We start from the raw sequence: 72,089 nt of genomic DNA on the forward strand, positions 1-72,089 counted from the left end.
GTTCGTAGCACGAGAGTGAATTGATCAACAACTCGAAGTAAAGGACAGATGCCAATCGACCAGATTTAGGGGAAATCCCCAAGGTGGAGTAAGTTTCTGCGAAGGAAAGTTTGACATCCACCTGAATGCAGCCATACGGCTACAAAGGAAAGCTATACAGCTTCCTCAGAAACTTCGCAGTTGAAGAAAAATTCAATCGGAAGAAAAAAATTACGCCCACCTCCCCTCGCGGGAACCCTGGTGTGATGCAACGCATCTCATGGGGGGTTCCATTGGCGTTTTCCATCGTATTGATCACGCTTATAGCAGGGATTCTCACGCGAAGGGGAGGTGGGCGGACGACCGTCGACTGAGACCGCCGGAGCGCGGCATGCCGCTTTATATTCACAGCGCCCGAAGGAGAGGAGAGCTCGGAGAGAGAGAGTACTGCACATGCGCAGCGCCGCCCACCGGCGCCTAGCAACGGAGTGAGAGCGCGCTGCGCCAAGCCGCAGCTGTTTGGGAAAGAGTGTTCGCTATCGGAGAGAGGAGAGGAGGAGAGGCGCTGCTGTGCGGACAACGCCGGACAGACGCAGGAAGGACAGAGGGGCGAGCATGAGATGCGTTGCATCTAATAACATTCGGAAGCAAAGAATAGACTCGGGCAGCGCAGGACAGCGCAGGACAGCAGCGATGAAGGCTAGTGAAACACGCCCTTATCCTGCAATCGACCAAAATATGATGTTGATGATGATGACGATGAATAGGCCCTCAAACTGTGCCTTCATAATACTTTTTCAGAAATCAGAGAGACCACTCTCCTAGCCCCAAGGGGGCGGCTGCGAAAACAAAATCGGGACCGGCTAAGTATGGAAAACAGGCTCGTATGGAAGACAGAAGAGAAACGACTGCACGCGATCATATTAATGTCACAGATACAGCGACTCCGCCTAAAGACTCCCCTCTACCAAAAGCATGGATCCAAACATACACAAGAACAGGCAATGTGGCAGGATCAAGTTCATTTGAGGAAAGTTCCAAAATCATGAGACCCCAGTATACACCGACTACGGCATGTACGAAAGCATGAGGCAGCAATTGTCGTAGTTGACTACTTAAACAATCTTTGTGACTGCGTGACCCTTCTACGTACAGGAACAAAGAAACAGAAGTTGGAGACATCCTCTTGGCAATCCGACTAGCGGAAGTATCGAATAGAAGCGTAAACATCATTACAGACTCTCATAGGGCATTAGACTGCTTTCTGCAAGCACAATACCTTAACGCTTCCATAAAATACTCCCTACCACCATTCTGAATGTTAATAGCGTCCCCTGGACACCCGGATACAAGGGTCTGGAACAGAACGAGGCATCGAACAAGAGGCACGTGAACTCACATACCGTATTCCTTGCGACCACAACTACCGCAATCCCCTCCAAGAAAAACGCTAGGAACGTCTCCTCATCCTACGCCTATGGACACGATTTTTCCCATTACTAAAAGGGGGCCTCGATGCCGAAGAATCGCTAACTCTGTGGAGGATAAACCAACACAAGTGTCTGCAAATCTATGTGGGTGAAGATGGACGGTAGGAACATCACACATCAACTTAAAAATTGCGAAACATCCACCCTCTTCTACGCAACCTAGCCATACCCAAGGGTATGCTCATGGGAGAACTACTCAAACATTGTATATTTTACTTCTATCGAGACATGGGAGGCATGCAGCTCGTTACCTCCAGATCAGCGCGGGCTGATGAGCGGGCAAGGGAAAGAGCTGCTGCATCCGGCGCCGTAGACTTCATGTTCCACTCTTGAGCTTCCCACTATCTCGTTGGGGTTTAGTTGGAATTTACTATCAGTTGGGGTTTACTAAAAAGTAAACCCCAATTGATCCTTCCCAAACAAATATGTTCACTCTCTTTGACTCTCCCTCTTTTCGCAAAAAGCAAAAATGTTCAGTCCGGCTTAGAAATCGGAGAAAAAACCCTTTTGGCACTGGCACCTCGCTCAAGCTGACTAACAACTCGCATCCGTAACCTTTCACGCTCGCATCTTCAGCCACACAAGCGCAAAGGGCCATCGTCTCCCCTCGGACACGGAGATAAAAACCATCGCTGCTAGTTGTTCTCTCGTCACCGACCTTCACTCTTAAAAAAAAGGTCGGAGCATTCACTAATAGAATACTAACAAGTTACTTGTCCCAGTATACACTAGGTACTTAGTAACTGGAGGTAGTAAATGTAGCACTTGTCAAAATTACTAACCGAAGCAGGCAGTAAGCACCACTACCCCCACTAGTAAAGTCCCAGCGATAGCACTTTTCTGAGCTACACGCGTTTACTAACTGGCCATGCACAACCTAGTCATAAGCATGACCTTAATCTAGTGCTACCACTTCCTACACTCAGCTAATTTACTAACCATGCCGTTGTTAGTGCCAGAGCCTACGTACAAAACCGCGGGGTAGTAAGGTTTGTAAGGAGTTGGTAAATACGGCCGTTACTACCTTTTTACGACCTTTTTTTATTAAGAGTGTTCAGTTATCGTGAAGCACATATCGTAAATACAGCAACTGCGTTCCAAAATGCGGCCTGGGATTCGAAGTAACGGCATCACGTCTTACAACTTAAGCCCCAAACGTAGACGTCCCCTGCAACTTTTTTTTTTAAAAGACGGTAGTCTTTCTTCGGCTACTTAAACCCAGAAATTTTGGTCTGTCTGTATGTCTGTCTGTCTATATGTATGTCTGTCTGTCCGTCTGTCTGTCTGTGTTGTGACTCGATTCAGCCAACCGGCCAAAGTAAAACTGATATTGCATATACTCACAGCCACATGTAAACGTCTGATGATGTTTGGTGTTCTATGGCGCAAGGCCAACGAGGGCAAACAGCGCCAATAAACGTATAAGCCCGGATTATATGTTCATACTTGTCAATTTTGTTGAACAAGAACAAGCCATTACGCAAATATAAGACAGGAAATTAGTACACAAGGGATATTTACACTGTTCCTTTATTAAAAAATTCATGGATGCTTGGTTTTTCGATAGAAAATGATATTCTACATCTAGTGCAAAAAACCGCCGGCTCCTGGCGGCAAATTAAAAATCACGCGGCAACACCAACGGAAGGTTCCACTAGCTATACGCCTCGAGCTTTGCGATCGCTGCGCCGCCTGCCGCCGCTTCTCCGCGGCGTTGACGGGAGTAGCGCTGCGCGGCTGATAGGGACTCATGCAGTGTTTTGCTTCGCTTTCGCTTCTTTTTGCCCTTCCGCGCTTTAAAAAAACTTATTATGGTGACGTCTGTAAGTAAATAGTACGCTTAGGGCACTTCAAAAGCCGCGGCGTCTTGGTAGGGTGCTCGAACTCCAACAATAGCTATCCGGGAACGCGGTTCTGTACCCTTCTTGGCCGCTGTTACGGGCGTCGACGGCGGCCGCAGCGTACCACCGCTGTCACCTCCGAATACGTGCGGCACAATTGAATTTTATTGCGGCCTCGTTTAGATCTGATACTGGCACAGTGAGAGGTGTATTTCGTTTTGCAGTGCGGGCAACGAATGCCGCCTCGTTTCGAATATATACGTCGTAGAAAAATATAATTCGGGGATGTGATTACCCAATACCTGATAATAACTTGTGCCTTTTATAAGTGTATATGCCACGCTAAAATGTTAAGTATTTTCCAATGCTGTGCGTCGTGAAAGACGTGCGCTCTTGCATGTCTTTTAGCAAGAACGAAGAAAAGTTAATTATACCACGGGAAAATATTGTCTGCAAGTCCGGAAGGAGCAGAATAGCTCGCACGGAAAGGAAAAAAACTCAGTGGTGCTTCTGAAATGCTAAAGTCGTCCGTTTAAACTTACTAGTGTGCGAAATGCACTGCTATTTCGTGAGACATGGTGAGGGGGAGAGGAGGAGGACGCTTAACTATTGGTGTGCACCAATGCGGAGCGGAATCAAGGAATAAACATTTTAGTAATCACACACACACAAGCTACACGTCCACCTTACTGTAGTTGTTACACTTCAACGAGCAGCTGATCACTCGGCGGACGCATTTTTATGAGGTATACAAGTTCACAAACGACAAAAGGTGCCGCGCTAGAAGAGTGGGATATCTGATGAGGCCCTTTGATTTCCGGTTGTGATAGATTCTGCAGGCACCCTGAGTCATATGAATATCCTTCGAAGAAACGTTTAGTCGCGGACGCGCATTTCTCTAGAATCCCTTCACCACGCTGCTCGCGGAGGAAGTATGTAGCATATATGAATGTTTACGGGCGCTCAGCTCCCGACAAGACGCCCCAGCATTAATTTTTTTCCGTGGGCTGATCCCGGGTGTAATTTCAAATTATCCATCGTACTTATTTCGTAGAATGTTCGTGAAATTTATGTCCAGAACAATATCTGAGGTATAATATTGGCAAGCATAACTGGCGTGCTGTCAGGTATGAGTGCTCCGTTAGGTTATATAAGCGCACAAAACTGATTTACATCGCAGTGTACAGCCATAGCATGACCATTTGAGGAAACTATACTTACGGAGACACTGTCAGTAAATTTCAGGGCAGTGTAATCGCAATCATCTCCTTATGCATATCCCGGTTTCGCGACGCCGACCTGTGATGCATACCTGGTGCTTGTACAAACCGAATGTACCAGACTTCTATCGCGTCAAACACATTTACACTCGTAAATGTGCCACATTTGCGAACAGAGTGACTGATCCACATAAATATGTATCTCCAACGCATACACAACGGAAAATACCAGTCGCGAACACGGCGCAAAACCAACGGCGACCGTGGTGAGCCGGCGGGAAACTCCCGCGACAGCTTTCGAAACGGGCCGCTAGGGGGATTTCAGTGGCGCCCCTACAGGCCGCGCTCGAGGCGTATACGCCTCGAGATTCGCGATCGCTGCGCCGCCTGCCGCCGCTTCTCCGCGGCGTTTGCGGGATTAGCGCTGCGTGGCTGATAGGTGGTCATGCAGTGTTTTGATTCTCTTTCGTTTGTCTTTGCCTTTCCGCGCACTAAACAACTTGTTATGGTGACGTCTGTAAGCAAACTGCACGTTTAGGGCACTTAAAAAAAACAGCTGCGTCTTGGTAGAGCGCTCTAACACCAACAAGAGCTGCCCGGGGAGGCGGTTCTGCGCGCTTCTTGGCCGCTCTTGCGGGCGTCGGCGACGGCAGCAGCATATCACCGCTGTCACCTTCGAACACGTCAGCACAAGTGAATTCTATTTATTGTCGCCTCGTTTAGACCTGATATTGGCACTGTAAGAGGTTGATTCGTTTTGCAGCGCAGACAACAAATGCGGCTTTGCTTCGAATATGTACGTCGTAGAAAAATATGTTTCGGGGATGTGATAACCCAATAGCTGACAAAAACTTGTGCCTTTTATGGGAGTATAAGCCACGCGAAAATGTTAAGTACACTCGAAGGCCGTGCGTTGTCAAATATGTGCCCAATGAAGCTTTATAGCAAGCACCAAGATATAAGTTAATGAAACCACGGGAAAATGAATGGTCCGCAAGTCAGGAATAAATAGAATAGTCGTACGGGAATGAAAAAAAAAAAAACGAGTGCTGTGAAATACTAAAGACGTTTGTTTGAGCAAGGTAGTATTCACCAGACCAACTAGATGCGAAATGCACTATTTCGCTAGACATTCGGGAAGGCGGGGGGGGGGGGGGGGGGGGGTTGAGGAGGAGGAAACTCAACTATCGTTGTTTACAAATACGGAGCAAAATCAACGAATGAACGTTTTAGTAATCACACACACAAGCTGCGTGTTCACTTTTCGTTTGTTTTTCGCCTTCAACGAACGGCTGATCACTCGGCGGACGCATTTTTTGAAGAATACAGGGTAGGCAGTTCACAAGCGATACGAGGTGTCGTTGGAAGAGTTGATTGATTGATTGATTGCAGGGTTTAACGCACCGACGAAACGGAGGCGGTGAGGCACGCCGTAGTGGAGGGCTCCGGATTAATTTTGACCACCTGGAGATCTTTAACGTGCGCCGAAATCCCGTACACACGGGCTCGTTGGAAGAGTGTCGTATCTGATAAGAGTCTCTGATTTCGGTTTATGCTAGATTCTGCAGTCTCCCTGTGTCATATGACGATGTTTCGAAGAAGAGTTTGGTCACGGACGCGGATTACTCTATAAGCCCATCTTCGCGCTTCTGCGGAGGATAAATGTACCAGATGAATCTTTGCGAGCGCTCACCTCGGGGCAAGACGACACAGCATTAAATTTGTCGTCGTGTGCTGACTCCGGAGTGTAATTTTGCATTATCCATCGTACTTCTTTGGTACAATGTTTGTGAAATTTATGCCGCATGGTAGTGGTTCATGGTTCATGCCGCATGGTTCATGGTACTGATCAATATCTGATTTGTGATATTGTCAGGCGTAACTTGCGTGCTGTCAGGTATGAGTGCTCCGCTGGATTTTCTAAGTGCACAAAGTCGATTTACATCATATTGTGTATGGCCGCTACATGACCATCGGAGGAAACACTGCTTACGGAGACACTGCCACTAAATTTCAGGGCAGCGGAATTGCAGTCAGCTGCATGCAAATGCTGGCTTCGGGACGCCGGCCTGTGACACACGCCCGGCGCTCATATACATCTCACTAAGATCGCGTCATAAACGTTTATACTCCCGTGAACACACCACGCTTGCAAACAGAGCGCCTGCTCCACGTTATTCGGTATTTGGAACGCGGACAAACGGTAAATCGCTGTCTTGAACGAGCCCCAAAAGCAACGGCGACAGGGGGAAGCGGGCCGGGGACTCCCGCGCCTGCTTTCGAAACGGGCCGCTAGGGGGATTACAGTGGCGCCCCTACAGGCCGCGCTCGAGGCGTATACTCGGTTACAGCTCAGGAACGGCACCACCTCAAGTAGTGTATCACTCCGCCAAAGCGCCGGACGCGTGACGTCAGTGCGCGCGCGTTTTGAAAGGGGTTTGCAATGAATGCGTGATATCGTCTGCCTTGTCTCGCGCAGTTTGTTTGTCATCACTGGAGTCGTTTATAAGCATACTAAGTTCAAAAAATCACGGGAACGGCTCACGCCATGTTCAAAATATTCCCAGTAGCGCCTTACTTGCGTCGCGTGGAGAAACATCCGGCTACGGTGATTAGGCACAGCGGCAACTTCCGGTGCCGTTCTTAAGTTGTCACCGAGTATAGGTTCCACGTTCTGCTTTGAACGCACACGGCCACGCGGCTCTATAAACCTTATAGTCGGCCGCCTCCATTCACGCGCGTCTCCGCCGTGTTGCAGCGCTGGCATCGAGGAACCCGGCCTGTAGCAGTGAAACGCAGTAAATTCAAATCGCCTTGCGCAAACATTTAGTGTGTTTACCTTGGAATGAGCGCGACGGTGCAGGAACAGCATGAGAGGTGAGCGGGAAAGCAAAGGGGGGCATTTCCTTGGCAAATGTCTACAAAGACTATCGTCTTTTGACGACATTTGCAACCAAAGGAGCAGATACGCGGCCAATTTTTTTTCATATCATACATGCACATTCGCAGTCATTGCTATTTCAATATATAGTTTTGCACAGTGGCATAAAACAAATTAGTTGGAAGTTTGCTCTGTGTGGGCCCCTTTTTCTGACGTCCATGTTTTTTTTTTTTGCGCAATCGTACTCAAGTAATAGATTACTATGTCCAGAATGATATCCTTATTATACCCACCGATAACGCACCGGTGGTTCCCTATTGGGTCACCACCGGGCCACTTGAAAACGCTGTACAAGCATTGGTACTAACATTCGTCACCGAAGTACGAGCATTGGTCACCAAGCCTGCAGCACCAGTATATACCATCAGTGCCGAGTTTGCAGAAGACGTTTGCAGTGTTGTCGAACTGTTATTCCCTAAAGAAAGAAGTTAAAATGTATAAATGCTTGTGCAGTGCGTGGAATATGATATCGACAACCTAATGAAAGAAAGAAATTGGAATAATCTAGTGGAGATACACTATAGGTGTCTAAGCACGGATGCGTTTTTAGAATTGGTTTTCGACTTTTGTGACTTGATTTGCTTATACCAGTTTGACCTTCTTTGGTGATGTTAGGCTGAGACACATCACTTTGCTTTAGATGCCTTTTTGAGACCCCTTCTTTTGCTTTTTATGCACCTTCGCCCAACGCGCCGCAAGGGACTCGCATCTGCTACGTTACGCGCGCCACGCTACATTATACTTTTGCACACGTGTCGCTTCCGCTCCGAGGCCCATGCGCCGGCACTCCGCCGCTGACGACGGGTGCGCTGCGCCGATCCGGAGGCTTTGACAATCACAACAAAACAGGCCCCGCAGGTTTGAGCCTCCTATGCTTGCGCATATTAGCTAGCGGCGTTGCCTGGCAGTAGCCGAAACGCTGTCGTCTTTCGAAGCCATTTGGAGCGAGGAGGGCATATACGATATCATTTTCTCGCCCTAGCGCTGCGCGTGTTTTGGCATAAGAGCAACGGCGTCAAATAGAGAACCCTTGCGAGCAAAGCTTCTTCCGATAAAACACCCTTTCGGGTACGCACGTGGTAAGTCGACAAAAATGGAAGACGAATAACAATGGCATCCAGCCCCGGGACCGCACTTGCTGCACATCAGTCTATTTTTGACGTTGGGACTGACCGATTGAATAGGGTGAAGAGATTGCTATTACACAGTTTTCCTTGTCTGGCGCACAGCTGGCTATTTTATGCGGAAACCTGCAGATCGTGATGGACATTGTGGGCGTGTATTATATAAAAGCTCGCGGGGTATGGTCTTTCGAAAGTCTTTTAACTCGGCAAAGCTGTTGCGAAGAGCCACGACAAGTTATGAAAGCATTATTTGTCTGCCTGTTGCTCGCAGGATCTTCATTTCTATGTACTGCTCATCATCAGCAACTGTGCGGTAAGTATATAAAAACCTGTTTTATGAAGGCGCTAACAATGACACATTTTTATGTGGCGCGAGAAGAAGATCGCGTGGACATTGCATGATCTTTAACTGAAAGTGGGCACGTGTGCCATAATTGTTTTGCACGTCTGGCGCTGCAGTGTCTGCCGCACAAACGCGCCTCGAAATATAGAGGGGCAGCAATGCACACGTTCATAACCACATAGTAAGAAAAATAAACTTGAATTAATACACTGACAGCCATGTTTTATTGTAGAGACTTGACGGCGCCAGTTTTTCTGTGCAGGAAAGCCAGCATGGCTGCTCAGGCAAGAACTGGGGTGTATCCGTAACCAGCTGCCGTTCATGGTAAGCAACACGCCCTTTTCCTTTCTGGCCTAAGATAGTTTGAGATAGATCTATGAATTCGGGGGTCACGTTTTCGGCGGACTCATGCAACGTGGACACTTAAGTTCTTAGGGTTGAGCATTGGCCCGAAGGCGATAAACAACAAAAAAACATGTTTGTTTTTACGTTTATCGTAAAAACAAACAATTCACTCCATTAGGTTTTAATGGAGTTTCACAAAGGGCTCAGCAACAAAAGCCCGGCTCATATGACCTTTGCGCGAAATGATGTCATCCAGGACGACCATTTATGTACACTCTGACACAATCCTGTGGAGCGGCATCACTTAGATGCACAAACTGACCAAGCTATACAGCCAGCAATGATTTTTCCGCGAATAGCGATGTCGAGTATCCGATCCACGGAGGTTGTACAAAACTTCTGGAGTGGAGGCCGCCTATAGCGGGCAACGCGGTGAGGTGAAGCCGGGCTAACCGGTCGGCGGCCATGTTGCTGTGGGCAGAAAAGGCGCTGAGCCGGCAGGGACGCTGAGGAGCGGTCGTGTTTTTTTGGCTTTACAAGGGAGAAAACGACGTATAAGCTGGTTTATTGTTTATATTTGAGGGCAGCCTGAATTTTGCCTTGCGCGGAAGGTATTGACGTAAGATATGGTTCAAGCTGCGAAATCGTGTGTGTATATCTTACGGTGGTGAACAGAGCTGTCACTGCGGGAAAACGTGTAGCGCTTGGCTAAAGACACCACCGCTGCTTTTACAGAATAAACGTTAATTGAAAATAAACGTTTATTCTGTATATCTAAAGCTATAGGCCGCCACCTTAACATTAAAATTATCTCATGTTGCACGCCATGGGAAGAGGTATGCCGCGTTATAAAAGTGCGGGACACGCGACAGCGCGATTATTTGACGCTTGTTTCTTTTAGCGGCATTGCTGGGATTAATGAATGCTTATTCATTAATTATCGATAATTAATAACGCAGCTCTCACACCCATACAAGCTCTGTAGACACAGTTTAGCGGTTCGAATGGTTTTTAGGCAGTACTGCAAGGAGTCATATGCATCAGGATATTGCAATCTTTATATGTACTGCTCATGCACGTTTTCTAGTTTAAATAACATGCCCAGTTTTGCCCTTTCCGAAGAAGACCAAATTAAGCACGAGCTTTTGATTGACTGATTGATTGGTTGATAAATTGATTGATTGATTGATTGATTGATTGATTGATTGATTGATTGATTGATTCATTGATTGATTGATTGATTGATTGATTGATTGATTGATTGATTGATTGATTGATTGATTGATTGTGGGGTTTAACGCGCCGACGCAACGCAGGCGATGAGGCGCGCCGTAGTGGAGGCCTCCGGATTAATCTTGATCACCTGGGGATCTTTTTTAGACGGGCATTTTCGGTTTTTGCCTTCTTCAGAAAAGCGGCCGCTGCGGCTGGGAACTGAACTCGCGTTCTAGGGATGAGAAGTACAAAGCCTTAGCCACTCAGCCACCGCGGCGGGTCTATTTCCAGCTTTTCAATCGTATTTTGCAAAAGAGATTAGGCGCACACTGAAGCTCATTAAAGCAGGTTTTTTTTTCTGTGCGTGCACTTTACAGAAAGCATGATCATCACACGTACTATCGCGGTCAAACTTAGTGGGAACACGGGAGCGCGTGGCCCGAGCTACTACTAGAGCTTCCTAACGGCGCCGCGCAGAAACAGCACGCATGCGTGTGGCGAGGGTCCGGAGGGTACAGAGCTCACCGCGCGCATCGCGTCACCGGGCCGCAGCGCGTCGTCTGCTACAAGCGAGCTGCCGGCGCTAAACGAGCAGCAGACGTTGCCAGTGGCCGCGAACCGCAGCAATAAACAGCTGCAGACGTCTAGGATTTCTTTTTTTTTTTGCAGATAAGAATTGTCCCCGCGAGCTCCGCAATAGGCAGAACCATAACTTCACGAACTTTGTTTGAAGGTTAGTACATTTTGTATGCTTTTCAAGGCGAAAAGGTATCAGCGACGGGCTTATCGCTGCCGCGAGCGCGCAAATTATTTCGCATGGTAATGCCAGTAACAAAGGTGCTGTAAAGTAAATGGCCGAGGAAACACTTTATTTCAAGCTTTTTTTAATGAAATACGCTGGTCTGGGCCGTTAAAAATAATAAGGAACCAATTGAGACGCCCTTAGTAGTGCGTCATGTCGCCGTTGACTTCGACGACAGCAGACATTCTTGACGGAAGCGACTCGTAGAGCGCTGTCACAAGTGAGGTGTCGCTTGACAGCCGCTGCCAATCGGCGAGCACTGCGGCCCACAGTTCGTCCTCAGTGGCCGAAGATATGGGGTTCCGGTTCACCTCTACTTTCATGCGACCCCAAACATTCTCGATGACGTTAATTGAGGTCGGCTCCCTTCGACACCCAGGCCAGCTTCGTGTAAGTAAGCGCGAAAGGAACAAGGACGAACGAAGTTTTTTGATGAAGTAAGAACACGCACAAAAGATATATATGCGTGGATGCCGACCTCACTGGCGTAAAACGTATTTCACCATGACAGGCGTTTCTGACATATTTACGCCCACAAAGAAAAAACTTCCCTTAAAGATGACATCCTTACAAACGATGCGCGCAGTGGCCGCGCATAGCCACTGTGGTCACGCATCAAAGGTTCATCAGCTCGCGGTGAAAATTCTTGCTTGTGAACGCCAAGACGGCAGAATAGCGGTGCGCATCTGAGGAATGAACGGCGATCTGATCTTGATTTCCAGCAACGAATTGCTGCGTATACCTGTGAATGCGGCTCACGGCCGCTGGCAACATGTGCTGCTCGTTTAGCGCCGGCAGCTCGCATGTAGCAGACGACGCTCTGCCGCCCGGTGACGCGATGCGCGCGATGAGCTCTGTACCCTCCGGACCCTCACAACACGCATGCGTGCTGTTTCCGCGCGGCGCCGTTAGGATGCTCTAGTAGTAGCTCGCGCCACGCGCTCCCGTGTTCCCACTAAGTGTGACCGCGATAGTACATGTCTCACTCGCATTGAGTTTCTTTATTTTTCAAATCCAGAGGGTTACTTATTTGGATGCACGACTACATTAACCGAGCGTGCTATTGATAAGAAAACTACGCGCATGAGGCTACTCAATCACATTCACAATCTCGTTGACCGCGCACGTTCGTACGCGAGCAGCGTGCTATTGATAAGAAAATCATGCGGACGAAGAACGCGGGAGAGCATTGCGGTGCATAAAATACTTCTACGAAACAGCGCTAACGAGAAACGTCAGAGTATTCAGGTAGGACCGGATGCAAATGAAATATATTAAACAAGAGTGCCTTTATTTTTGACAGTAACTGTCTGAGCAATACTCTGCATTTAAATTAGTTCTGAAAAACAATTAGCGCCCCACATATTTACAAACATGCGATTTCGCGCAGTCAAGGGACCACAGGACAACCACAATTGCGTGCGAAAACATTCGCATATCTGCGTAAACAAGCGCGTACGGTATGCTCAGTAAGCGGACGTTAGGTGCTACGGCGAATTTTCCCTTTATATTCACGGACAAACGGCGGGCAAGTATGAACTTATAACGTTACAATACTAGTAATGCCGTCGAAACACAAAACAAACGAGACCCTCAGTACTTACAGATGAAAGGTGATCCCCGACGTCTTAGTCGCGCGATTAGCGCAGCCAAACGCGACGCACGAGCAGACCATTCCTTTTCCACCCGCCGCGGTGGCTCAGTGGCTAAGGCGTTGCGCTGCTGAGCACGAGGTCGCGGGTTCGATTCCCGGCCGCGGCGGCCGCTTTTCTGATGGAGGCGAAAAGCAAAAACGCCCGTGTGTACGAGATTTCGGCGCACGTTAAAGATCCCCAGGTGGTCAAAATTAATCCGAAGCCCTCCACTACGGCGCGCCTCATCGCCTGCGTTGCGTCGGCGCGTTAAACCCTACAATCAATCAAAATCAAAAGCAGACCATTCCTGCTTTCTACAAGTTTGGAGCATCCATCCGCGAGCGACGATCGAGCGAACGCGAGGTCTGCTCTTTGGCAAGAGAGAACTCGGTAGAACGACACATGGGGCAGAAAAAAATGTCATTGTGTCTTGTGTTTGTTAAAGTTGTTTGTGCCCAAGAATGTAAAAAATTAGCAGAGGTGTGCGCCCACCGGTGCACGCACAAGAGACGTGCGTAGCGCTTAACTAGAAACACGAAGAGGGGAGCATAACCGAAACCACGTGTGTCGAAATGAAAGCGCGCAAGAAAAGCTTGGTGCGCTTGAAGCTAGCCGCATGAGAGAATCAACTTGCAAAACAAAACAAAATAAAAGAAAAAGAACGGGAGCAAAAATGTAACGTAACCCGCCGCAAAAACAAGTACATGATGCGACGGGTGCAATTCGTCTGCTACGAAGGAACGAGTTTTCTGCCCACGGCAAGATGGCGGCTGTCGGCATCAGTTTTCGAGCGCCATCTACACTCCAGAAGTTTGATGCAACCTCCTTGATTAAAAACGTCAGTCTGGCCTCTCACGCAATGCAGCATGAGGTTCTGCACTGGGGAGTTCCACAACGCATATCTCCGTTTTTTTTTTAATCAAATAGTATGCCCGTTGCTGCCATTTGCCAAATGTTTAATTGTTTGTGGCATAGCGTGGTTACTCGAGTGCATTGTGTTAGAGCTAAACCACAAGATTACCTGAGTGTGGAGGGATAGCGTGTGAAACGCTTAGCAGACACCATGTTTTATAAAGCCCCCTTGGCACCCCCTACAAATTTTCTCGCTTTTCCTGTGGTTTCCTCTAATCGGCGTTGACATCAACGTTTGTATGCTGCGGGGTTTCGTGCTAAAAAAAAGCGTAATGAGGTTGCAGGGGCCTTTCAGTGTTCCGGCCGTTACAAGTATTGAGAGTACGCCATTTTTTTTTTGTATGAGCGGCTACTGGTCAAAATGGAAGGTATTCGCGTGATCAATGATCGGTAAGTCGCGAACGTAGTACTTTGAGCTGGAGCTTATCAGGTAATGGCAAAACACTGTATTTCCTGAATGGACAATCCCGAATTTGAGATCAGGATTGTCCACTCGGGATATTCTTCAACTATCCGGGGAAGTAATCCGTCCGTGAATGGGAAAAAAGCGTACTTATTCTTTATTGGGCGCCGCAGAATATGGTACGTATGCCTACAGATGCTCTCTGTATGGTCATACACAGGTCTGCATCTACCTAATCGTTTCTAAAAAAGTCCCAGTACACTTGAGCACTTCTTAATGGTTGTGAAAGCGAACGCGCATCAATTTCCAGTTCAACGCCTGATACGCCTTGCTTCTGCGCCGCGTTGTCGAAGGGCTTTGTAATCTTGCCTCTTAAGATTTTTTGCATTGCTCCGCCCAAACACTTTCGAATAACTTCGATCGGTATTTTAAGCGTTGTGCCGTTGCTCGTTCGTTCCGCAGTATAGTCGGAGAGTTCAAGACAGTGGTGGATTTCGTTCTTGCCTCTTCGTCACTTGGTTGAGTTATTATGAATCTTATAAGTACATCTTCATTGCTAAAGCACGGGTGCTCATATTAGTGCGCCCACCCGGTGAGGGACATCCCGATACTTGAGGTCGCCTAAGTTGCCCTCTAACTACGTCGTTCGAACTTGCGGAAAACCGGTTTTTTTCGCCGAACCTGTAGCCCAAATGTCAAATTACCCGCGGGTGACAATATAGTGGCGTTTCGTCCGTACAATGTTTTTGTGTATTTTCCAGATCAACTGGATCTTTGACTACGCCACGTTGAGACTCGGGTGCTTCAACAGGATTTGCACGATCAGAAGGCTCTGCTATGGAAACCTGGTACGCAATTCTTTGTTTAAACGTATATAATACATCCGAATACATTAAGACCGATGGAAAATTTCTGAAGCTTCTTTGGATAAGCGTGGTAGAATAATTACCAAAGCAGAAACGTAGAACCGAGGAAAAAAAGGATCGCTATGGTAGAGTGATTATGGTAGTCTAATTCCCGATATGGCATAGGTATGTGCTGCATACGTCAATTTGTATTTTGTTCATTGGAGCTATTATAGGGAACTGTAGGAGATATATACGTATACTCAAATAATTCTTAGGTGCGGGTGTGTGGAAATGACAGCAACGTTAAATGGTCAAATTGCTGAGGCTACTATAAAAAAGTACCCCTCCACACATATTTAAACACACTTACATAACTGATTTTTTACATGTTTTTTTCAGATATACTTTCATTTACTCCTGCTGTAACGCTTTTTCGCAAAGCGGGGCACTCAATGGACAAACAATAAAGAATTCCTCTTTTGTGTTCACTTTTGTAATGCATGACGTATAGCTTGCATTATACTAAGCGAAACGAATGGTAGTCTGAAGACGTACCACTCATCTGCGTCTAATTATTATTTTCTTTTCTTTTTTTTCTTTCTTTTTTTTTATTGCTGCGCAGGACCGAAATATGGCCCTATTCTTCACGGTGAGTTCAAATCGAAAAGCCTCCTTGGGTATTCGACATTTAGTTCGACATTACTTTCACATTACTTACGTTACATTACATATTCAAAGTTACTTTATGAGCAGTAAGTTTCTTATGATGAAAGCAATGCGGCGAAAATGGCCCTTGTTTGTACCAATGCATTTTCAACAAGAATTGACCGTTTTCAGGAGAAACTAAAGTAGATTGCCTAATTGCAAGGTTAAAGCCTACTGGGCATAGACAAGGCTCTGTGTTTGTTCGGCTGATTCATAGGCATTTTCCCCGCCAAACGCGTGTTGAGACGTGGCGCTTCCCTGCCGCCATCATCCCCGCCGATTCGCTGAAAGATTGAACGCAGGCCGACATCGACCATATTGAAAACGTGTTTGTAGTACCATGCGCAGTAGCGAACAAGGATTCGATATTGAACGGACTATGCAACAATTCCGATAAACGCTGCCACTGTTTCCTGCACGTCTGGAGGCACTTCGAAAGCTATAGTTATCGCCACCACGGAGCGGTACTGCGTGATTTACTCCTCGCAGCAGATTCGTGTTCCGTTTCTGCTTTGCTTTTGTGGCTTCCTTTTTAAAGTGGCTGTTGAATGAGTTCACTGTTCCAACTAAAAGAAAGCGGGCCAATAGCCTCTACACCGCTGTAATGACGTAATTCCAGCGGTAAAAGAACGCCAAGATCGGGAATTAGAGAAAAACTTTTTGAACAAGTTTACAGGTTATCTCATGGGCATTGAGCAGTTATTTCTGGCTGAAATACTTTGCGACACCCTAATCTAAGTATTGGATGAGTTGGTTGACTACGTTCTGAAAGCATTAAGGATTTAGAAAAAAAGTTGAAAAGGTTGTTGCATGGTCCCTTTAGATTCCGGAAAAAGTTAAAAAATGTGTGGCAGGGATTCTTTAACTAAAAATACCTCAAAATCAATATTTTGAAAATTCAGATAGCATCAAAAGACATTGAAAATCAGTGTGGCATCAATGCAGCACCCCGTATTACGGCGCTAAAGTTACGTGGCAAGTGTCCTGCATTTAGCGCCGTTAAACTTCAGCCTGAGTTATCAGATCGTAAAGGTAAGTAGAAAATTACAATGGCGAATTTAAGCAATGGACACACACACACACACACACACACACACACACACACACACACACACACACACACACACACACACACACACACACACACACACACACACACACACACACACACACACACACACACACACACACACACACACACACACACACACACACACACACACACACACACACACACACACACACACACACACACACACACACACACACACACACACACACACACACACACACACACACACACACACACACACACACACACACACACACACACACACACACACACACACACACACACACACACACACACACACACACACACACACACACACACACACACACACACACACACACACACACACACACACACACACACACACACACACACACACACACACACACACACACACACACACACACACACACACACACACACACACACACACACACACACACACACACACACACACACACACACACACACACACACACACACACACACACACACACACACACACACACACACACACACACACACACACACACACACACACACACACACACACACACACACACACACACACACACACACACACACACACACACACACACACACACACACACACACACACACACACACACACACACACACACACACACACACACACACACACACACACACACACACACACACACACACACACACACACACACACACACACACACACACACACACACACACACACACACACACACACACACACACACACACACACACACACACACACACACACACACACACACACACACACACACACACACACACACACACACACACACACACACACACACACACACACACACACACACACACACACACACACACACACACACACACACACACACACACACACACACACACACACACACACACACACACACACACACACACACACACACACACACACACACACACACACACACACACACACACACACACACACACACACACACACACACACACACACACACACACACACACACACACACACACACACACACACACACACACACACACACACACACACACACACACACACACACACACACACACACACACACACACACACACACACACACACACACACACACACACACACACACACACACACACACACACACACACACACACACACACACACACACACACACACACACACACACACACACACACACACACACACACACACACACACACACACACACACACACACACACACACACACACACACACACACACACACACACACACACACACACACACACACACACACACACACACACACACACACACACACACACACACACACACACACACACACACACACACACACACACACACACACACACACACACACACACACACACACACACACACACACACACACACACACACACACACACACACACACACACACACACACACACACACACACACACACACACACACACACACACACACACACACACACACACACACACACACACACACACACACACACACACACACACACACACACACACACACACACACACACACACACACACACACACACACACACACACACACACACACACACACACACACACACACACACACACACACACACACACACACACACACACACACACACACACACACACACACACACACACACACACACACACACACACACACACACACACACACACACACACACACACACACACACACACACACACACACACACACACACACACACACACACACACACACACACACACACACACACACACACACACACACACACACACTCTCTCTCTCTCTCTCTCTCTCTCTCTCTCTCTCTCTCTCTCTCTCTCTCTCTCTCTCTCTCTCTCTCTCTCTCTCTCTCTCGACGTAACGCTACCAGCGCAGCTACACAGCGGTGCAGTTGGGAGAACAGCCAGCGGAGCGTATTACCTCATGCGATCTGCATCATCATCATGGCAAGACTCAAGATCATCATCACCAGTCTGTTGTCACGAGAGCTGAGCGCGCACGGCAGAACCCCTTCGGAATCAGCTTAACCCCCGGGCCATGACTCGAGTGTCTACGACATGTCGAGAGTGGTCGACCAGCGTTGAACCCTCTTAAGCTCCCTTTGGCACCAAGACTGCCAGAACAGAGGCCCTCGCTAAGCATGTAGCGAATCAGAAAATATGAAATGAGGGGCTCCGTGAAATAAGACAAAAGAAGGGTTGGCAGTCAAGAAAACCTCGGAAAGCAAAGGGGGGTTAAAATAAAGGTCGCCTTCACCCCGAGTAGTCCGAGTGGCGCTGGCTATCACCCTCAAGTGCAGGAAACAAAAATACCTTAACATAAATACCCCAGAAAGTGCTGGGGAAACAGCCCCGCTGGTAGCGTACTGGTTATCGCACCAGACCGGTATTCTGAAGTCGTGCGTTTGGATCCCACCCGGCGGGCATTTTTTCACCACTTTCTTTTCGACTCAAAAAAATTGTTCATCTCTTTCTATGACCCAACACAACCTCCCCTTTGCTTTCCGAGGTTTTCTTGACTGCCAACCCTCATTTTCTGTCATATATATATATATATATTGAAGGATCCCCCTTCGAGCGTAAAGGGTTCGCGAGCCCGAACCTGCCCGACGAAGTAACGCCGATCCGCATGAGAACAAATCACCGGTTTATTCCGGGAAAACCAAAACAGGAAAAAACAAACAAGGCAGGTTGGGAGGCAACAAAAAGAGAGCACAGCAAGCAAGCGCCGAAAGCGCGTAAAGAAAACATTGCGGTGGTTGAAACCCTGCTTGTCCAGAAAGGTACAGCATGGGGCTGTACACTCACGACGACGTCTTCAGTCACTTGTGCCGACGTCGGGTGAAGAGCGTCCGCCTCGGACGCTGGTTGCTCCTCGCGGTCCGGGCGTCATGGTCGTGGCTCGCCGCCGCCCGCGGCCGCAGCTGCTCTCGCGTGTCCCTCGGTTCGCACTGTCCAGCTGCTCCTGTGAGCGCCGCTTTTAAGCCACTCTGTTGGTTGTGCGCATGCTCCGGGTTCTGTTGCACTACACGTGTCCGTTGCGGCTCACTGTTCATCGCACACGCGCGCACGGGCACCATGACGCACTGACGCCACTATCAGTGTTCGTCCGGCACTCACTGCAGTGTAATCACCCTCCGCGGGCGCACGTAGGGGCTGCGTCCCTACAATATATATATATATATATATATATGTATATATATATATATATATATATATATATATATATATATATATATATATATATATATATATATATATATATATATATATATATATATATATATATATATATATATATATATATATATATATATATATATATATATATAGTAAAAATTGCTATAGCTTCTAACAAAACTGTTTATTGGTCGACGTTTCGACGGATGCCGATCTTTCTCAAGACAACATTTCGTATTTCTGTGCACGTATTTATAAGCTCGTCGTCCAACGACGCCGAAAAAAGAGAGAGGGGGGATTTGGGGAGAAAGGTAGCAACAAACACGCTCTCGGCGAGGTGAGGTGAAGGTTTGCAAAAAAGAGAGAGAGCGAAAAAAAAAAGGAAAAGAAAGAAAACGCAAAACAAAAACAAACCTAAACATGCAGAAAAGAGAGAGGAGTACACAACTCTTTCAAAAACACTGTCCTCCATCGTTCGTCAGCTTGTAGAACGAGTGACAGGTAGCGCCCGCTTCAGAGGGGGGCCGCTCTGCTTAAGAAACGAAAGCGCAAAGCAGTAACAGGGACGCTCTCACACCATCACTGGGAGGCACAGAATTCTAATGGTCACTGATCTTACGGGAAGAGTTTACAAGAAGCGGAGGTCGCGGGTTCGATTCCCGGCCGCGGCGGCCGCTTTTCTGATGGAGGCGAAACGCAAAAACGCCCGTGTGTACGAGATTTCGGCGCACGTTAAAGATCCCCAGGTGGTCGAAATTAATCCGGAGCCCTCCACTACGGCGCGCCTCATCGCCTGCGTTGCGTTGGCGCGTTAAACCCTACAATCAATCAGTTTACAGGACGCGGTCGCAGCCGCACACATATCTCAGTGACGCCAACCGTACAAAACAAACAGGCAGGCTCGTTAAAAGTGTAGGTACGATCTCCGCACTGTGGCTCAAAGCATGCACGATTCCACCTACCGGCAGGACGGGCGAGCGCCATTCATCTCTATTCTTCTGCCCTGCCCAGGCAGCCGACAGGGTCGTCCCTGACCATGAACCAGGGAGAAGGAGCTTAACTAATCCTCTAACCGCACGCGGGAGTCGCGCAGGTCCTTTGTTGGAGTAAACGGCGGCGGGCGCCTCGATGTTGTTTGTGGCATATGCCGCCTGTGCGGACACCCCAGGAAGGGAATAAATAAAATAAGAATAGCTTGATTACTTGTTTAAACAACACAGAGACTTACAATTTAGATAGGGGATTATTCTGCAGCCAGATTATCAACAGCATGTATAGACGACATAATGCCCGGGATAACATTAATTCCTGCCTTTACGGTGTTGAATTTGTAAATAATGTAAGATTCACGTTGTTCGCGTTCTCTTGTAGTAGAAAATCCACTCTGTAAAAGTGTGACCCTGATGGAGTCGAACGGGTGGTTTTCGGAGTTAATATGTCGTGATAAGGGTAGATTCGGGAGTGAACGAACATGTGCGCGATGGTTGTTGAAGCGCATGCGGAATGCTGTGTCCGTCTGGCCAATGTATTGGATGCCACAAACACCGCACTCCAGAAGGTACACCACATTAGAAGAGTCGCAGTCGAGTGTCGCGTGAATTAGATGCTTGAAATTTGAGTTGGTGCTTTCTGCCACAGTGGTTGTCTGCATGTGTTTACATACGCGGCACCGTGCCTTTCCGCATGGGCGACACCCACCCTTTGGTGCCCTCTCAGTTTTGGCGTGTACAAGGTAATCTTTAATATTTTTGGGGCGCCTGTATACGACCCGAGGAGGGGTGGGGAAGATTTTCGAAAGCCGTTCACTCTGTTGTAGCATGTTGAAGTGCTTTTTCAAGATTTTGTTTATGTTTGGGGAGTTGCCCCCGAACGTCAAAACTAGGTTGCCTCTCCCCTTCTGGTTTAGTTCCTTTTCATGGTGCAGCATCTCTTGACGATCAAGGTTGACTGCTTTGCAAATAGCGTCGTTGACTATGGGTAGTGGGTATTGTTGCTTCGCGAGTACATTGCGCACGTTTTCTGCGTTACCCTGGAAGTCCTCGGTGCGGGAACAAATTCTCCTAAATCGGTGGGCCTGCGAGTATGGGATACTCGTTTTGCAGTGGCGCGGATGACAACTGTCGAAGTGCAGATACTGCTGCCTATCGATAGGTTTTTTGTACACGGTAGTGATCAGTTCTCTTTTGTCTGTATTTATATGCACGTCAAGGAAATTGATTTCCGTGGTTGAATAGGTATAAGTGAATGCGATGCTTGGATGGGCCTTGTTGAAACACTCGATGAAGTCGATGAAGTCATCCTCCGTACCGGTCCAAATAAGGAATACATCGTCCAGAAAGCGTTTGTAAAAGAATGGCTTAATTTCACGGGTTGATAGAAATTTTGTTTCGAGATCGTTCATGAATATATTAGCGTAGTTGGGTGCCATTCGAGTACCCATCGCAGTGCCGTTTATTTGTAGGTAATACTGATTGTGGAATTTAAAGCTATTTAATTCCAGCACTAGCTTGGTCAAAGTTTCAATGACTTGTGGGCTTGGCGACTCATGGTCCCGATGTATGCTATAGGATTCAACCAGGGCTTCAATCCCATCTCGGTGAGGTATATTTGTGTACAGAGAAGTTACATCTAGAGTTACAAGGAAGGCGCCATCAGGAATTTTTATGTTGTCGATTTCCCGTAAGAAGTGGTTAGTATCACGAAGATACGACGAATGGGTAGCGGGTATTTGCTTAATCAGGGAGTCTATGTAGCTTGATATTGGTTCGGTGAGAGTGCCTCTTCCCGAAATTATTGGCCTACCAGGGTTCCCTTCTTTATGAACTTTAGGCAGCATGTAAAACCTTCCTGGCGTTGCGTGTGCTGCTGTAAGTGCTTTACAGAGGCGTGGCTCTATTTCCCTAATTTTGACAAGATTATTTAGTGTTGTCGTTATTATTTCCTGATGTTCAACAGTTGGATCCGCGTCAAGTTTTTGGTAGAAAAATTCGTTATTGAACTGACGGTGGCCTTCTTGAATGTAGTGTGGTTTACTAAGTATTACAATACCTCCACCTTTATCGGCCGGTTTTATGACAATGTCTGTTCGATCACCCAGTGCCTTAAGTGCCTCGCGCTCCTCTTTAGAAAGGTTCTGGGCCCCTGGTTTGCGAGCGTTATAAGCCCGCAGGACGTCTCTTTGAACGGCCTCAATGTACGAGTCCAAGTGTTTTTCCCGCTCTGATTTCGGTGTCCACTGCCGCCCTACATTGACGGAGGTTGGGGCAGTGCGCTTTTTGTCCGGCTTATCGAAAAAATATTCTTCTAGGCGTAAATTTCGTGAAAAATTGTCCAGATCTTTCAGCAAGCTAAACTCATTGTATCGGCCGGTACTTGGGCAAAATGTCAACCCGCGCGAGATTAACGACCGCTCATGAATAGTAGTAGGCTGTACCCCGGAGAGGTTAATTATGTTTTCATCTATGTTCTTTTGAGTTTTTGACATTTCTTTCGACTTGCAGGGTGGAATTGGGGGTGTAATTTTGGAATTTCCAATGTATGTGTGGTGCGGAGCTGAATTGATTTGAGAAAACTCGTTTGAGTATGGAACAGAAAACTCGTTTGAGTATGGAACTTTATCCCTTGATAATTTTTTAATTTTGATTCTCATTATTTCATCTGTCTTCTTTTTCTCGAAAAGTTCCAGTTCGCTGGCCTCCAGCGCAGAAAGGACAATATTATTCCTAGCACTAAGCTCCTCCGCCCTCAGAGACGTGAGTGTATTATCACAATGATCCACTACGATTTTAGTTAGCTGAAGTGATGCGGATTTAAGAGTTAAGTTCCAATTTTGTGTTTCACGTTTGTTAAACGTATGCATCGATGGTGTTAATGATAGAAGAAGGCCACGGGGGCCGATCCCAGCCTTTAGGTATATTTTGAGTGTACGCACATGTAGATCATGGCGCACCCGCTTGTCAATTGTTTTCCTTATCTTAAAAAAATTAGGCGTGAGCAGCTGATCACGGGTGTCATCTGAGGGAGAGGAGGTCGGAACATTTGCGCGGCCAGGATGTCAATTCATGCAAATGCGACGTGCAGAGCCACAGTGTTTTCGGAGATCGTACCTTTTGACGGCGGGGGTGGCAGGGCTTTTCTCGTTTTCTGGACTGGATTCCAGAATCTCGCAGTCTCTCGCGCTCGGCTGGGGGTCAGAAGGTTGTGGGCTCGTTGAAGTCCGTGGGTTGAGTTCTGATTTTCCGGGCTTGGGCTCGATCGTCTGCAGGTTTTCCGACGGAGATGCGCTTGTGGCTGAGAGCCCTGGGTCCGGGCCTTGGGGTTGTTCAGGTGGTGCGCTGTTTGATCTGGCGATGGGTTTGGCTTGTTGCGGTGCTTTACGAGGCTTTTGGGGTTTTTTGTTGATAGCCCAGAAAGAACGCTGCAAGGTGTTTCGCTGGGTTTCCACGTGGAGTCCGCAGACGCTGCGTCACCTTTCTGGGGGGTCACAGTTGTACGCGCACTCCCAGCTGTAAGCCTTTGGTGGACGTTCGGACGAGCGACCGGGCTGGGCGCCGGTTCTCTACTGCTAGCAGAGGGACTGTTCGAGCTGACCACCTGGGCGAAGGATGGTATCACTGGCTGCAGCTGGCTAGTTGCACTGGGGCATGTGGGGTAGGCCGTATCGTCCATGTGAAGGCTGTTCATGCAGGGGACGTCCGGGCTCGTCGGCGGTGGTTGGACGGTGGCACGGGGGAGGGCGTGGTCTCTCCAATCTCCGATTTGGGGTTTCCGGGTTCGCAGCAGCAGGTTGCGCAAGTTCCAGGAAAGTAGTGATACTCCCGTGAAGTTCGGGTGCAACCCATCCGCCGCCAACACCATCCGAGGGGAGAAGTGCTGCATAGCGTGATCGAGGTAGAATACTCCGGACATTTCGTTGCACAAATCTACGAGCCGGCAGTTGAATGTGTGCGCCTCCTGGTTGATAATCCCTACTCTTCTCAAGTTGGGCTGTCGTAGTCTCTCGTTAGGGCCCCGGGGCAGCACCAATGACACAAAAATGGTTCCAATGTCCGGTCTTTCGGCCTTGATGTGGTGAAGGAGGGTACGGTACCTTTGAATTGCTGTCTCCGCGCTCGTCCTCGCGATGTCGTTAGTGCCCACGTGAAGGACGAGGAGAGACACCCCTCGTGGCACGAAGTCCAGCAGTCCCCCGACGTCGTCAATTCGGGCACCCGGCTGCGATATGAACGCTGGGGAGTCCGGGCTTGACGGGTCGAAGTGCGTGTGAAGGTGCTTCGTCTGGGAATCACCCACGACGGCACAGGTGGGTGCATGCTGAGGGAATTTCCAGATGATCCATTTCGTAGAAGCGTTGACGGCAGCCATTGCAAGTGATACTTTGATAGCGAGAAGGGCTGTGTTTGGTTGCCGTAGCAAATAGTAAAAAATGGGTATAGCTTCTAACAAAACTGTTTATTGGTCGACGTTTCGATCGGATGCCGATCTTTCTCAAGACAACATTTCGTATTTCTGTGCACGTATTTATAAGCTCGTCGTCCAACGACGCCGAAAAAAGAGAGGGGGGATTTGGGGAGAAAGGTAGCAACAAACACGCTTTCGGCGAGGTGAGGTGAAGGTTTGCAAAAAAGAGAGAGAGAGAGAAAAAAAAAGGAAAAGAAAGAAAACGCAAAACAAAAACAAACCTAAACATGCAGAAAAGAGAGAGGAGTACACAACTCTTTCAAAATCACTGTCCTCCATCGTTCGTCAGCTTGTAGAACGAGTGACATGTAGCGCCCGCTTCAGAGGGGGGCCGCTCTGCTTAAGAAACGAAAGCGCAAAGCAGTAACAGGGACGCTCTCACACCATCACTGGGAGGCACAGAATTCTAATGGTCACTGACCTTACGGGAAGAGTTTACAGGAAGCGGTCGCAGCCGCACACATATCTCAGTGACGCCAACCGTACAAAACAAACAGGCAGGCTCGTTAAAAGTGTAGGTACGATCTCCGCACTGTGGCTCAAAGCATGCACGATTCCGCCTACGGCAACCAAAGACAGTCCTTCTCGCAATCAAAGTATATATATATATATATATATATATATATATATATATATATATATATATATATATATATATATATATATATATATATATATATATATATATATATATATATATATATATATATATATATATATATATACAGGGTGTCCCAGCTATCATGCACCAAGATTTAAAAAAAGAGTAAAGGCGTAACTCGAAAGAAACCAGGTGCATAATGTTTGAAGTACTGTGAAGAAGCGCACAGTATTTTTTCTTTAATGAGACTTAATTAACTGATTGTAATAATTATCTAACTCGAGAAATACTGTCCTAATCACTAAAGTGTCAATGAGGCAGTTGTAGGTAACCACGAGGGGCATCTAACTGCGCTATTTTCAGCGATGAACTAATTGCGTACTCATTTATTTTGACTGATAAAGGAAACCCGCGAAATATGAAAAATACCACGTGACGGCGCCTCCGCGCGCACTGTAAAGCAACGCCCTCAAACAGGCTGCCTCTGAGTTAGCCAGAATGAAACAGACAAAAGAAAAAAAGAAGAAATCGCGACCGAGGTTGTTCCTTATCTGCACACGCGTCCCGCGAATCTTGCTGCTGCTGCTCCTTCCATGCATGCTATTATCAAGGTGATGCGCTGTGTCTTTGGGCGGGTAACACACGAAGCAGTTGCTTTCAAACAGCTTTGTTTGGGGACGCTGCTTTACAATACGCGCGTAAGCGTCGTCACGTGGTATTTTTCATATTTCGCGGGTTTCCTTTATCAGTCAGAATAAATGAGTACGCAATTAGTTCGTCGCTGAAAATAGCGCAGTTAGATGCCCCTCGTGGTTACCTACAAGTGCCTCATTGACACTTTAGTGATTAGGACAATATTTCTCGAGTTAGATAATTAATTACAATTAATTAATTAAGTCTCATTAACGAAAAAATTACTCTCCGATTCTTCACAGTACTGCAAACATTATGCACTAGGTTTTCTTCGCGTTACGCAATTGCTCTTTTTTTAAATCCTGGTGCATGATAGCTGGGACACCCTGTATATATATATATATATATATATATATATATACAGACATAAGATTTGCAGTCAAGAAAACCTCGGAAAGCCAAGGGGAGGATGTGGTAGGTCATTGAAACACATAAAGTATTTTGGAAATAAAGAAAGTGGAGAAAAAATGCCCGCCGGGTGGGATCCGAGCCCACAACCTCCAGAGTACCGGTCTGGTGCGATGACCACTACGGTACCGGCGGGGCTATTTTTCCCTTCCACTTTCTGGGGTATTTATGTTCAGGTATTTTTGTTTCCTGTGCTTGGGGGTGGTAGGCAGCGCCACTCGTTCTACTCGGGGTGAAGGGGACCTTCTTTTTACCCCCGGGCCGTGACTCCAGCGTCTACGACATGTCGAGAGTGGTCAACAAGCGTTGAACCCTCTTAAGCTCCCTATGGCACCAAGACTGTCAGGACAGAGGCCCTCGCTATGCATGTAGCGAATCAGAATAGGAAATGAGGGGCTCGTTGAAATAGGACAGAAATAAGGTTTCGCAGTCATGAAAACCTCGGAAAGAAAAGGGGAGGATGTCGTAGGTCATTGAAACAGATAAAGAATTTGGGAAAGGAAGAAAGAAAGTGGAGAAAAAATCCGAGTAGCTCGAGTGGCGCTCGCTACCCCCAAGCGCAGGGAACAAAAATACCATAACATAAATACCCCAGAAAGTGAAGGGGGAAAATAGCCCAGCCGGTAGCGTAGTGGTGATCATACCAGACCAGTATTCTGGAGGTCGTGGGTTCGGATCCCACCGGGCGGGCATTTTTCACCACTTTCTTTCTGACTCAAAAAAAAAAAATCTTCATCTGTTTCTATGACCCACCACAACCTCCCCTTTGCTTCCCGAGGTTTTCTTGACTGCAAACCCTTATTTTCTGTCGTATATATATATATATATATATATATATATATATATATATATATATATATATATATATATATATATATATATATATATATATATATTTATATATATATATATATATATATATATATATATATATATATATATATATATATATATATATATATATATATATATATATATATATATATATATATATATATATATATATTGTGAGCGCTTATTTGTGCACCTGTGAACTGCCCCTACCGTGCCCGTCCACCGGTGTGGTCAATCTCTCACCTGTCCATAACCATTACAATCATCATTTGTGCATAATCATCAGCACAAGTCACCTGGTTGCGTAATCGCGAGCTGGAAACTTAAGGACGGCACCGTTCGCTCTCTGCCTCCCTGAGAAAAGCGTCCTGTCTCCTTACAAGTGGTGGAGGTTGCGCTTGATCCTGACCTCTACGTAGTCCGGCTGCACCCCGGGAGCTGCGTTCCGGCCGCCGTTTGTCGGCGCGAACCCCTCCGGTGGAGCGAAAAAGCGCGCCAAATGCACCCGCTTCTGCCTCATCGCCATTCCTGGTGATGTGCCACCAGCGCGACTCCCCGTCTTTCTGTGGCCTTTGGGGCGAATATGTCGAGGACTGGCTGGAACAGTACAACAGAGTCAGTCAGTTTAACAGGTGGGAGGACGGTTTCAAGCTTCAAAATGTCGGATTCTACCTGTTTCAAGTAGCCGAAACATGGTATTTAAATAACAAGGAAACGCTGACTGATTGGGCTACCTTCACCGAAGAGGTTCGCAAGATTTTCGGCGTTTCTTCCGCTCGCTCTAATGTAGCAAAGAAGAAACTGGAAACCCGCATGCAGCATCCCGATGAGATGTACGCGTCGTATATCGAGGATGTCCTCGCTCTTTGCTGTCGGGTTATCCCGGATATGTCGGAAGCAGACAAAGTCAAGCTTGTCCTCAAAGGAATCGCTGAGTTTGCCTTCAATGCCCTAGCACTACAAAATCCATCCAGCGTCAATGACACAAGAGCCGCGTGTCAGCGCTTTGACCAGCTTCACGCGATTCGCCTACAGCCGACTACGGGACCTGCTCGTCTTCCGCCAGAGCCAGAGTTGCGGGCTTTAATACACGCATCATCATCCGCGAGGAGCTCCAGCAGCAAAGCTCCCTAAGCTCCTGCGCTTACGGTGACCGCTGCTCCCAGCCAGCAACTGACTTGCGAGAAGTCATCAAAGAAGACTTGGCATCAATGACTGGCAGTCCTCGCAACGGTCACCCCGTTGCTCCCATCGGCGCTTCTTGCGCAGACGCACTGCAACGACCACCGGCTGCGCCAGCTGAACTTTCGTCACCGCCGCCTATGCTCCGCCAGTTAGCAGCCGTGCCGCCCCGACGTCCCGTTCAGAGTGTGTATCCAATATGGCGGCAACTTCTTGACGTTCGTTCCAACGAACGCCCGGTCTGCTTCTACAGCGGCATGAGAGGCCACATCGCGCGCTTCTGCCGACACCGCCTGCAAGATGAACGGCGAGGTTACGCACCTTACGAACGTGATGTCCGGTTTAACTACGCGCCTCGAGGACCTGCTCACTCTCCTGGACAACGTTCTCTGTCTCCTCAGGGCTCACTCGACCATTCGCGCATTGGTCGTGACTCGAGGCGGCGCTCAGCCTCACCTTACCATCGTTTCGTTTCAACCATTACCCCCGTGTCTGGTGACCCCGACCTCCAACCGGAAAACTGGGCGCTCCAGTTTACTGCATCGTTTGGAGTGATTAAAACTCCTCCATAGCGCCCTTCAAATGTATTATCTGTTGAAGTACAAGGTATTGGCGTGCAAGCTTTACTTGACACCGGAGCCAGCCTTTCTGTTATAAATTCTAGTCTGTGTTCTCGTCTACGAAAAGTGAAGACCCCTTACTCTGGACCTTCATTATTTAATGCAAACGGACATATTATGCAGCCTGTCGCAAGTTGTACTGCACGAGTGTGCATCGGGAAAGATCGTCATCATCCAATTTGCGGTCCTGTCACAGTGCTCTCATGAACTAATTTTGGGTTGGGACTTTCTCTCCTGAACTTCCGCCGTCATACCCTGTCGCCACCCAGCCATTCAAATCAGCGATACCGAGTTTACAACTGCTGCGACCTTACGATGTCAGGATTTGATTCTGCATGCTGACTACGTCCTGCCGCCCGGTAGCGAAGAAGTCCTGACGGTTTCATCAGGAAGCATTTTTGAAGGCGACGTGATAGCTTCTCCAGCGAGCCACATGATTCCCCGCGGAATCGCCATGTCTACGTGCCTCCTTCGCTTTTCGCGGGGCCTTGCAGCTCTGGCAGCGCTCAACACCACCGGTGAGCCAGTATTGCTACACAAGGGTACGGCTCTTGCTTCTGTAGTCGACAACGAGCCTCTTTCTATTTTGTCTAACACCGTTACACCTTCGCGCATGCGGGATTCAGCACCCTCGGCTGTTCTGCCTAGCATCGCTGCCACCGTTAGCCCAGACCTCACGGCGGCACAGACAGAACAATTACTGGCCGTTCTGAAAAAGCACAGCGCGTCATTCCACGTTACTTCCAACACACTCAAACGTACGTCTGTCGCTGCGCATAGTATTGAAACAGACGGCTCAGCCATTGTACGCCATCGTCCGTACCCAGTATCTTCGCACGAACACAAAATTATAGAAGAAAAGTTTCTGAAATGCCGAAGCGCGATGTCATACGCCCCTCATCAAGTTCATGGTCATCGCCGGTTGCGCTTGTGCAGAAGGATGGTTCCGTTCGGTTTTGCGTTGACTACCGTGCGCTAAATAAGATTACTCGAAAGGATGTTTATCCGATGCCTCGAATCGATGACGCATTGGACAGCCTCCAAGGGCAGAATACTTCTCTAGTCTCGATTTACGCTCTGGATATTGGCAGATCCCGATGCACGAAGATGACAAGGAAAAAACTGCCTTCGCTACTTCAGACCGCCTCTATGAATTCAACTTTATGCCCTTTGGGCTGTGTAATGCACCTGCGACATTTGAGCGAATGATAGACACTGTCCTCCGCAGGCTCAAATAGAAAAGCTGTCTTTGCTATCTGGACGACGTTGTTGTTTTTTGGACTACGTTTGATCAACATCTGCAACGTCTAGACTAAGTGCTTAGATGCCTCTCCAATGCAGGACTGCAGCTGAATACAAAAAAGTGTACTTTTGCCAGCAAGTCGATAAAAGTATTGGTACACGTCGTCAGCAAAAACGGAATCCAACCCGACCCAGAGAAAGTTTCCGCCGTTCTAAATTTTCACCGACGACTACAGCAGAAAGATCTCCGCAGCTTCCTCGGGCTAGCGTCCTATTTTCGCCGCTTCATACAAAATTTTGCGACCATTGCTTCTCCCCTGCACCACCTCCTGCATTCTGACATCGCTTTTGTTTGGAATGAGGAATGCGAACGGGCTTTCCAGTCCCTTAAAAGGCCTAACATCGAGTGCAGTGCTTGCCCATTTTGATGATGCTGCGCCAACCATTCTGCACACGGACGCCAGTGGCCAAGGCATCGGCGCGGTTTTGCTAAAACTTGACTCTCACCAGAGGGAACGAGTAGTCGCCTATGCCAGCCAGTCCCTCACCTCAGCAGAGCAGAACTACACCATAACGGAGCAGGAGTGCCTCGCTGTTGTTTGGGTCATTCAAAAGTTCCGCCCCTACTTATACGGCCAGCACTTCACAGTCGTCACGGACCACCACGCCTTATGCTGGTTGTCCATGCTCAAGAACCTTTCCGGACGCCTGGGTCGTTGGATTCTCCGTCTCCAGCAGTATGATTTTACCGTTGCCTACAAGTCGGGAAAGAAACACATAGACGCGGACGCTCTTTCACGCTGCCCGTTGTCTCAATCGTCCGCATCTGCCTTCCCATCAAACCAAGCTGCTCTCCCGGTCACACCCCTTCTTCCTGCAATGGTTGATATTCCAGACAACCTGCCAGCAATCCGGTGAAGCGACACTTATTCTCGTAGCATAATGTACAGGATGGACGGCTCCGCCCCACCTCCCAACAGCCGTCTACGTCGACAGCTAAAATGTTTGCGGCTTGTGGATGGAATTCTACGTTGCCGCCATCATCCTGAAGGCAGCAGTTGGGTCCCTGTGGTACCTCAGCCACTACGGAGAGCCATCTTAAAGGCGTTTTATGATGAAGCCACAGCAGGACATCTTGGTTATGCAAAAACCTATGACCGCATTCGCAGTCGCTACTTCTGCCCTCGACTCTGCACAGACGTGTCCAAGTATGTTTCCTCTTGTGCCAAATGCCAACACCGAAAGCGCAGTACGTCTCCCGCACCAGGTGCGCTACAACCGCTTCCTTGCCCGTCGGTGCCTTTCGAAACAGTGGGCATTGATCTCTACGGACCACTTCCATGCACCCCAGCCGCCTACCGCTGGATTGTGACTGTGGTTGATCAACTAACCCGGTACGCTGAGACATCACCCCTGGGATCTGGATGCGCCCAAGAAATCGCAGATTTCGTCCTGCAGAGCATCAAGTTGCGGCACGGTCCACCTCGCGTGCTTTTGAGCGACCGAGGCAAGGCCTTTTTATCGCAAGTTCTTGCTGAAGTGCTTCTAGCTGCCAATATCGTTCATAAAACGAGTAGCAGCTACCACCCTCTGAATAACGGCCTCACCGAACGGTTTCATAGAACTCTCTCCGACATGCTCTCAATGTACATTAGGCCGGACCATACCAACGGGGACCACGTTCTGTCTTTCGTAGCATTCGCATATATAATCAGCTGTTTAGCGCACCACCGGCTACTCACCTTTATTCCTCGTTTTCGGCCGTTCCCCTTCCTTTGTTATGGACAATGCTTTCCTCTCTGCTCAGGTGTCTCCTGCGACGCCATTTTCCGACCAGTTCATCTCTCGGATCAATCACTGCCGTCAGCTGGCGCGCATAAACAGTGAAGGCGCGCAGCAACAACGGAAAACACAGTATGATGGCACTCGCCACAACGTTCATTTCTGCCCTTGAGATAAAGTGTTACTCTGGACGCCAATTCGCTCACCTGGCTTGTGCGAGAAATTTTTGCACCGGTATATTGGCCCCTACGTCGTCACTGAGCAAACTTCTCCCGTGAACTATCAAGTGCCGCTGACAACTGTTTGCACGGACCGTCGCAGACGCGGAAGTGAAATTGTACACATTTCTCGCATGAAGCGTTTCATCGTTTGTGCATCTTACATCCACGCGGCCAGGCGGCCGCTTCCAACTACGGGGGGGAAATGTGAGTGCTTACTTGTGCACCTGTGAACTGCCCCACACCATGCCCGTCCACCGTCTACCAGTGTGGTCAACCTCTCACCTGTCCATAACCAGTACAATCATCATTTGTACATAATCATCATCACAAGTCGCTTGGTCGCGGATTCGCGATCTTCTCGACAGTAAAGGACGGAATCGTTCGCTCTGCTGCCACAAATATATATATATATATATATATATATATATATATATATATATATATATATATATATATATATATATATATATATATATATATATATATATATATATATATATATATATATATATATATATATATATATATATATATATATATATATATATATATATATATATATATATATATATATATATATTGTAAGGGCCTTGAAGGACAGCCGGTACAGGACGTTTATTAGGCGTAGCAGCTCTCGCGGAACACACTCTCAGCTGGCGGCGAAGAGGCGGACACGAGCCCCGAGGTGGAAGATGATGATGAGGATGACTATCAGAGGAAGATGAGGTATGGGATAGTGGCCACTAGGTAACTGTAGTAGCGGTTAATGTCCCAAAGGGCTGGCGCACGACTAACTGCTCACATCAATTTCCCCCTATGGACGAGGCGGCCGCCCGGCCGCAAGTGTTGGGGAAGCGCGGCGCACGAACGGCTTGAGGCGTGAGACGTGCACGACTTCCGTGCCACGGTATCGGCGGTCCAGTAGGGCGGAATTAGGGGCGACACGATAGTTCACTGGGGAGGTTTCTTCAAGCACTGTGTAGGGACCCGTGAAGCGGCGCAAAAATTTCTCACATAATCCTGGCCTACGCGTGGGAGTCCTAAGTAGAACCTCGTCGCCCGGCCGGAACCGAACAGCACGGTGAGAGGCGTCGTAGCGATTCTTTCGATCCTGTTGGCGGGTTTCTGTATTCAGACGGGCAGCTCGGCGGCAGTGGTTAAGGCGGGAGACGAACTGCTCAGAGAGCGGGCTTGATGCGGATACAGGAGCCGATAAAAATGAAGCGTCGAGCATGAATGGTGGGTCGCGGCCGTAGACGACGAAAAATGGAGAATAGCCGGTCGTTTTTTGAACTGCAGTGTTATAGGCGAACGTAACGAACGGGAGAATCACGTCCCAGTTGGTATGGTTAGGCTGTATATACATTGAAATCATATCAGAGAGAGTCCGATGAAATCGTTCAGTCAACCCATTGGTCTGTGGATGATAGGCGGATGTAGTCTTATGAACAGTGTTCGACGTAGGCAGAACTTCTTCAACAATAATCGATAAAAATGTCCTTCCCCGATCGCTTAAAAGGACACGAGGGGCACCATGACGCAGTAGAATGGAACGCAAGAAGAAATCTGCGACCTCTGAAGCACATCCAGAGCGAATGGGTGCTGTCTCCGCATAACGTGTTAAATGGTCCACGGCGGTTACAATCCAGCGGTAGCCAGAATCTGTGCAGGGCAACGGTCCGTAAAGGTCTATGCCAATGGTTTCGAATGGCGTAGAAGGGCAAGGAAGTGGCTGTAACAGTCCGGCAGGTGGTGATGTGGATCGTTTGCGCTGCTGACACGAAGTACACGAAGCGACGTAGCGGTCCACGTAGTTAGAAAGTCCAGGCCAAAAGAAGCGACCGCGGACGCGATCATATGTTTTGTCGAAGCCTAGGTGACCCGCTGTGGCATCGTCGTGAAGGGCTTCCAAAAGCTGCGGCTGGATGGCGCGCGGTGCAACGGGAACCCATTCGTGGCGAGATACGTGATGGTTAATACGATGCAGCACACCATTGAAAAGTCGGAAGCTCTGAAGTTTACGACGGGACCGACTGTTGGGAGGCTGCGTTGAGCCGGTAAGACGGTCGATTATAGTACGGCAGTAGAGGTCTTGTCTTTGAAGTTCTGGGAGGCGTGACTGGTCAACCGATGTGCAGTTGATAGGTGCGACAGGGAGCACCTTGTCTGGTGGCGCCGATGTTGAAATAGTGTCAGGTGGCTGCAGTGGGCAACGCGAAAGAGCATCGGCATCGAGGTGCTTCTTCCAGGATCGGTACGTGACAGTGAAGTCATATTCCTAAAGTGGAAGTATCCAGCGTCCGAGCGTCCTGATAAATTCTTGAGCGTCTGCAACCAGCATAGCGCATGGTGGTACGTCACGACCGTGAAGTGCCTGCCGTAGAGGTAGGGTCGAAACTTCTGGACGGCCCAAACCACGGCAAGACACTCCTGCTCGGTGATAGTATAGTTCTTCTCCGCGGAACTGAGGGAGCGACTGGCGTACGACATAACCCGCTCCCGACGCTGTTGATCCGACTGCAAGAAAACCGCACCGATTCCATGGCGACTAGCGTCAGTATGAAGGATGACAGGCTTCGATTCATCAAAATGGCACAGTATAGGCTCTGAAGTGAGCGCGGCCTTCAGCTGCTGAAAAGCCTCTTCGCACTCGTCCGACCACTGAAACGAAGTTCCGGAGTGGAGGAGCTTGTTGAGCGGTGAAGCAACTTTTGCGAAGTTGCGTACAAAACGACGGAAGTAAGACGCGAGGCCAAGAAAGCTACGCAGCGCCTTTTGTTGCTGAGGACGCGGGAACTCGACGACAGAAGCCACCTTCTCTGGGTCAGGTCGGATACCCTCCTTGCTCACGACGTGGCCTAAGACTTAGATGCTGCGGGTGGCGAAATGGCATTTCTTAGTATTTAGCTGAAGGCCCGCACTGGCGAGGCACGAGATGACCTCATCAAGCCGTCTCAAGTGCTCAGCAAAGCTTGAAGAAAAAATAACAATATCGTCCAGGTAACAAAGACAAGTCTTCCATTTAAGGTCCCTGAGTACAGTGTCTATCATACGCTCAAACGTTGCAGGAGCGTTACAAAGTCCAAAAGGCATCACATTGAACTCGTAGAGTCCATCAGGGGTGGCGAAGGCTGTCTTTTCTTTATCAGCCTCATGCATTGGAATCTGCCAATAACCAGAGCGGAGATCGAGGCTGGAAAAATATTCCGCTCCTTGCAGACAGTCCAAGGCATCATCAATGCGAGGCATTTGGTATACATCCTTCCGCGTGATTTTATTCAGTGCGCGGTAATCGATGCAAAATCGAACAGACCCGTCTTTTTTCCGTACCAATACCACAGGGGAGGACCAAGGACTCTTAGATGGACGTATAATTTTGCGCTGCAGCATGTCGGCAACATTGTCGCTGATGATTTTTCGCTCAGATGAGGATACCCGGTATGGGCGGCGGCGAATAATACGGGATCCGTCTGTTTCAGTGCGATGCGTTGCCACGGATGTCTGACCAAGTGTAGGGCATTGAGAGTCAAATGAATGAATGAAACTTTAATAATGATACGGGGGGCTTGGTAGCCTAGTTGGGGAAGAGGGAAGAAGGGAAAGGGAGTGGGGCGGCCGTCAGAGTCGTCCGGTCAGGTCAGCCGCTCGCACGAACTCCCACAAGGAAATGATCGTGCCCGCGGCGTCCAAGTGAGGGGGCGGGGTGGTCCATTCTTCCAATGATGTAACGCCGGCGCCCTTGTGCCTGTTCCTAAGCGGTGAAAGGCCGGGGCAGTCCCACAGTAGGTGCCTTAACGTCGGAGAGGCACCGGTATTGCACGTTCAGCACGTCGCAGTGGCTACCTGGTCGCCCTCCTCGTTCTGATCGGTGATGTCCGCTTGTGGGTCACCGCCACGAGCTCTTTTGGATGCAGCGTGTGCTCGCCACTTTGCCAGAACATCTTCCGTAAGGGCAGCACCTGTCCTAGCCTTGTATATTAGCACTTCCGCAATGCGCGGAAGCCCTTTGGGAAGTGGGTGGGGATTGTGCGGCACCTTCGCCATCAGTTCTCGTTTGGCTTGCACCTTCATCCTCTCGCGTTCCTCGTCCGGGTCAAAGAGCAGCGGAGCCTGAGGGACTGTGTCAAGGGGGGACGAGCGGAAACGTAACAGCTCGCTCGCCGTGTCATGGGCGGCGCCGTTTCCGATGCTGCCCGCATGCCCCGGGACCCAGTCCACCCGCACCATCACGCCGTAGAGCTCGTGAAGGGTTGCGCAAGCGACTTTCACGTTGTGCGCCAAAGTGCCGGCTCTAGGTGTCTTCGTCAGATTTTTGAGGGCGTCCAAAGAGTCGGTAAAAAAGGTGAAGGTTTGTCCTCGCACAGAAAGTGGGCTGGTCCTTGCACATTCAGTCAACTTCTCTAGTGCATAAAGGATGGCCTGCAGTTCACGGGACCTCACAGGTTGCTCTTGGCAGTATTGAAACGCCTGCGCATCCCGCTGCTGTCCTCGGACGGCAGCGACCGCTCCCCGGAAGGTGTCCGGGTCCCAGGCGGCGTCCGTGAAGATGGCGTTGTCCTGGAGGTCAGCCCTCTCAGCAAGGGCGGTTCGTTGGGCCGTGTGATCCCCTTTCGTGCGTCGGCGCGTGACTGGCTTCGTGACACGAATCTGGACGTCGTCCCAGGGAGCGATCGCGCGGAGCACTTCTATCTCTTCACCCAGCTGTTCCCCGTCCAGCTCTAGGAGCGACTGGCCCGCTGGCGTGCAGAGACGGTGGCGATCGTGTCCTGCCTTGCGTTCTCCGATGATGTCTCTGAGCGGCGGGATGCGAGAGTAGCGGCGCAGCTCCTCGACCCGGGCATGGCGGGGCAGGCCCGTTATCACCCGAAAACACTCCCGGTGTAATCTTTGCAGCTTGTCGTATTGCGATTTTGTCAGGTCAAAACACGCAGCTCCGTAGCAAGCTTCGGACGTTAGTATTGCCATTGTGAGGGTACGAGCTGTGCGTGTGCTGGCTCCTCCAGATTTGTGGGCTATGCGTCTTACAAGATGCAAAAGCTGTTTCCACTTAGGCTCTAGCTGCCGTAGCCACGTTGCCGCACCTCCGCTTTCATGTATCAGGATGCCAAGAATCTTGATGTGCCAGTCTTGAGCTCTCTCGAGTGGCTGGCCGGCGAGGCAGAGCTTGACCTTTTCGTTTTCAACCGTGGAGCCGCCCAGGAGAATATATTTTGTTTTTTCGGGAGACACTTCCATTCCCGTAGTCTTCAAGTAGTCGGCTAAAGTATTGCGGGCGTCTTGTATAGCGTTGGCGGCGGCTTCTGTTGTTCTGAGAGGGTCACCGGGCTCCGTCCACAGCGTCACATCGTCGGCGTACATGGTGAGGCGCACACCATGAATTCGCCGCAGGCGTGTAGCCAACCCTCGCATCACTAGGTTAAATAGCGTGGGCGACAGTATGGCCCCCTGGGGAACGCCAATGTTGCTGCTGTAAATCTTAGGGTTCCTAATGTCACTCCGAATCTCAAAGGTGCGTCCCTCCAGGAATGACCTGACGATGTTAAGGATGCGGGCTCCTGGCTTCGTGACTTCGAGTGCGGAGATTACTTCCTCGTGCGTTACGGTATCGAACGCCTTCCGCAGGTCGACGGCTACCAGTATGCCAGGAACCCTTTTTCTTCCTCTCCGCTTTTGAAGACAACGACGGAGCAAGAAAATGCTGTCTCGTGTGCAGAGGCCTGGTCGGAATCCTGTCTGGCCCGGGTCGAAGTAGGGTTCTTTCTGTGCCTCTGCAAGGTGGTAGTTAAGCCGGGTGAGAACCATCCGCTCCAAGAGCTTGCTGAGTGTTGAGGTAAGCGAGATGGGCCTCAAGTTACTGATGCTGACGGCTGGCTTCTCTGGTTTGGGAATGGGGCTCACCACGGAGTGCTTCCATTCAGCAGGAATTTCGCCTGACAGCCAAACCTTGTTAATTTCTTCAAGTAGCGGCATTTTCCCGTGTTCGTTAAGGTTGCGCAGCATCTGCCAGGTGATGCCATCCTTTTCGGGTGCGCTCTTGGCGTTGACGGATTCGAGAGCCATCACTAATTCTTTGAATTGTGAAAGGCGACTCAACATCTTTGTCGGAAGTAGGTGCTGTGCGTTGATAAATTCTGGGGTCTGGTGGCACTGATGGCTGCGGGAAGAGAGTCTCTGCTGCCTTTTTTTCGAAGTTGGACGCCGAGTCGCCGGTCGCCAGCCTGTCGTTTTTGACGGTGTTTCCAGTCTTGCGGTTGCCTGACATGGCCTTGTAAGTTTGCCAGAGATTCCGCCCGCCAGTCCGTTCATTGAACGAGGCGCAGTGGTTGTGCCATCGCTCCCAAGAGAGCATTTTGGCGTAACGGCGCGCTTGTGCGGTCTTATTGCGCACCTTGACAAGGTCGACATGCCGTTTCCCCATGTCGAGGTAAACTCGATGCAGCTGGCTACGAGTGTCCCACAGGTTGAAGGTGCTTGTCAGGTGTAGGAAGGTGTTCATCCACTTCAATCTCTCTAGTGGCTTCCCGGGCAGCTCTGGAAAGCTTCTGAAGAAACGGGACGTTTTCGTCGTAAGCGTCAAAGCCGGATCGAAACCTGTCCCAGTCGACAGCTGTGGTCATCCGTTTTTTCCGCCCTGTGGCTCTTACTTCAAGTTCAATCCAGATCGGATAATGGTCGCTTCCCATTCCGTCGGGACCGCACCTCCAGTCCTTTACAAGCCTGGACGTTGTCCAAGTCAGATCTGGTATAGTGTCGCGCTGCCTGGAGTGAAGTGCATGACGAGTAGGGTAGTCTGTGTCGTTGGCCAAGGTAAGTCCTGCCGCTTCGGCCTCTTCGTAAAGTCGGCGCCCCCTCTGTGATTCTTTGTCGTATCCCCAACTCTTGTGTCGAGCGTTGAAGTCCCCCCCGGCCAGCAATCGGTCTTTGGGGTACCGATGTCGGAGTTCGCGTAACCAAGCGAAATTTGCAGTCTCCGAATTGCCCTTTCTGTAGCAGCTGCTCTCGGGACGTAGGTAGGCAGACACCAGGATGGTCTGGCGACCGCCGAGCTCACATCGCACGGCAACCACCTCTTGTATTCTGTTGCAGTACTTCCCAGTGTCGAGTTTGACGTGCGGAATATCTCTGCGAATGAAGATTGCCGCGTGTGCTTCGACTACCTCGTCTGGCTGCTGACCTTGCTTCTTCTTGTTTGTCTGTGTGTGCACAATCGTAGTTTGAAAATGCCCTTCGTATCCCTGGATGCATGGATTAGTACCTCCTGTCTCCTGTAGTAGAAGGGCCACCGGTTGCCCTATGTGTCTGAAAAGTGCTCCAAGCTCGGCAGCGCAGGACTTGAGTGACCGGCAATACCACTGCAGGACGTCTGGCGTCCGCGCAGCCGGTTTATTCTGGCTGATGGTGGGCTGGCTGGCCATGCTGTAATAGTACGGCTGTCACTTGGGCCTGCTGTTTTTGAAGGATTTCTCGGAGTTGTTTTATCTCCTCCTGCTGTGACTGGTGCATGTTGGTCCGCTTCTGCATAGCTTGATTCGTTTGAATAGCTTGTGTTTGTGCTTGCGCTTGCAATCGCATTGACTGTGCCCTTGTTTCTTGAAGGAATTGTGCGACCCACGGAGGAGCTTCGTAAGCTAGGGGAAGTGCTTGCTGTGGCTGCTGCTCTTGTAGAGTTGTTTTTTGAGCAGTAGTAATTGCAGTTGTCGACTTGCCTGCTGACTTCTGTTTTTGTTGCGCGTCTGGGGGAGCGGCTACTAGGGCTCTCTTGGGCGATGGGGACTGCCTCGACTTTGCCTTGTCAATGCGCGCCCTTTCCTCCTTCCATTCTTTCAGTCGGTGCTGAAGAACCAGTTTTTGCTAGTTTCGCGCGTTGAGCTGTTCCTGGAACCTTGTACGAGTCACGTCTATGGAGCGCTGGATTTCCGAAAGTTGTTTCTCTAGGCGCGCCAGAGTGTTCTCGAAATCCCTAGTGCTGACTTCTGTTTCATTGTCCAGTTGCTTCAGCTCACTCTCGATTAAAGCTTTGTGCCGGTGCAGGAGAGTCAGCAAGCAGTCGGTTTGCGGTGGGGAGAGCTCAGAGCTGATTCTCGCGGCAAGGTCAGGGTGGGGAGGCATAGGGCGAGATTGGGAAGTGGAGGAAACAGAACAAAGCGGAAGAACAGAGACGGCTTCGGAGTCCGCAGCGGTAGCGATCGTGGTGCCTTGACGTAGGAGGATCGTTTCCGGTGTAGTGTTCGTGGCGACTAGCAACGCAGACCCATGCGAGAAACGTACAAGACAAGTTGCGACAACGATTCCCCTTTGTAGAAAACGAGCGCTGGGAATTAGGAGCACATCTCCATCGCGGAAATGGCCACCACAAATAGAAATTCCTGTCTCACAGCCAGGCCTAAGAACAAAATCTGCACTCGCCACCACGCGACACTGCGGAACATCGGGGTTGCTGTCCGTATGCCCGCTAGGGTCGATCGCAATGTCCGGGTTTCGGCAGGAGATGACAGCAGACGCCGACGAGAGGAAATCCCACCCTAGAATCAATTCATGGGAGCAGCAAGACAAGACCACGCACTGGATGTGGTGTCGAATTCCCTCAATGAAAACACGCACTGTACAGAATCCAGACGGCTCTAGCACAACTTGATTGGCACCACACAATGAGGGGCCAGTGTACGGGGTTCGTACTTTTCGGAGCCGTGAACACACATTTTCGCTAATGACGGATATGCTGGCTCCGGTGTCAACGAGGGCATCAACATGACAACCTTCAACGTTCACATGTAATGTATTCGACGGTCTTGTTGGAGGAGTTCTTGGCTTTTCGACTAACACAGTTTCCCCTCCAAAAACTGCAGGCGCTAGTTTTCCGATTGCTAGTTCGTGGGGTCGGACGCGGGTCGTAGGGGCGAGACAGAGCGACGATATGGCGAGGGTGATCGTCGGCGGCGTGACGAACGCTCGTTGTAAGGCGTATCAACTGGGGCCGGAGGCGGCGAGTACCGTCGCGTTGGAGAGATGTACTGGTTTCGCGGAGCGCCGTAGGCAAAGCGGATGTCACGTTCAAAAGGTGCATATCCTCGCCTCTCATCCTGCTGACGTCGTCGACAGAAATTGGGGATGTGTCCGCGGATTCCGCAATAATAGCAGACAGGTCGATCATTCGAAAAAGCCCGGCGGACAGGTCGGACGCCGTTGTAGTAAGTCTGGAAGGGGGGCTGCCGATGAGATGGCACTCAAGTTTCCATGAGCCGGCGGGACTTCCATTGGTAAGGGTGGTTTCTTCGCGATCGCCGAATATGACGGCATGGTTGGGACTGGAACCGAAGGCATCGTTGGGACAATACCCGCCATGGAGGCCAACTCCTGTTTTACAAGGTCGCGCAAATGAGGGGCGTCCGAGCGAATGCTATCCCGTGCGGAAGCAGGTGGGTCACGCAGCTGCATCTCTTCACGGATGATACTGCGTATGAGGGCGCGCAAATCCACGTCTTCCGGCAGCTCATTGGCGCCAGCGTCCTGGTACAGACGAATAGAGTGTAGCTCGTCCAAGCGTTGGCACGTTGTTCGCACATCGCTGACGCTCGCAGGATTTTGGACTGCAAGAGCGTTGAATGCGAAAGGAGCGATGCCCTTCAGGAGGTGGCGAACTTTGTCGGCTTCTGGCATCGCAGCATCCACTCGGCAACAGAGAGCAAGGACATCCTCAATGTATGAGGCGTACGTCTCTTCAGGGTGTTGGGGACGGGAAGCTAGCTTCCTTTTGGCAATGTCCGAACGGGTGCTTGGAGTGCCGAAAATCTTCCGAATCTCTTCCTTAAAGTAGGTCCAATCAGTGATACGGCTGCCCTCGTTTAGGAACCACGTTTTTGCCACCTTTGTCAGGTAGAAACCAACGATGTAGAGCTTGAAGGAGTCGTCCCATCGGTTAAATGCACTCACCCTCGTGAACTGGTCCAACCAGTTATCCACGTCCTCACCGCGGAGCCCGGCGAAAAACGGTGGGTCGCGCTGGTGGCTGGTGATCGTAAATATCGGAGCCGCAGCAGCGGCGCCGCCAGCGGTTTGGCTCGCGGCTTCACGCTGCATAGCCTTTGGTGGTAAACGGCGTCCGGAACGGAGCTCCAGGGGTGCAGTGGGCAGACGTAGAGGTACTGGGATCGAGGTAGACCTCCACCACTTGTAAGGGCCTTGAAGGACAGCCGGTACAGGACGTTTATTAGGCGTAGCAGCTCTCGCGGAACACACACTCAGCTGGCGGCGAAGAGGCGGACACGAGCCCCGAGGTGGAAGATGATGATGAGGATGACCATCAGAGGAAGATGAGGTATGGGATAGTGGCCACTAGGTACTGTGGTAGCGGTAAATGCCCCAAAGGGCTGGCGCATGACTAACTCCTCACAATATATATATATATATATATATATATATATATATATATATATATATATATATATATATATATATTGTACTGGAGATAGTTGTCCCCGTTGTTGTTGTTAAATCTTTTATTCAAAAAGGGAAGGCCGGAGGCCCTGTGGGGGAGTTGGGAGGGGAGGATTCATGGTTGAAGGGGGCTCGAATGTGGTCTTCGGGAGGCGGCATCAGTTTTTCACAGGACAATTGTTCAGCATTGAATGGTCCATTCACTGGTGTAGGCCATCGCTATATAACTCGCGCTAGACCGCTCTTAGTGGCGAACTGTCCCCGACACGACGGCATACCTTGCGCTTAGTGTGCGCCAATCTCCACTGTGCAACCGACGGGGTATGTGGCGGAGGAAGGACTGCCATGTACCGCATGATGATGGCAGGCGCAAGGCGCTGGGCGGGAGAAGAAGAGGAACGGTCAGCATCGCGAGTGGCTCGCTCTAAGAGAACGCACCGAGACATCGATCTGCGCTGCCTTGTCCGTCTCTGGTCTCTGCCCCTTTCCAAGCGTCTTGCTGGTCCCCAGCTATAATCCCCCTTATAATATATATACCTGTAAACTCCGCACGTTACTGAGATTTCCGAGATCGCGACAAGCGGTTGCTTACCGATTTGTTGTTCACAGCACGGAAAATTCGAACTAATGCACTTTATTTAACATGAAAAAGTCTGTGATATTCGCTTGCTTCTTCTTCTGCATCATAAAGTTCACCGCACTGTCTTTGAGCTTACGAACGCCGTCCAAATGAGAAAATCCGGCGTTGTGCACCGTGCCACAACACTTGTGAATCTGAACAGCGACGCAACCTCGGCTGCAGTAGGCGATTGTTAACGTTGCTAAGGCTGCTAGTAGGGTCCGCTTTTTCGGCATTGGTTGTTGTTGTTTACAAACTTTATTGACACACACACACACACAAAAAAGACCCCCAAAGTCCACGGTTCTGAAAGGACAAAAAATTACACAGACGGGAGGACTGTGAGCCACTAGAGCTCGCCACCCGGCCCTCGGTCCGGTCCTTGGTCCGAGCCAGTCTTGGAGAGACGAGGGAGGAGGTGAAAGGGATTTAAGATGCGTTGAGAGTGATGGTTCCTAAAGAACATGCGGTAATGCCGCCTCAGCAAGCACACCGTCGTTAGCACTTATAACAAACTCGTGTGCTGTTGTATCATTCGGAATGGCACGTGGGAACGCTAACATCTCTCTAAATTCACTTTCTAAGCACTCAGCGCTGTCGTCTTCAGTATGCGTGCATGCGCGTGTGTGCATGTGTGTGTGCGTGTGTGCGCGCGTATGCGTGTGTGTGTGTGTGCGTCTGCGTGTGCGTGTGCGTGTGCGTGTGCGTGTGCGTGTGTGTGTGAGAGAGAGAGAGGGAGAGAGATAGAGATCATGGCTCCAAACCGCGTGCCGCGGACGCAACAAACACGCACCACGTCACATCGGTTCCACTGACACACTGAAAAAATGCCAGAAAGCGAGTGCTTCCGATTGGTTTTCCCTTTTCCTTTATTGCCTTTCGCACCCAGTCACTCCCGGCGTTCTCGATGCCATCGAAGCGAGGCCGTCGAAGCTACGCGACGCCCGCCTCATCCTCACCGAGCGCAGCAGCGCCCGCGAGAAGTTATCACCATTGCCACCCGCCCGTAAGGTGAAGCGCGCTTGCTGGGGTATTTGCGGAGTAGCGTATGATATATCGAATGTGCCCGTGACCGGGCGCTCGGTAAATGCGTACAACAGCGCTACACTTTTGCGTGGGATTTTCAAGGGGCGGTTCAGGCTGTGCGATATATACAATGATTCGATGTATCCGTGTATGATAATACAATGAGGGGCTCGTTGAGGAAATACAAAAAGGAAGGCCAGCAGTCTAGAACGCCGCAGGAGGCATAAGGGAACAGGTAGGCTTTTTTCATGGGTTCAGAATGGGGACCGAACCAACGCCTTTCGATTAAATCTCGGACGCTTTATCGATCAGCTACATGGGCGAATGTGTTCTACATCACTTCCTGGGGTATTTATATTTAACGCAACTGTATCTGACACGAGAGGTTGGTATTGATTGATTGATTGATTGATTGATTGATTTGATTTGATTGATTGATTGATTGATTGATTGATTGATTGATTGATTGATTGATTGATTGATTGATTGATTGATTGATTGATTGTAGGGTTTGACGCGCCGACGCAACGCAGGCGATGAGGCCCGCCGTAGTGGAGGGCTCCGGATTAATTTTGACCACTTGGGGATCTTTAACATGCGCCGAAATCTCATACACACGGGCGTTTTTGCTTTTCGCCTCCATCATAAAAGCGGCCGCCGCGGCCGGGAATCCAACTCGCGACCTCGTGCTCAGCAGCGCAACGCCTTAGCCACTGAGCCACCACGGCGGATGCTGTAGGGTGGTAGCCAGCGCCACTGTGACAAGGCGGGGTTAAGGTAACCCCCGGGCCCGACTAGAGTGTCTATACAGCTTGCCATGAGCAGTCGACTGACGGTAATCCCTCCTATGCTACCTTTCGGCATAAAGGCTGCCGGAAGGTAGCATAAGGTAGCATGATGTATTAAATTATGCATAGCGACAACGATAATGCTATAGAGCGTGGTTGAGTCGTGCTACCACCAACCATCAAAGCGAATGCTTGTCTATACACGGTGACGCGTGGTGATAGCATGCATAACAAGCGCTCACACTGAATGCGACCTGGTGTGAATACCGGTTGAAATGTGGACGGTAGAAACCGCAAATGGTGACTATCAAGGTTTCAGTCGAACCCGTGATGTACCAGTCAACCGGCCTAGGCATAAGGTTCACTTTACATTATATCTACACTCTACAGTCATGTGGTTCAGACTTCCCACAATGCACTTTCTTGTCGAGTTCATGCAACGAACAATGAAATCTCGGCGAACGGCGGCTTCGATCACATGATTTGGTGGCATTGCGCAATGCAGAACGTCAGTCTCGTGGTTCATTGCGCAAAAAATGTGGTTTGACTCAGAATCACATTTTGTTAGCCAAATGGTATGCTTGCACTTTGCAGTTACTCGCCGAATTCGCTTGGGTGGTGACACGGATTGTACACCCGAGTGGATTGTGGTGAAGCTGAACCATGAAATTACTTTAAAATTTGAGCAGTAAAATAACTCCCTTGGCTAGGCTTCACCTCAATTCAAATGAATCCCAATCATTGCGATCGTAGTAGTGCAGTAGCGATGACTATATTAGCGCACCATTTGATGCGAAAGAAGCTCTTTGCGTGGTTACATTACGCAAAGCAAGCATGACGTTTGTCGCCGCGCCATGTCACAGGGCAGATCAGTTTTTTCAGACAAATTACATGCCCGGCATCGTCACTAGTCAAATTTTGTGCCTTGAACACCACGCTTGGTCGTTCTAGCGCACTTCGGCAAAACAGACCCACGGAAGTTTTAAAATGCATGGAGTGAGTGAGTGAGTGAGTGAGTGAGTGAGTGAGTGAGTGAGTGAGTGAGTGAGTGAGTGAGTGAGTGCAACGCCGCCTGTATAAACATTGCGTAACGCGTCGCCCGCTTTCTGATGGGAGCGATAGGGACGCTTAGTTCAGGCACTCATCCGCTATGTGGCGCGCGCCGGCGGACGTCCGGCCTTACGTCACTGCTCGCGAGTCGCGAACACTGCACCCACTTCTACTATTCTAGCCACTGTACTTCTACAGCGTGTGTCTGTCAGCTTGCCTCGAATGCGTCCGAGAGCCACCTGGGGAACGCTAAACAAACTGTCAACTATTTTGCATAGTTTCCGAGAAGCGGCGCTGGCTGGCGGGCATTAAAGGACGTAGAAAAGCTACGGAGCGGGAAAGGGTAAGAGACAGCAACAGGAGAGAGGCTGTTTGGCCATATTTCGCTCACGCGTTAGGCAGAGAATATACAGGCAGCGTTGGTGAGTGCAACTTTATTGAAATGAGAAAAAATGGGCCCATCTCCCCGCGAGGGGGACTCGAGTAAATGCGTCGCATAGGGGGTGGGTGTATTGCGTTAACGTTTAGTGTTTGGGGAGTTGGTGGTAGTGAATGCGTTGTATCAGCAGCTTCTTGGCGTAGTTTGAATGAGTCAAGGATATAAAGCGCGTTCGTAGCCTTTCATTCTGTGTCGGTTTTGTGGCGCATTGGGTAGAGCACCATGTACATTGCGTTCCGCCCGCAGGGTCGAGGGATCGAAACCAGGCGCCGGATAGTATTTTTTTTATATAGTGTAGGGGGAGGGGTGCGGACTACGACTACAGACGTCAACGCGGGTGACATCGTGAGTTACTGAAATGCTCTGCATTTAAAAGTACTGTCAGTTTAACCCAGTGTTGTACGGAACGGCGTTACAAGGAACGGCGTTCCTGGAACTAGTTCCTTGCTGGAGGAACGAAGGAACGCCACCGTTCCATTAAGGGTCGGTGGAACTGTAACGGTAACTCGTTAGGTTTTTTAAGGAACGGCAGGAACGGCGTTCCTGCCGTTACATCGCTACGATTTTGCCTTTTTTGATGCCAAGGCTCAAGTACAGAAATCCACAAGTCGCTACTGCGTTTCCCTTCCTCTAAGCTGGTCAGTTTGCCCGTTCATCAGCCGTACGTGCTTCCTAGAAGGTCAAAGGCAGAAGAATAACCACGCAGCAGGCCGCAGCTTGTGCTTGCTTTCATGCTGGTTGAGCTTACGCGGCGTTCGACGGGTGAATAGAGTAGCCGCGAGAATGCTTTTCACCTTTCACCGTTTGTCTGGGGAAAGCAGGATGCGCGTCTGGCCGATAGCATTGTTCCCTGGCGGGTAAAGGTTGTCTAAGGCGAGATCCGGACATTTCGGTGTTAATATCCGACACCGAAATTTCTGAGACGCACATTTCGCACGGACATTTCTGAGACGCACGGACATTTCTGAGCACGCACATTTCGGTGCATGACATCTTGGAGCAAACATTTTGAGTCACGCGATGGCGCAGGCATTTTTTGAGTATTGATATTGTAATTTCGTGACTTGATAGAATTTTACGTTCGAGACTTGTGCTTGCACCGCTGTGCGTGAAAACGAACGCTAAACCCTGATGGAGCATTGCCACGTAAAACCCAATTTCTGTAGTAGATGGTAAACATTTACCTTGTTAATTTGCATCCTTGCCACCTTTTTCTTTATTTTAACATTCATGTGAATAACCCTAAGAATTTAAGTGTTTCCGAAACGCTTTGCTTTCACCCAACGGTGCAAGACGCTGCCGCTTTTAGTACATTCCTCCCCGCCCCTCCACCCCCACCGCAAACCTCCCGCGAAAAAGAAACGGAAAAACGAGGTCGATTTAGCGCGTTTGCATTTCGTTTTAAATATTTTCTCAATCAATCTCGTCTTCGTTGCATTCGGTGTCGGTTCTACTTAAAACTATCCAACCAACGATCGCACTTACGGCGGCGTTACTTTGGGGAGGGGAAGGCTGAGCCCCGCCGGCTACCAGCCCCTTTGGTAGAGCGAGAGGGGTGTCACTTGTGCTGCACCATTGCGTCAACTGGACTTCGAAAATTTGAAGACGACTGTTGCCGCTCTCGTCACAATAGCCTATTCAATTTTTTGCTTCTTATAAAGGGAGAAAGCAATGTCTGCCTGGGGTGTCCATTATATGGGCGACTTGAAGAGTCAATTCTTAATGGGGAAACTGAAGGCGAAGAAAGTGCTATTCCTGGAGTGGGGGCGCCGTCGGTATGACCGCGATGCGCGGAAGGGCGTAGCCAGCAAACGATAGTGGCCATTGTGTTCTCAGCGGCTTTTTGGTTGGCTTTTTGTTGCACATACAGAGGTTTCGTGAGCTCACAGTGAATATAAAGCTTTTCCCTGTATCACGGTGGTGCCTTTCGGAGACCGTGAACTCCGCCACGCCTGTAGAATTTTCAGGGGAAACCGAAAATAATGACTGAAAAAAAGGAATCTGGTCGAGATGCAAGCGTACAGGCGGGGAAGGGGGGGGGGGGCGCTAGGACTAAGAATTAAGATGTGGTGAATGTAGGCAATGCTAGGCATGTAAACATAATACGAAAGTTGGTTTTCCCGAACAGGATGGGTGGAATTTGTATGCACAACCCGTACGCGCTTAATGAGCATTTAGGAGATATAGAAGCTGCGGCTGTTTTCAAAAAAATTCACAGCATATCCACGGGGTGAATGATGATGAGTGGGCGAAGCTCCTGAGGGGAAATCATCGGTAAAACCGTGACTCTTCAGTGAAAGTTCGCCCACTACATCTGTGTCCGAACGTAACGTCTAGAAAGTTTCGCTTAAACCGCGCGTCGGCACCTTGGGGCTGAGCTCGCCTGATGCGTTTTGCAGACGCCTTACGAGCTCTCACTGCATCGGGGTCTGCCTGCCGATACGCGCGCTTTCTCGCCGCTTCCCGTTCTCTGACGTTTTGGAGATCCTCTTCGCGCCGCAGCCGTGCCGCTTCGCGTACGGCAGGGTCCTCGCGCCGTTGCCGTGACGCTTGGGCCTCTCGTTCTCGAACGCTGGGATCTTGGCGGCGTCGTCGCGCAGCCAGACGACACGCTTCGGCCTCCCGCTCTCGTACGGCAGGATCTTGGCGGCGGCGTCGCGCAGCTTCACGGAGCGCTTCTGCCTCGCGGGCTCGCACATCTGCAGCCTTATCCATCGGGCGACTCCGAGCGCGCGCCAACAGCGAACGGATTTTATTACAACGCTCCCCGCCATCTAGTAAACAATCCAAGAACTAAACTAGAGGTAGCCACGCCATCTAGTAAACAATCCAAGCTCATCTTTTCATCATATACAAGTACCGCCATCTAGTAAACAATCCAAGAACTAAACTAGAGGGAGCCACGCCATCTAGTAAACAATCCAAGAACTAAACTAGAGTTGGCTACATACATACGTCGAGGATGGACAGACCCACGCCCTAAGGAGCTTCGCCCCTAAAAGGCCCGTTCTTCTTCCACGACAATATCCTTGACCAGTGATCGCAAATTCATTTAAGCAAGGCAGCCCAGCCTACGTAATACTCTTCATAAGGTTTTCTGCATTCTGGGGGGGCTAGCTAATGTCTGTTACGTTTTGGATATTGAGAGTGTGCATGTAATTCATGTAATTTGAGGGTGACTGATTAAAAAAAATACAAAAAGGCGTTAGACCATCGTTAACACCGGTTTATCGTCTTGGCGAAAAAAAGAGCGAATATAAATTAATAACCTGTCGTGAATGAAAAAAAAAGTTTGCTAACGAATTCATTCGGCTGCATAACAGGTGTCTCCAGGAAGAGGTAATAAACAAAATATATAAATGTAGAATATCTAAAAATGCCTGGCAAAGATCAACCAAGGCATCAATCAAAACAAATTCACTACTCCAGATTGTAGTCCATAACCAACGTTAAGCGAAAATAAAAATATAAGGGCTGTCGCAAACAGGCAAGCACCGGATAATTTAAATTATCCTAACCTAACCTAACCCAACCTAACCTAACCTAACCTAACCTAACCTAACCCAATTGGTCGCCGGAAAGTGGGCTCACCGAAATGTCCGTACACCGAAATGGCCGTGCACCGAAATGCCCGTTCACCGATATGTCTGTACACCGACATGTCCGAACGCCTTGATTTCCGCACCGAAACATCCTGCAGCGAAATGTCCTAGACACGTCTGGAATTTATCCGCTGCTCCCTGAAAAAATTTTTCCTAGGAGCGTTTCTTTTTGTTATTTTTATCTCCAGATAATCTGCTTCCGGCGGTGTTAATATTTGTATAATGAACGTAGTTGGATGTGAGTTTTAAATTCGTCCCACGATTATCCCGCACTATACTTTAATTTAAAAACCCAATTGTAACGTTAATGTAACGACACGTTCCTATTTGAGAAGTGGAACTGGAACGCGTTCTCGCAATAAAGGAACTTGTAACGGTAACTCGTTTCAAAATTGGGGAGGAACAAGGAACGAGCTTTCGTTCCTATTTTACAGGAACGTGTACAACACTGGTTTAACCGCAGAGATGGCTCAGAAGTACAGCACTCGCCTCGTATGCGGGAGGTACTAGGTTCGAACCCAGGTACCGGCGGGCACCCACCCGTTTCTTTATGGGTACAGACGTCCCCGGTCGAGTACGGACCCTTGAAAGGGGATTTCACGTCAGGAAAGCTGCCTTTACCCTTGCGAGGGGCCCCTGACCCGTGTCCATCTGGCGCGCTTAGTCCAGGGCCCCATGGAGCAATTCGCCGTCATCGCCCATTCGATAAGCTCCAGCTGTGTGCTGGGGCAAGAGCTAGCGAATTTTCTCTCCCACTGCGTCAGGAGTTTGGGATAGAGTCGACGTCGGAGTTATTTTGACATTCCCTTACCATGTGGTAAGCCGTAGCAGGGACGCCGCTGTGTCTTCGTAAGGTATCGTAGAGGGTGGTGTGTACGGCATGTAGCCTCGCGGGTGCGTAGAGTTGACGAAGAGCAATCTTTTGGGGCCTGGTAAGTTTCGCAGAGATTGGAGAGCATCGCCTTCGTCCTGGCCGGTAATGCTCTGTGACGTCTGTGTCCGTGTGAAGGGCGTATCTTGTCCTTTTCTCTTCTTCTAGCGGATGTTGGCAAACCAAATCTCGAGCGATGGCGTGCGCCGCCTGGTTTCCGCAGAGAGGAGTGTGTCTGGGAACCAGATGAGCGTTATGTTTTTCAGAGGTGGGCGTTGATGGGTGATGTTTAGGTGCTATTGAAAATTCTTCCTGCCGTATAATTTCTGTGTGCTGCCCACAGTCCGGGATGATGGTACATGCTCGGGTTTGGGCGATTGCCAGGGCGATGGGTGTCTATTCTCCTTGTATGGTGTTGGGGGCTTCTGTAATGCAATGCTTCGGAAGAGGGAGTAGGGTGTGGTGGTCACCGCAGTCCTTACTTTATACCTGGCGTAGTTCGCACAGTTCATATCCAGTTTAACTCGGATGTAACTAACCTGTAATTATGTATCGAATTCCTGGATTTAAGCGTGTTTTTCAATTCCCTATTGCCAGCCCCATTTAAACCCATATCTTTGCGACCATTATGTATGGAAAGCGTTGTGACGGTTAACCTTGATGTAACTAATTGTCTACGCAGATGAGCCATTGTTTTTTGCTCCTTTGCTGAAAAATCGGCTGGAGAAATCTGCTATGTTAGCGAATTTCGTTCGCACAGCAAATTACCGTGCGTTTCCACGTGTGAATGTGGTGTCGGTTAGGTGCTAGGCCTGCTTGTCGGCGTGTAGTCGCGCGTCTCCACTGCCACGGCTGCGTCACTGCTATCTGTGGTGTCGGTTCGTCGGTGGTGAGTTCTGCTGCCAGAAAACGAAAAGTTTTGTCTTTCGAAGACAAGCTCGCAATTTTAAATGCCGTCTCCGCCGGCGAGAAAGAATAATGTAGCCGCCCGGTACAGTATACCAGCTAGCACCCCCCCACCAATGTTGAGTGCGCAAAAGAGCACCAAGTTCACAAAAAGGCGCCGTTTCAGCATAAGATTGGTGCTTAAAAGACGTAAAGGAACTGAAAAGTGTCAAAAGGCGAAACTGATATTTAGGTTACGCTTGTGAATACGGCGGTGAGTGAGATTGCTTCTTTGGAGTGCCGCGTAGTGACCAAGCTCGTAGGAAAGCAGTAGGTGTAAATCACGCCGTTTTTCACTGTGAAATAAATTCTTGAAGGGTGAGTTCACACTCACTGATATCTAGCTTTTCGGTTTCGCTTCTGCTTCATTCCCGCGAGCCTGAACTCCAAACCTGCATGTAACAAAAAATTGCGAATTTTTGTCAACTTCGTTATATCCAGGCTTAAGTGTATAACTTTTCCTCGGATTTTCTGCATTGCATGGCGGTGAAGAGCTTCTGCTCTTACCTTTATTCGACCTTGATAGTGTAGCACATGAGCATCGCTTATACTTTTATGCACACGGCAAGAAGGGTGGGAGCACCCAATCTGCTAGTGTAAGACGCTGCAGAAACAATATTTGATTGTAGCCTCAAAAGTTATTTTTCAAGTATTTTGTACGCTTCCGTGCAGCCCCGGCAGATTCAAGCGATCCACCACGTGGCCAGTCGCTGCGACCTGCAGAGGGGCTATTACCCCGGACAAGTCTGGCCATATTGGCCACAGGGGCCAGTCTGGTCGCGTTATCCAGGATGGAGTCAGTGGAACTGAAGTCTCGATGGTGGCGACCCAGGTGACGCGTGGGCCAACAATATCAATAAACAATTGAGAATTTTTAAGAACGAATGCTTGTTTCCTCAATGATAGTCACTACAGCAGTCATGGGAACACCTAATTAAACAGTGTCGTGCTTTCTGCATGGAATGCAAATTACCACATAAACGGTACGTGTGGGCACAAATACCTATTTGAGACAACTTCAGACCAAAGCACGGCCTGACTCGTATAGCCGTGAAAGCTAACCGCATAAAAAAAAACCCCGAAAAAAAGAAGTGTAACACGACAGCAGACTTTTGGCCTTCAGGCAGGCTCAAGGAAATCTCGCTCTAACACATTTACACCCAGATACTTTGCCAGGAACCAGGATCGGCCGCCCATCCAATATATATATATATAAAAATTTGGAAGAAGCCATCTCGAATAAGCGTCGAGATGACACGACACGCACAACTCCCGTATTTTGTGTAAGGTGGGCGAATTTGAACTTGTCCTATACGACAGGTAAAATTTCAGCACTGCAAAGAATAAATAGCTGGTTCCTGCCGCCCTTACGGTTTTCCGGCAGGGGCCTAAGAGCAGGGGCCTAAGAGCAGGGGCTTTTATTCCGTTAGTTCTCGGAGGTTTTACCAAACAACATTTCTCCTAATGCTGTTTCACAAGACGCCCTTCCATCGAACTAGGGACGGCCGTTTCATCAAATGTACTTGATGTCATATTTTCGGTTCTATGTCATACACTGACAATGTATTCGAAAAAAAATTCCCCGCATTTCCCCGAGGGGAAGAATGTGAAAGTGCGAATGCACGAGTTGAATTTGCGCGGTTCGGTAATGTTCGCGAAAGAGAGATCACACACACACACACAACTACAAAGAAAGAAAGATGGATTTATTCACAGACACCTATTTGTGTTGTCGTTGTACTTGATTGCTAGAGCGGATCTCAGCTTTGAAATTTCGTGTCAGTACTCCTTTAAGCGGGGGCATTAGCCCTTCTCACGCCCGATTCCTGGCCAATCCCCCACGTGGGTATGTGCCATGTCAGCGGCCAGGCAGCGCGCGCCCATCTCCCCCCGTTGCCAAGGAAGACGGGGAGATTCCTGGCCAATCCCCCACGTGGGTATGTGCCATGTCAGCGGCCAGGCAGCGCGCGCCCGTCTCCTCCCGTTGCCAAGGAAGACGAGGAGCGCGCGCACCCGCAGCTGTTGCTATGCGGACGGCGGCGGACGCTTCAGGCTCGCTTAAGAAGTGCATTCGCACTTAAAAAAAGACCAAAATATGGGCATGTAAACGCCGTTAACACTGAAAAAGAAAGCGGGAAAGAGCGAAGGGGGTTTCCGGAATTGTTCCCGGCCATATTTTTATTTTTATAATTTTGTCAAACGCCGTTAAATCAAATGTTTCTTCATCGCTTCGTTAAGGTTTTTCGGTACACGACCCACTATACAGGGCTTTTCTGCACGGCCTATACAGTACGCGTACACTCACAGGACGTGGAGTTCAGGCTTAAATCTAGATACACCATTAGCAAAAAAAAAAAAAAGAAGGGTAAAGCGACACCGAGAGAATTATCTTATTCAGGCGTAATTTTCCCAATTCTTTAACCGAAACACCTAAATCAATTATTCAGTCAATCAATCAACCAGTAAATGAGTCAGTTATTGAATCAATGAGTCAATCAAAAACCTAATGATCATGCATAATTTATTAACAACACAGTGCGCACCGTTGTAGAAATTGGCACTCGTATTTTGAGCGCAGGACCTGCTATATTAGTGCAGATTTTTTTACTACCGCAAACATGTGTTCATGCTCTTGCACTGGCTTCACGCATATTTAGGCGCAGACAACCGCCCGCGTACATTCCCACATTTATTACCAGCCGGAAGCATGCGATGCGTTTACGAGGTAGTGAGGCATTGGGCCTCAGTGATCATTCTCGTTTCTTTGTGTGTATTGTTGTTTTCGCGAAATAAATATGCACGCGTCTAGCGAGAAGTTATTTGTACGTGTCAGGTTACGGACGCAAGAAATATTTTTACGTGTTAATTTGTATAGAATACTACTATTTTTTTCTTTATTTCTTTCCTGGTTTTTTTTTTCTTTCATCAAAGTTGACGAGCAGCCGGTACACATTGAATTGTTCCCGTGAATGAAATATTCTCATAATACCTGCAGTAGAAGTGGCACAATACGCAAATAAAAGTGGCCTGAGGCTCCGCCCCCAACTGTGCGCGCAATGCCGGAAGAGCCAAGAGCGGAGGCGAAAATCGGCCGGAATACGTCCCAGCTGGACTTCCGGCCGGAGCTGCTGCCTGTGCCACGCTCTTATCGTCGCGTTTCCTGGGGAGGTTCGTCACAGGGGGAATTCTACTGTTTTTTTTTTCCGTTGCTGTTGTCGATAGCCCTTATTTGCACGATTTTCATGTTCGAAAAGTATGCACGAGCGCCGAACCAGACTTCTGTTACCAAGCCGTGTTCCTAAGCGGGATATTATGTCACGATGTTCTGTAACAGGGGTCGGAAACATTTCGAGGGGGAGGGCTGAGTTGCGTTCTCGCTCAGCGATCACGTGCGACTATGAAATTCTGACGGTTCAATGCGGTAATACTGTGTTTTGTGTCCTTTACCGACCCCCAAACGGGAATGGTAGAAACTTTATGTCCTTTCTTGATAACTACCTGGGCTGGATTAATGACTGCAACCATCAATTAATACTAGGCGGTGATCTGAACATTGACCTCCTTACGATAGCGTCATTCCAAACCGAACTTTGTAGGTGCTTGATGTCTAATGGTTTCAGAAATGTAATTAACGCTGCAACTCGTGTATGTGGTACATCAGCTACGCTGATTGATGTTTTCATTACTAACATTATCGACTCGAATTTGCTCTCAGGCATAGTCATTGCTGGAATAAGTGACCACCTTCCAATATTTCTTGTGGTAAAAAACCTGTACACAACTCCGGTGACACAAAACATTCCCATCAACATTCGTGACATAAACGCAAGGAGTCTAGACATTTTTCGTCTGGAAATAATGGGAACTGATTGGTCCGAAGTACGACAAATAACTGATCCTGAGATTGCCTATGATTGTTTTTATGAAAAGTTTAAGAGCGTTTACGATAGATGTTTCCCACACAAAACTATAAAACGGGCACGAAATGGAAAAAAACCCTGGATGACCAAGAAATGTCTCGCAGAAATTCGCATTAAAAATAATCTATACAAACGATTTTTAAAAAACAGAACAGAGCACACATTAAAGGAATTTAAGATTCAAAGAAACAAAGTGACCAGCCTTCTTCGCTCTGAGAAGCGCCGGTACATGCATAACATATTTAATGAAGATGTACTCAAAAGATCGGATCTTATTTGGAAAAGGCTCAACGGTATTTTAAACCGTAATAGTATGCATACTGAAATAATTAATCACTTAACTTTGGATGGTGAAACCACATCTAATTCGGCACTGGCAAATGCTTTCAACGACTACTTTCTCTCTGTAGAAGGGAATGCTCACGACCCAGCATATGCTGGTTATTTAAGTATGAGAAAAAATGAAAGTGCATTCCTATCACCCACAACTGCAAATGAAATAATGAACGCTTTTACTTCTGTCAAATGTAGTAATTGTGCAGACATAGACGGACTCCAGATTCGGCCTATAAAGCATGTGCTAGATATTATATCACCTTCGCTGGAACATGTATTTAATCTTCTCCTGTGCGGTGGAATTTTTCCTAAACGACTTCAGATAGCCAAAGTTATAGTTCTTCATAAGGGCGGTGATAAAAACAGTCTAAAAAATTATAGGCCAATTTCGATACTACCAGTTTTTTCAAAGGGTTTAGAAAAAATACTGCATAACCGCATGTCCTCCTTTTTACACAGACATCAATTAATTACAAGTTCTCAGTTTGGGTTTACTAGGGGCTTATCAACTGAATCCGCTCTCTTAGCACAGAAGGAAATTATTCTAGACTCCTTTGAACAGCAGCAGTTAACCCTAGGCATATTTATAGATTACACGAAGGCATTTGACCTAATTAACCACTCAACACTTTTAAAAAAATTGTGCCACTATGGCTTCCGAGGCCCCTTTCTAAATTTACTTGAATCATACCTTCAGCACCGGAGGCAGTCAGTCCATATAAATCAACACAACTCAGATCTGAAAACAGTTAGTGTCGGGGTGCCTCAGGGAAGCATTCTTGGGCCTTTGCTTTTCTGCATTTACATAAATGATGTAGTAAACATTGACATCACAGCCAAATTCGTTATATATGCTGATGATACGACGATCCTTCTGAGCGGATCATGTTCAAGTCGCTTATTTTCTCACGCAAACAACATTCTGAGGAGTCTGTCATCATGGAGTAGTGCTAATTCGCTTAAAATAAATGCAAATAAAACTAAAGCTGTCCTTTTTAGGGCAAAAAATAAGAGATTTGAAATACCTTTTGCCCTACGGGTAGACAATAGAGACATCGAGCTCGTACCTGTTTTTAAATGCCTGGGTGTACATTTTGAGGAACATATGTCATGGAATTTTCAGGTAGATTCAGTTATTACTAAGCTCTCTAGAGTTACCGGTATTCTGTCTAGACTGAGATTTTGTTTACCCAAAAGTGTTAAACTTCTTATTTATGACTCGTTATTTTTATCTTACGTCAACTATTGTCATCTGGTATGGGGCACAACTACGCAATCTAATATCACTAAACTCCATGTATTGCAAAAAAAGGCAGCCCGAATAATTGTAAACGCAGCATATGATAGCCACAGCTACCCTATTTTTAAAGATATGAATTTAGTTCCAATGCCTGAGTATTACAGAACCACACTAATCAAACGATATAAAAATGGACTAAGAAAAAGTAACAATTTTCTGCCGCATACTTCAAAACTAACTGCAAAGCAGTACCAGCGTAACTTCCGTACTTTTACACGCTGGGAAATGCCGCGGGCCCGCACGAACTACGGCACACAAATGCTACGTCACCTTCTTCCCTTTTATCTAAACAAGCTTTGACACTGAATAGTCTTTAAAGGAGCCATGAAGAGAAAATACAACTTAGTTTAATTTAAAAGAACTAGGATTCAGTATCTCACTCAGCTCCATTACAGCCACAAAAGATGTTTTTTAAGGGAAAAAAAGCAAGAAGTATTTAAAAACTTTCAAAATTTGCGCCACAGTGACGTGTTATGAGCAAGAATGACGTCATACGGGCCAACAATAAAACATAATTTTCAGTGCATTAACTGCACGTTAGCATTCAAGTGATGCGTTCAAATGGAACTAGAGGCCCCATTACAGACGTCCAGTCATGTGTCGTCGCGACAGCTCAGTTAGGCGGCCGCCAATTGCACAAACAAGGTTCCGTGACGTCATAGAAAAGTTGCGGGAAATTGGCTAGGGGGTCGCGACTGCTTCACACGTTTTCTTTAATATCTCCGTTATTTGTTCGAAGATTGCTATGATATTGGTATCATTGTTATCGGGACTAAGCAGTCTTTCTAAGAAACCCAACTTGTATTTTGTCTTCATGGCTCCTTTAAAAAATCATTTTTTTACAGTGCTGCTCAATTGACACCCACTTCTTGTCTAGTGATTGTATACCTATATACTTGATGTAATCTTTTTTTTCTTCTCCTTCCTCTTCTTTTATCTTAGACAATTTCGGTTACGTTTAGCTTCGTCGTGTTGTGATAGTTTGTTGCTATGCGTACGCATATCTTGCGATGGGATTTTGTGTTTTTAATATCCATGCATTGTAACTTTGTATGTGTTAAAGTATGTGCATGCTTATATTAGCAGCAAGTCGCTGCTGCCGTTTCGCCTTGTACACGGGGCCGTGGACCCTGTCAAGCCCGTTTGGTGGCTTTTTGTTCACGGTCCTCAACACACATGTTGTTGAAATAAAAAGATTGATTGATTGATTGATTGATTGATTGATTGATTGATTGATTGATTGATTGATTGATTGATTGATTGATTGATTGATTGATTGATTGATTGATTGATTGATTGATTGATTGATTGAAGCCGACACGGCAAGGGCCGTACGGCAAATCGGGGCGGGGAGTGGGGCTCTTTTCGGACCGGTGCAAATAAAGGAAGTGAAGACGTTATCTGGCTAAGTGTGAAGAATGAAGATGCCAACTGAAGATGCCAAAGAATGAAGAAGTGATCTTGCTTTGTTCCTGTCTAACCCCATTTGAGGTTAAAATTTCCGTGGCAGCCTTCAGATACCAAGTGACAAGATGAAAGGGGGTTGGGGGGGGGGGAAGGGGGGGGGGGGGGCTTCTGACGTCGTGCATGCCGGGGGCCGCATAAGACTTCCCGGCGGGCCGCAGGTTGCCGACCCATTTTCTGTAATAACACATGGAAGCGACAGCTGAGGTGGCCTTAAAGGAGCCATGAAGACAAAATACCAGTTTGGTTTATTAGAAAGGCTGCTTAGTCCAGACAACAATGATACCAATATCATCGCAATCTTCGAACAAATAACCAAAAATTATATAAAACGTGTGAAGCCGTGGTGACCCCCTAGCCAATTTCCCGCAACTTTTCTATGACGTCACGGAACCTTGTTTGTGCGATTGGCGGCCGCCTAACTGACCTGTCGCGACGACACATGACTGGACGTCTGTAGTGGGGCCTCTAGTTCCATTTGACCGCATTAATTGAATGCTAAAGTGCAGTTGACGCACTGAAATTATATTTTATTGTTGGACCGTATGACGTCATTCTTGTTCATAACACGTCACTGTTGCGCAAAATTTGAAAGTTTTTAAATACTTCTTGCTTCTTTTCGTTAAAAATATCTTTTGTGGCTGCAATGAAGCTGAGTGAGATAGTGAATCCTAGTTCTTTCTAATGAACCCAACTTGTATTTTGTCTTCATGGCTCCTTTAACGACAACAAATGTACTACCCTACGTTCTCTGCTTTGCAAAACGCTCTAATACGTTTTTTTTTAACCGACGGACATGAATTTTCCTATCTGATGCTAGAGTTAGGAACGATGGTGAATACTGCAAAATTTTTGGCCTGGGATGTTTATTTGATGTTCCGGAAAAAAAGACACCTTGTTCACGACATACCTGTTTGTTTAAACGCGTCGGTTCAATTTCGCTGCAAGGCTTATAACTGCATTCAAAAACCACACTTCAGCGAAACTAAAGCAAGGTTCTAATCGTGATAGAAATTTTTATTCCGTATAATAGGTAAATAATGCTCTTACAAAGTAGAAGAGCCAAGACCACAGCACTACCTATTTGGCAGGTATACATGCCGTGGGAAGATAATATTTGTATTGTGGTCTCTCTACCTCACAATATGCATAACCCTAGCATTGCACAAGGCAGGCATTCATGCACACTGCGAGGAACCACCGTGGGTTCGAGCTAGTTGAGCACGCTCACGATACTGAAACGCCGTCACGCCAACTTAACACCGCCTCTGTTGGGCAGGTGGAGAAGGGGGCGACAAAGGAATATGCCCCGGCTATGGAGAAAAGACGTTTATTTTATACTAACATTCTAGTCACATATTTTACAGTCCCAATTACACAATTTACAGTACAGGTACGTACTTCCCGTTAGGTGAAAGGGGCGATGGGGCGCCACGCGCAAGTGCGCGCGTTTCGTCGGCGCAGAGCCAGTGGGCTCTTCTGTCAGGGCAAATTCCGGGGTGCGCGCACGTTGTGCGCGCGCGCATCGCCATGCTGGCCAGATCGGCTCGCAGCAGCGAGGGAGACGGGGCCCATTCGCTCACAGGCGCGTACTGCACGGCGTGATCGTCGAGTGGTAGGTACGGTCTTACTATATGCAAGCGTAGGGGCGACAGGAGCAGCCTTAGGCACGGCCGCAGCCGGAAGGGCTGGTGGGCTTTCGCCGGCGCAACAGAGTTGCAGCCGGCTGGTAAAGAAAGCGTCACATACCTTCGGCCAACGCCTTCGGCGTCCTGGAAGCGTCTCCCCGAACGGACCCCCGCGCAGGGCGCGCGTTCGCGTCCCGGCGAGAGTCGGGTTCGGGCATCGTTCAAACGGACCAATGAGGTGAGGTTAGCTCCGCTACCAGGGCGGAGCGCCCGCTGCGTGACAGTGTTTTATCGCCGCAACGGTCTCTGCAGGCTTCACCCCAGGCAGGAGTTTGAGACGACGGCTCGGCTGTGCACAGTGGCGCCGAGACGAGCCGGCATTTCGGGGAGAGAGGGGAAAAGGCGCCGCGCAATGACAGAAACGTAGCGATCGCGCAATGGCTCGGGCGCCAGGATCCCCACAGTATAGAATGGGAAAATACCGCTCCGAACGACCAAAGTACCATAAGTTTGCGAGTTGCTATAAGGTGGCTTAATTCGTCTGCCCAAGGTGCCCTGCGTTACCTGATGGGCCACTTATGCTGTGCGCCTGCATATTATAACCCGGCATGCACTGGTTTCCGTCGAAGCTCACGTATGCTCCAGGGATATTCGCTGATAGGAAACACCCCAAAGCAAAACGGCCCATAAATGAAAGTAACACTAAAAGGTTCTAAGGTGGCGCCCATATTAAGGGATATCGTGCTTTCGATGACGGCCTGTCAAAAATGGTTAGGAAAGTTACCAGGTATGTAGACGATTATTTAGTGATTGCTGATAAGCGTTCCATTCTCCGGTGTACTGTGGATGTCCTGAAGATATTGTAGCGTGGCACAAACTCAAGAAGATGACGTTGGTGGTAAAAGGACAAACAGATTTATTAAAAGGCGAACTTGTGCCTCACTAAAAGGAACGCCCTAGTCCCTCTGCCACCGAGCTCTCTCTCGCGCCGCCACGCATGTCCCTTCTCCTTCTTCAGCACGTGGCTTAGTTGGTTGGCCGCTGTTGATTGGTTGGTTGCTCCGCGAGGCATCCTTTCTTTGTTTGGTCTTTGTGGCCGGGCGCGTGCAACAGGCCATGCCGTGATAATATTTAAACAGAAAGGTATGGACCTGAAGTTCACATTTGAAGCCATGAAGAACTCGTGTATCCCATTTCTGGACCTTTCATTAAAATGTGGTAACTACCATGTTTGCTGGCAATTCCTACCTAGTAAAGCCATTGTTCAATTACAAATCCTGCCACAGTAAACTCGTAAAGAACTCAATTGCCCTTTCTAGCATTCGTTCAGCGTTGTCAAAATCATGCATACACTCAATGAATGAAATCTTGAAAGAACAGATAAAAAACTAAAAGAAGCAGGTTTTCGAACCAGTGCTTTGGCATCAGCGTGTAACAAGGTTGTAAAAATGATAAAAGGTCACGGTAAGATTGGCGCACAACGGAAGTAGAACAACAGAAAAAGTACGCCGTGGTCTCATATGTTCACCGGACCACTGACTAGGCTAAAAATAGTTTCTTCCAGATATGGGTCGCAGGTTGCCATATCGGCACCGAATAAACTAGGTAGAGTCTGTGCCTTGGTAAACAGAACGAAGCAAGGTAAGGAAGCCGGTAGATATGACAAGTGCCCTGTTAATCACAAGAATAAGTGTGTTCCATGCTGCGTTCGTGCTGTTTACCAAATACCTTGTCGGATCACTGCCATTCATGTTCCTCGCGCGCCTGTCAGCACCATTTAGATAAAACCATTGTACTGTTCCGTCATCCCAATCAGCTTAAGCGAGAAATTATAGAGGCTTTAAACATAACCAGTCTTGGTGAAAAGTGCTTTAGTCAGGACTCCGTTTGTCTACACGAGAAAGACGTGACTTTTCTTGATTGTTGTCAAACGCCGGAGCAAAGGTAATTTCTTCCTGTTATCTCTTTCAGTGTTTGGGTGTTCTTCTCACCATAGCGCATGCGCAGATTCGTTGTTTTATGTATAAATGTTTCTTCGTTCTGAATAAATATCCGTTGATAGTCCGCGTTCGTCCTGTCTGGTTCTTCTCTTTGTGGTCCTATTTTAGCGCGCTGTTTCCAAAGAACCATGTCGCAATACCAACTCGCCCAACTCTCCATCCTACAACACTAAAAAAAGTTGAAGCGAAAAGTGCGTATACGGCCTTTGTCCAAATAGCGGCAACTGCTTAAATATAGCTGTGGTGAAACAGGCCAACGATTTATTATCACAAAACCTTAGCGATTGTTGCCAAAAGTAACGCAATTGTAGTCTAATTGCGTTATGATGTGGCTGCACTATCACACTATCGTAGTAGAATGCGCAACGCACATAAGCCCCGTTTACATTGACCCGACGAGGGAGAGTTGAGTTGAGAAAAACGGGTTTTCTCGACTAAACGCACCCATGTATAAGCGGACGGGGTGAGTTCAAAAGCCGTCGGGGCGAGTCCGTTCGACTCTGAGGCAGGGGATGGGTTGACGCGCTCGTCGGGCTGAGTCGGTGGGCCGTGGGGAGCTGAATACCGTATTTGCACGATTATAACGCGCCACCGATTTTAACACGCGGGTAGGTTCGCGCAGTAAAATTCGAAAAAAAAGGATTTGACGCCAGCTCTACCGCGTAGACGTAAATGACTTGACACCACGTATCTGCAAGATTTTTTTTTACGCATGCAACTGTGGCAGCCAAAAATAAATTGTGCTTTGTAAACTTGCTTATCCAGCTCCTGTAGTAAATAAAACTATAACGGGGAACATTGAAGCTGTTTGCGATTTCAAGTGTCTTGAACTTCATAATTCTACGTGTGACGGGTTAATTGCAGTATTAGAAAAATGTTTAACCGCCGACCAAGGTATGTCATTCAGCAATTGGTGCACTGGAATTAATTCACGTGGTCTTGAAGGATTTTTTTATTAGATTGAGTTGGATTTTCGGAGGACTTCGTGTCTAAGGCAATGCTGCTGGCTGATTTAAAGCCTGTTTCGGTTTTGAGCCCGATAGTAACGCACACACAAATTTTAAGGCTACTTTTTTTAGCAAAAGAAGGTGCGCGCTGGAATCGTACAAATACGCTAGGTCATTTTCAGGGAATTCCCCCGGTCCCCTCGCCTCGACGCTTTGAATGGAGCTCATATATACGCGGGAGGGGTCGAGGTAGCTGAACCCGCCATTCGACTCGACCCTCCCTCTTCGGGTCCATGTATCCGGGGTTATACACGTCTCAAGCCCCACGGCCGCTAATGCTGAGGAGGCACCAGTATGCGGCAAGATTTCAAAAACAAATACTTGAAACAGGCAGACGCCATGAATCTAACAACTGCAGGGGCCGAAAAGGCACCGTAGCACCGCAGCCAAAATCAGGCGAAAATCGTGTGTGCGTGCGCGCGCGTGCGTGCGTGCGTGAGAGAGATAGAGAGAGAGAGTTGTGTGTGGGGAGGGGCAATGAACAAAGGAAGTTGAACAGCAAAGTTCGTTTGTTAATTTATGCATGTACCGGTAACATAACTGTCCCGCGTATATGCCCACAGCAGATGAACGCTTTACTTTCGCGCAGAGCACGCACAGTCGGCCAAATATTTAACTAGCGTACGCGAGCGGCGATTTTTCTGTCTCGTGACGCTCTTAACAAGGAACAGCCTAGCAGACGATGGACCCAGCTGCTCGCGGTTTCTGAGCATGCACTTAATCTCGACCTGTTTGCAACTTGTCTTCCGTCGTACGGCGCTGAGGCATGAAAAGTTGCAGCTCGAGCGCGCTAGTTAAAATTTTGGCCGACTGTACACACGAGCTTTTCGGTGGCACACTGTTTATAAAACATCGCTGAGTCTTAGGCATAAATGGCTATCTATGTTTTAAAGTGAAGCTTTAGTGTTCCTCACTGATGCCATTGTACGCCAGTACGTCCAGCAGAAAAGCCAACTTTCTCTGACGATGATGATGGATAATTGAGGGTGAAGTGAAAGAAGAACACGCTTGTCCGGAATCGAACCTGGCTCCCTCATGTTATGAAGCCGGCGTCTATCGATTGCTCCAGTTGGACATGGTCGAAGCGAACGCCAAGCAGCAGGTACCGATTGGGGCCGTGCACACCAAACCCAAACGTTATCCCAGTCCAAAATGACGACAAGAAACTTTTCTGTAGTTTTGTCGTATTTTCGCGTGGCGTACTGTCGGTCTTGTCGTATTCTTGTCATGTCGTGATTCTGGTGTTCTGTCGTGTGTCGTATTCCGGTCCTTGTTTTCATGTTCAGTCGTATCGAATTCCTGTCTTGTTGTGATCGTGATGTTCCATCAGTAGTTACACATGGTTTGAATGTTATTGCCCATTGAGAAGAGTAGCGTAAATGGCAGTCCTGTTGTGACTACAGGAATGCTTGTCGTTGAAAAAATTGACCTTGTCGTTACGACAGAAATGTGTGTCGTAGCAAGAGATGGCTTTGTCGTAACAACAGGACTTCTGTTGTCACAACAAAGTTTTAAAGCAAAGCTTTTTACCTCTACCCCCAATGGTTCTTTCCCGGCCATTGGTGTCAACAGAAACTCCAGCGAACAAATAAAAGAATTCACTGGCACCGCCGGGAACTGAACCTGGAACTAATAGACTAACAAAGCGAGAACCCGTTGTCTTACCGATTTAGCTACGAGCCCACGCGAAGACCGGGAAGAGAGGTGGTGTACTCACCAAGCACATCTACGGGTTTACCCCCTGCGTTCTCACTGAATGCTACGTGAAAGCGTCACATGACCTATCGGGCCGCTGTGCGGTCCGCCCACGGCCCGTCAGCGGCCCTGTGCGTGCCTTGCACATGTGCTAAAAGTTACAAAAATTAAAGGAAGCTCACACCAATGCACGGCATATCACTTCTAGAACACCAATGTCCTAAAGATGACCTCCAGTGTTCACGCAAAAAATCACAGCTCCCTGTCCGCCCTCACGCCAAATCAAGGAACACATTCAAATACTCCTTGATGGCCAGGACATCACTCCAAGCCAAGGAACAAAGATCCTGGGCCTACATTTCCAGGCCAACACCAAGAGTGACGTATTCTTGCAGCGCCTCAAACACAGCATTAATCAAATCATACACATGATCAGGCGAGTTTCCACCAAGAAGCGAGGCCTCAATGAATCCGATACATTTCGATTAATTCAAGCTTTTGTCCTCTCGAGAATCACTTACGTCAACCCCCTGTTTTCTCGGCAAGGAGGACATAGAGATGCTTTATATAATGATTAGAAAGGCGGTTCAGCAGGCCATTGGTCTTCCCATAAGTGCGTCGACAGAGAGGCTGCTTAGCACGGGGCTCCACAACACGATGGAAGAGCTTATAGAAGGCCATCTTTCAAACTAGAAGCTCCGACTCAGAACTGCGGCGGGTCGCCGCATGCTTCATCAGATTGGCTGGGCAGCACAGAATGTCACTCCGCTTGATGTACTCCCGGGATCTTGGGTACTAAAACGAAAGATGCTTCCTTTGCACAGAAATATGAACCCCTCACACGGTGGGGGCCGCCGACAAGCATGGGCTCAAACACTCAACAACACCCTATGTGGGGATCATGCAGTTATCTGCACAGACATTTCCCAAGATCGAGGGGAGCAATACGCCATTATCGTGCTTACCTCCAGAACCAACGTCCTGGCATGTGCCTCACCCATTACCCAAGACACGACGGTAGCAGAAGAGGCAGCCATCGCCTTGGCTATCACTCAACCAGGGGTTCGGAAGGTAGTCGCCGATTCCCAACAAGCTTACCGGAAACCCCAGTCGGGTTGGGTGTCCCGGCCTGAACTGCGTGTGCTAAAAAAACCACTCCCCAAACCGTTCCATTCAGCTCATCTTGACACCCGCTCACACTTCCATGGAGGGGAACGAATACGCCCACCAACAAGCCTGCGCTTTTACCTCCCATGCTATGGAGCTGCACGAGGACAGTTACCCGCTTGTCACGTTCAGGGAGATAACCCAGAATTATCGCCTTTAGAGACAGGCCCTGCCATCGCCTTACCCTGACATTTCCAGAGAACAACAAACCACCCTACGGCTCATACAATCCGGCTCCTTCCCACACCCGATGCGTCTTCACTTAATGCACCCGAATCGCTACGACGCTGAATGTAAATTTTGGTCAGAAGTAGGAACACTCCGCCACATAATCGAGGTGTGCGACTTTAGCCCTGAGCACCCTCCTCTCTTTCTACCAACTACTGGCTTGCAGTGTTGCAATCTCTCCCAACGAAACCGCCGCCGGCCGGTTGTGGCGGGCAGAGTGTGACCGGCCCACAACCTCCTTGGACCGGCCGCTCTAGCGACCGGCAGCAGAGATAGAGGCACCCAGAAACATACTGGATGCGCCCACATGTAAACAAGTATCACGTGGTGCCGGCCGACCAATGAAAATCCTGGCGGCACACAACAATGAGAGAAAAGAGTGCCGATACTCTAAAAGCCTTTATTTAGTGACGCTAGCTGTGGCTATTCCAGAAAAGTGTTGAGTACCTCCAGAATAGCACACACTCGCAGTGTGGGATTGACAAACCAAAGAATCCATCACGAGAAACCTTCGCGTTCAACCATCGTGGTCGTGAATGATTTTAACAAACAGTTGAGGCAGTACTTTATCTTCACCAAAGCAATAAAAACGTCCTGTGTTGGTTGTCGCGTTTTGATTGATAGACTGTAGTGATTAACGCGCCGACGCAACGCTGGCGATGAGGCGTGCTGTAGTGGAGGGCTCCAGATTAATTTTGACCACCTGGGAATCTTTAACGTGCGCCGAAATCTCGTACACATGGGCGTTTTCGCTTTTCGCCTCCATCAGAAAAGCGGCCGCCGCGGCCGGGAATCTAACCCGCGACCTCGGGCTCACCAGCGCAACGCCTTAGCCACGGAGCCACCGCGGCGGGTGGTTGTCATGTTTTAACGAAAGCCTTCAGACTACACCATAGTCACTGTTTTGCCGTTATCGGGTGTGTAGGGCAAAATTAAATTCTAGGATGCCTGAACCACCAGGTGAAGAAGTTAGAAAATGAAATTGCAGTGCTTTGCGGACACTGCAATGCATGCTTTATCGCGGGAAAGGGAAGCGCCGCTACCGCGCCATTGGTTCTAATGCTTCAAGCAGCCAGCACGGCTGAAGGGTGTCCTCCCTGACGTCATGAAGGGCAACACCAATGGGAGGCGTGATGTAGGGAGCACGGGCCTCTTTCAAATTGGGAGCGCGCGTTTTGCAAGATCAATGATGGTCGCACTTGTGTATGATGAATTTCCATGCAATATTGGAGTCAGCGTACGAGTCAGCGTGCGACAAACTATATAAACCCGCCTCTAACTCTTTTTTTTTCTTTTTTGGAAAGCGTTTCAGCTTCCCTTTAACTACACTTTTGGTCTTCAATGAGGTAACTATATAAAAAAAGTTGATGACAGGGTAAAAGCGTAGCAGCAGCTCCGCCCACAAGCGTTGTGTGGCAGCTACTGACTCTCTGCGGTTACAAAAACTAGCTCGTTGTATTGCAGCTGTGTATACCCATGATTACTAATATAAGCGGCTGACAATATAACCAGTTTTATAAAGTCGTTTATATATGTTTTATTCCTAAGAATGAATGATTTCCAAAGGAAAAAGAAAAAGTCATGCTCACTGAAAACATGCTCAGGAAAAAAAAATTTTTACTCAAACAACGGTTATTCTTGGTACAACAATTTTCGGTGTATTTTATTTTTAACTCAATGATATCTGTGATTCTTTTACTGTGAGACAACAGAAATAAATATATAAATAACGCGCATACGATTTTTTAGTCTGAATAGTTCGAATTTTTATCGCTGCACGTCGCCTAGCCGTCGTCTGCTTGGAGAAACATAATGGTCGTCTGTTATATTTGGTCGGGTTTGTCGCAGTGCGATTATTTCTTCTCTTTGAGTGTGCACACATTGTCAAAAAATGTAGTCGGTACAATCTCTTCCACAGCCATCATCACCGTCGAATCAGGCGTCGTAACGCAGGGTTGAAGAAAGGGGTGGTTCGTCGCCGCAATGGTTGGATGAAATGAACGGACTGTGTAAGCCCAGGGTGGAAAGGAAACCAGCGCGGAAAATCCATCGGTACTGAAGGGGACGCGAGGAGACGTTCCGCCTTCATTTATTGAGGAGGACCGAGCGAAGAGTAGAAGACGAACATCGGCGGAGACGGGCGAACCATGGCGCCGGTGCTGTCGGCCCGGTGTCTCGATTCCAACCGCCGGCCGCGTGACTCGTGCCACGAATGACGATCTGCAGTCACGAGGTGCACTGCTCTGGTGGCGCGAGCTCCCTCGGCTGCCCCGGCCGAGCTGCTACATCTACTCCCCCTCCAGTTGTCTCGCGGTGAGACGCGAGAGAACGAACAAAAAAATTGGCCGCGTATCTGCTCCTTTTGTTGCAAATGTCGCCAAAAGACGATAGACTTTATCGACATTTGCCAAGTAAATGCCTCCCTTCGCTTTCCCGCTCACCTCTCATGTTGTTCCTTTTGCGTCGCGCTCCTCCCAAGGTAAAGACGCCAAAGGTTTGCTTAAATCATTTTAAATTTCCCGCGTTCCACTGCTCCAAACCGGGTGTCTCGATGCCAACGCTGCCGTACGGCGAAGACGCGCGTGAATCGAGGCGCCCTTCTTCCACGTTTATAGAACCGCGTTTCCCTAGTCCACGTGCGTTCCAAGCAAAACGTGGAATATACCTAGTGGAACCTTTCGTAACTGTTGCCACTTGATTTCTTCAAATGCAGCCTGAAGCTATATGGCGCGGGCGACAGCAGGCGACGGCGGAGTGATATTTTTTTCTTCAGTTGATGAAGTATTAAATCTCGCCAAAATCAAACATGTACGATTTTTTATAAAGGAACGCTGCAAATATCACTTCTGTATTAATTTGTTGTCTTATATATGCGTAATGTCTTGTTGTTCTTCAACAATATTGGCAAGTACAAACATTACACCGGAATTAGACGGGCACATTTAGCTCTGACTATATAAGACTATTGCGCAGGCAATTTTACTTTGGCCGGGTGGCTGAATCGAGTCACAGACAGACAGACAGACGGACAGACAGACAGACATACAGACAGACCAAAATTTCTGGGTTTAAGTAGCCCAAGAAAGACTATCGTCTTTAAAAAATGAACAAAATATTGACAACAACAAATGTCCTATGTGCACTCTACACTATATACAAGTTCGTTTCAGTCACCGTCCAAATGGAAGGGAACAGCAAGCTGTACACTATTTACAAGTTGTGTCCAGTCCTGATCACGCCGTGGAAGCTGTCCGGTGGTTAGCCATTATTTCGGGTGGTCGTCCCAGGGTGCTCAGTGGTGGACGAGTGAGAGGGCGCAGCGCGAGTCGAGGACGGAGAGAAAGTAGAGTCTTCTGATTTGGCGGGATGTCGCACAGAAGCTCTGACGGTTCTAGGGGGAGAAAATGAGGCTGTATGGTGGCCGAGCGGTTGCTGCCCCAAAGGTAGGAGGCTTCTGATCTGGGAACACGCCGCGAGGGACCTCGGGAAACCTTCAGTCGAGCTGCGAGTTGAGGTCGTTCGGAATGGAGGGCCTTTGTTTGACCGCCGTGTCATAGGCGGTACCGTTTCGTCCGGCGTTTGTGTTGACACTGCTGATTGTAGCCTCGTGCCGGCGGTCGTTGTTGACGGTGACCGATTGGCGGCTGGTGCGCAGTCCTGGCCATCGTTCTTACAGGCACGATAGTCGCCTCTGATTTCTGGGCGTAGGGCTTGCCCTCAAGAAGGTCTGTCCCACAGCTGCTACAGTACCTTTCAGAAATCGGCCGCTATATCAACGGGCAACGTAGTGTTCTGTGCGACCGTTTCGAATGTAGTGACGCCCAGCAAACACATATCGCCGCGACGAACGCTAACGGTGGAGGTCGCGATGCCGCATGGGGTGTCCTGCCTTGCAAATTCAGCTGTAGGTGCGAAGAAACAAGGGTTATTTTATTCCGCTTAAACGAGACGACATCACCGTATGGCGCAAGCAGAGAATTGCGGGACGTAAAACGTTGCAAGTCAAATCATTGCTACTTCACGAGGTGCGCGAGAGGCAAGATGCTCTACGTCAGTTGGTTTGATTGACAACACGGAGTCATGCTTTTAATCCAGGCGACGATTTCTGAGGTGGTTACCGGCGGTGTAATAAAACAGCCGCCACCATTTCTTTAGTTTCATATCACCGCCCTGCAATTTATAGTGGAATGATAAAGCAGCGAAGCCTGACTGGCGCTGAAAATTGACAGAACACCCTGAGGCACTAGCAGCCACCTTAAAAATTACTATTGTGAGCTTTTATCGAAAAAACGAATAGTGACCTATCAATGCATTCTTCCAAAGTTCCGCTTTCCAAGTTATGCTACATTGAACTTTCATTGGCTTTACAATGAAATGTAGCAGGCTGCCGTGAAGATATTTTAGA

General features: G+C 48.5%; 1 protein-coding gene across 1 annotated transcript; it reads left to right on the forward strand.

Moving 5' to 3' along the window:
• Positions 1-8,761: 8,761 nt before the first annotated feature.
• LOC144163033 (antimicrobial peptide microplusin-like) lies at positions 8,762-53,800 on the forward strand. The gene is made up of 5 exons (XM_077693817.1): positions 8,762-8,908; positions 9,201-9,262; positions 15,011-15,097; positions 15,720-15,746; positions 53,612-53,800. Exons 1-5 carry the CDS (start codon positions 8,833-8,835, stop codon positions 53,747-53,749), a joined length of 390 nt encoding a protein of 129 aa, XP_077549943.1. The 5' UTR covers positions 8,762-8,832; the 3' UTR covers positions 53,750-53,800.
• The last annotated feature ends 18,289 nt before the right edge of the window (positions 53,801-72,089 follow it).

This window comes from Haemaphysalis longicornis, unplaced genomic scaffold, assembly GCF_048455015.1.
Source record: "Haemaphysalis longicornis isolate Haplotype H1 unplaced genomic scaffold, Haemaphysalis longicornis Haplotype H1 scaffold_1, whole genome shotgun sequence".
NCBI lineage: Eukaryota > Metazoa > Arthropoda > Arachnida > Ixodida > Ixodidae > Haemaphysalis > Haemaphysalis longicornis.

Excerpts from the sequence above, each read along its gene's own strand:
- LOC144163033 (XM_077693817.1), top strand. The coding sequence starts at position 8,833 with ATGAAAGCATTATTTGTCTGCCTGTTGCTCGCAGGATCTTCATTTCTA. Across the intron at positions 9,263-15,010 it reads GTAACCAGCTGCCGTTCATG|ATCAACTGGATCTTTGACTA; the intron begins GTAAGCAACACG and ends TGTATTTTCCAG. Across the intron at positions 15,098-15,719 it reads GGCTCTGCTATGGAAACCTG|GACCGAAATATGGCCCTATT; the intron begins GTACGCAATTCT and ends ATTGCTGCGCAG.